The sequence below is a fragment of the Mixophyes fleayi genome, chromosome 10 (genome assembly GCF_038048845.1).
Source record: "Mixophyes fleayi isolate aMixFle1 chromosome 10, aMixFle1.hap1, whole genome shotgun sequence".
NCBI classification, from domain to species: domain Eukaryota; kingdom Metazoa; phylum Chordata; class Amphibia; order Anura; family Limnodynastidae; genus Mixophyes; species Mixophyes fleayi.
In genome coordinates, this window is record NC_134411.1 from 9,615,420 (window position 1) to 9,665,991 (window position 50,572).

Consider the following 50,572-nt stretch of genomic DNA (forward strand, 5'->3'; position numbering starts at 1 on the left):
CTAGAGCGTAAATATATGAAACTCTGCCAATGCTCAGATTTGCGGTAATTTTGCAGTCCATATTTAAAACGGCAATTTCACAATGGGATCGCCGTTTTAAATATGGACGTCAAAATTGCCAAATATCTGATATTGACAAAATCGGAGTTTCATACATTTACCTCTGGTGCTCATCTTATGGGAGGTACAGTGCTGTTCGTATCCACTGCCAGCTAACTAATTACAACTGTGGGACACACTGGAGTCAACATGGGTAAGCAATTATGTACTGTACTATTGATACCTGATTGGTTCCATGTCTGGTACATTTACATTGTTCTGAATGCAAATGGGGTAAATAAAAAATCTAAAAATTAGCTTGAGACTTAAAGGCCTGGGGAACTGTTGTCAGACCGTAAAAACACCAATTATTTTTCATTTTATAAATGTAACATTTTTTTTTATTGTTTTTATTTGAACTTTACATAAAGTTTTGGGAAACAATAATGAAAAATTGCATTGCATATTATCTAATGCTTGGTTAGGATGTATTGGTGGCATTTCTGAAAATGTGCATTTCACATGGCAGTACATATTTTGGAGATATGGTGGCATTTAGATAGCCCACAGCATTGTAGTCCCATGGATAGAAAAACCACATAGAGATGCATCGCAGACGTTGACGTGCAATATTTTTTAAGTAGTGCTATTTTTGTATCAGTGTGTAAAAATAATCTATGAAGATGCATATTAAAGCTGATGAGAATAACTTGGAGAACTAGGGGTTCGACTGCAGCGTTGACATCTCCCCATTCTGCAAGTGAATAATTTTCACTGATAATGAAAATTATGAAATTTAAGAAAGGGTTGGTCAAGTGGTCGAAGTGGGTCGGTATACAGTGGTACACCATACCACCACTTCTACTGCCTTCATTGTAAAACTATCAAATTCCATTCACTTACATTTTCCATACTGTCACTCCTACACAGGGGCGGATCTAGAAAAGTATCCTACCGGGGGCGATTTAGGGGGGGCGATTTAGGCCCCGCCCCCTTTTTGACTTCAAGGCTGCCGGCGGCTGCACAATATGTGCAGGTCCGCTCGACAGTGACAATGTGCTGCCCGGCTGCTCTGATTGTGTTTTAAACACAATCAGAGCAGCTGGGCAGCACACTGTCACTGCCGAGCGGACCTGCACATATTGTGCAGCCGCCGGCAGCAAGCCCCTGCTAGGATCGCCCCGATCGCCCCCCCCCCTGGATCTGCCACTGCTCCTGCATTTCTATACAGCCACTTCAAAAAATTTTCTTTGACTATTTAGGTTGTCCTAAAGTGGTAGTAAATAGAAATGTAGTTTTAAGACTCTTGGGAGTATATTTACTAAACTGCAGCTTTGAAAAAGTGGAGATGTTGCCTATAGCAACCAATCAGATTCTAGCTGTCATTTTATATAATGTACTAAAAAAATGACAACTAGAATCTGATTGGCTGCTATAGGCAACATCTCCACTTTTTCAAACCCGCAGTTTAGTAAATATACCCCTTGATTCTTTACACCATGCAAATTTCAGATCAGACCTGCAATCAAGCAAAATGAAGCAAAAAATGATCTGAGTGCTTTACAACACTGGGATGAGAAGGTGCCCCTATGTACTGAGCGAAAAATTAAGCACATTTGCACAAATAGAGAAGGCTCTCTTGTTTTTATTGTAAATTATCTTTACTGTGTGTTCCTAAAAATCTATTTATCAGACTGAAGAGACACCATTTAGGAAATCTGTCTTATTTTTCAAGACCAAATAATTCCTCAAATGTGTTTCATGATTTGCATGTGGGTTATTGCTAATATTATTCATTATGATTTCATATGATAAACAAACCGTACAATAACAAAATAGTGTAACCCAATTCTTTACTAAGCTACGAAAGTGACTTATCCCAGCACTGATCTACAGACCTATTTGGCACAGAACAGGTTAAGAAAAGAGAACGTTATGAGTCCATGGAAGATAGAACAGGTGGGAGGGGCCTGTGCTGCCTTCCTTTGCATGAAGCCACGCCCCTTGTGTGCACTAGTAGGATCCGGGTGTCAGTCTTGCTATAACAGCAGGTGCACCTTACAGGTAAGCAGTCATGTGCCTCTTCCCTATTATCTCATTGTATGAGGGTCTCAGAAAGTCCTGGGGTGGGTCTAGCAGCCCTTGTGCAGTGAAGGAAACAGGCAGGTTTTAGTAGTCTCACTGTTAGCCAAGTGGTTAAATCTTTTCTCTTTCTTGCTTATCTGCTAGTTACGTAGTTCTATGTACAGTATCACTGGAATAAAACTAATTGTGCAACTAGAATGAGTTTGAACTATAGATCTCAAAAGCACAAGCAATTAATGTCTGTCAATCTATCTGGTTATCTAATTATCTATCTAGTTAAATATCTATCTAGTTATCTATCCAAATACTTATTTCCCTGATATATATATATATATATATATATATATATATATATATATATATATATATAAAAGCAGATCCTTGTATCCCTGAACCTGTAACATCTTGTTATCTCCCTGCCCCATCACATACATCCCTGCTGCGTATATATAGGAGCAGCCACTTGTACCCCTGATCATGAGAGTACTCTCATTAGAGGCTAGCATAAAGTAGTATGTGCATTTATAATGAATTTGTGTAATCTATAGTAATATTTTAACTAATGTTGCATCTTTCTGTCTATAGAGTACTGTAGTAGGTGCATTTGTGTAGGTCTTTTTCATAATACAGTATTTTTAAATAATGTTGTAGCTATGTATCTATCACGTTTATTTCAGAGTTATCAATCGATCACACATATCTATATCCATTTCATATCTCTCTATCTATTCCATATTTATTTCAGATATATCTTTCAACATATCTGTCACCTATTTATATCTATTTCATACCCATCAATCAAACATATCTATCAATCGGTCTATTTCTCGAATCAATCACAAATCTATCAATTTCATATCTTTGTATGTTTCTCATAATTATCTATATACTATCTATCTATTAATCAATCAATCACATATTTATGATCACTTTATCTCTTTCATATCTATATCTATTTCATACATTTGCCTCCCCCCTCTCTCTTTCTCTCTCTCTCTTTCTCTCTCGGATCTATCTATCTATCTATCTATCTATCTATCTATCTATCTAGATGATGTGGGGAGTACTCCCAGTAGTAGTTGGCATTATGTTGTATGTATATACAAATTGAGGGGTAGTTTCAAAGGGCCTCATAACTTGTGTAATATGTGTGTCTTCTCTAAATATTAATTATAATTCACTTACCTGTTACATCTATCTGAATTAAGCGACACATATAATAGATAGATAAAGTAAGGTGAGATCACATGACTTCCTTGCTCTAATTTAAAACATTTCTGTGGGCTGTGGTAGGGTTATCGACACAAACAGTGTAAGTTACAGTATGTTGAATACAAACTGCTTGTAAGGCATTGACATATTTGGAAACTAGACATTGTCGAAAGGGCTGTTTTAAGACAGGGTAATGCCATTGGGTACCACAATGTAGGGATTACTGAGATTCAGGGCCAGAAATAGGAGCTGCCAGAATAGGAAGGTGCAATGGACACACAGATTTAGGTACACAGACCCATTATTGAATACATTTAGTTTCCCACTTATTTTACAGTAAGATTGCTGGGAAAGCCTCTGGATGTTCATACCCTGCTACTATCTGGAAAAGATCCTTTTTTAATCTATATAGTGAGCGATCCCTAAATATTTTGTGCATAGGTTATGTAGTTATTTTTAGAAGACACAGATGTACTACACTGTTCATACTTCAGGTGGAGCAGGAAACACATAGGTATCTTTGCCTGCGGTGCTGCTTTGCCGTGATGTCTTGGAATGAATCTATTTAAAGAAAAATCCTCCCTACAATTTTTAACGCCCTTTCATTTTTCATTAAAATACGCAATCTAGCACTAGTATGTTACATTACCATATAACCAATAGAGCACTAGTTCCGGTCTTTAATTATTAGAAGTGCCCCCAACCCAGTTTTTCATCAAGACTCATCTGAATTCTGATTTCCCTGGGATCTTGGTACACATGACACTGAGTTATCACTTCCAGGAGCTACAAGTACCAATAACATTATACTTGGTCTTCCTGCTTCCTTTTAATATGCAAATGAGGGTTCTGATTCCGTTCAGTATCAATACAAATCTTGTCTAAAAGAATTTGGTGCTTGGCTGAATCTGAAAATGTGAATGCATTTCCTTGTCAACAGTCATATAATGAACTAGAGAAGTATATTATAAAAGGCTGCTTAATAGAATGCCTACAAAATGATCCAAAGAAAGAATAACTAATAATATGATAATATGATACGTCGCCTACATGAGATTTTCTTATAATAGTTTGCATAAGGACGCACACTATCTTACTGTGAACTGTTATTTCTTACCACTTTTTAATAATCCTCTGTAGGTTTTTTATATATGGTACAATTTAACACCTTGGCAAAACCGTGTTGCGTTTTGGGGGCTGTGGGGGGGGCTTGGAGTCTCCTAGTTCAACTCTAAATCGCAGTGTGGAAATGAAGCTGCGCCGTATTTGTCTGCTACGTGAAAAAGCAAAAGTATTTTCCATACATGCAAAAAAAAAATTGCATTTGCACCCCTTGCAACATTATTTTTTAAAATTTGGACCTTCTAACTGGACTTATTGCTAACTTTCATAACGAGGCCCCTATGTGGCTTGTTGTTAGATGTACAAGATGTTGTATAGCGATTATTATTCCGCAGCACTGCAGAAACTGCTGGGAACATAGTGTTAACAATGATTGCAACATTCAGCAAACAGACTTAGATGTTTGTGAATGGCCAAGTACATGGACTGCTGGGTTATAAAACCTCATGACATGTAAAGCTGATTAACGGCCCTGGCGTTTAATCTTTTCACTGTTATTGTTGTTACCGGGAAGAATTAGGATCATGTGACGTCCCCTGTGAACATACTGAACTATATGGAGTCGCTTCACTCTTACTTCTGGATCTAAAATGAAATAAAACAGCTATAGGAAGATGCAGGGGCAGAATGGGCTGGGGAGCATGAGGGCAGATGCCCCCCCCGGGCCAGTCCAATAGTGGGCTACCTTGGGCTGGGTGACTGGGCCACCTGCATTGTTTTCCTCTAAAATGTTCCTGATAGGCTGCCGAGTCTAGACTTGCCCCCCTGGGCTGCAATTTTCCAGCCCTCCCCTGGGAACATGTCACCATTCATCCTGTTAATTTAGGTTTATTATGAAACACAAGGTTCTGAGGTAGACATGGTAGATGAAGCGCAAAATGGCTGAATGCAAAGTCTTCTTTGATTGGTTCTGAAGTAAATGTTTGCATCTGCCGGTGGGAGGTATTGGGAGGAATAAGGACGTTGGAGCTGATGCACAGATGCGCCTATTTTTGCGGAGCTGTGCAAAATATCATTAGAAAATAGACTGGAAATTAATATTAATGCTGTAAATAGTAATGTAGGAACAAAAACAGCTTAAAATCAATGTTATACCTATTTTTCACAAATTTTAATTAAATCCAGATCCAAAAGCAAAACACATGAAGATGGTTTTCGGACCAAAACCAAATTACGGAGGTATGCGTACATCTCTAATATATATATATATATGGAAACAGGGATACTCTGCACTCTCCAAACACATAATTAATGCTATATCAAGTACTGTTCTACATTAAAAACAGGGAATGTTAGTTCCACATATTGCAATATATGTTTAAGCTATATATATATATATATATATATATATATATATATATATATATATATATATATATATATATAATGAACGCCTGTGAGTAATATCTGTATAACCTGTGAGATAAATGGATTGAGCACACTTTCCTATACACTCTGTAAAGTAATGATAATGGACAGGAGGTGACTGTCACCCTACAATTGACCTGACTGCTGGTAGATGCTTTCTCTAAGCACATGCAAATGTATGAAAACCATTTTACGCTGAAATCACAACTCTTCCTCCTTTTAGGTAAATTAGTGTCTGAAGTCTGTAAATCCAATACAAACAACAGTGCGGGGAGGATTATGTGTGACTGGGATGTTGTTTTACGCATGTGCAGAGTATGTATAACTCAGTGCTGCCTTTAGATACATGGGCTCTGATGGTATCAAATTATCAGTAAACCTGACATTCAAGGTATTTATGACTCTCATTTGTAACAGAATTCCTTGCAATTAATCTGCAGCTTCATGTACAGAATGGAGTATAACGCATACTTGTCAACTCTCCCGGAATGTCCAGGAGACTCCCGGAATCCGGGTGGGTCTCCCGGACTCCCAGGAGAGTATGGCAGCCTCCCGCATCTGCCCGCTTCCTAGTGAAGTGGGCAGAAGAATTCGATCCAAAATGTCGCGATTCGCTGAGAATCGTGACATTTGGCCACACCCCCCACTGTAAAATGACGCGTTTGCGTCATTACATCACGGGGCGTGGTCAAAATGACACAATTTTCGGACCCTGTCCCCTGCACGCCCACCTCCCAGACGCCAACTGCCATAAGTTGGCAAGTGTGGTATAACGTAAGCATGCAGCTGTCTTACCTATGTCTTGTGACAATGACCGCATGGCTGTATGGGTTTAGTACACAGTCTGAAGGATAATTACTTATGTTCTCACAGGTGCATGATGGCAGTCATGGTACATAGAGCTTTACAAATAGAGGTGACAATTGTATGCTTCATTTCACAATTCTTAAACCCCATTATAATTAGTCTCTAGCTGTACTAATCCCTCTCGGTATTACCAGCTACTGTCCCAATCTTCACTGTCTCCTACTATCCCAGCATTGCCCTTCTCCTGTAGATTATAAACTCTCCCGAGCAGGGCTCTGTCTGTCCCACATCCTCACTTGCCTTGTCATCATCATATATACTTGTTCTGTTTTCTGTGCATGATTTGTTATACAGTGGAGTTTTGCAGCACGTTACAAATAAACAACGATGATACTTAAGACTTGTTCCTGCTGCATTTATCCTATGTGAGCACATTAATGCAGGGGGTTACATTTATCAAGCTGCGGGTTTGAAAAGTGGAGATGTTGCCAATAGCAACCAATCAGAGTCTAGTTATCATTTATTTAGTACATTCTACAAAATGACAGCTAGGATCTGATAGGTTGCTATAGGCAACATCTCCACTTTTCCAAACCCGCAGTTTGATAAATTTATACCCCAGGTAGTGAATGCTGTTACCTTTATGTTAAGAGTGATCCACACATGACAGTCCATAAAGATCTATATATGAGACACCACAGTGAGGTATTTTCCAAATAAAGTGGAACAGCGGGATTTGGGTCCACGAGGAGGACAGCAGGAAGTTTTACAGGTTTATCTAGTCCGCTTAAATCTATTGACATACAGCTATTAAGTTCATGATTATGTTCTTAAATTAGCCATCCATACGTCTGCAAGGTGTCCATTTACGAAGTGGACAGTCTGGTAAACTAGAATGTGTTACTGCTGTTTTATCCCCTCTCTGCTGTCTACAACCCTCTGACCTCCCAATCCCCACCACTGCCCAAGTATCTAGGGATTTCGTGACTGATGTTAGTTGTGGCTGTTGGTGGTGATAGTTGTGCCCAGTTTCTTCATCCAAAATATACTAGTAAATATTAGGTGTTGCTAAGTTTCTCTATACCATTACTTCCTGTAAAAGGTGTACCTATGTCTGCGTTCCGCTGTGCTTCACTTGGCAGTTCCGTGAACATTCTCTTAATGTATTTGCCCTACATTAGAATGCCCCTTCCTTTCCCCATCATACCTCCAGGTGTAAGCAGGCGCCAGTGTGTATGTGTGCAGCTGTGCATAGGTGCAGGTATTAGCAGGTATTTGCAGGGTGCATGCACAGAGTAAAATCAGGCAATTTACACTACGCCAACAGGTGGACATTCAACTCTGCATCAGGCCCTCTGTCTCTACCATGTGACATTGTCGCCAAGCTGTCTGCATCATAGCTGCATCAGTAAGTGGGTTTACTCTGCAGAGAAGGTAACACTAAATGGAATGTGAAGCCGTTGTGGGCCAGACAGTCCCAAAGCTGCTGAGCATTGTCTGTACCATAGCAACCAACTTATCAGTCATTTACGGATAGCAGCACAGTATGTAGTATTGTATTCTGTGTACTATACACTTGTACACAGTACAGTGGCGTGCCTGAAGGGGTGTGGTTACATCACTTGGGGAGCATTCAGCACTTCCGAAGCGTTAGACTGTCCACAGCCCTCTCCCCTCCCCTAAAGACACCACTTCCATGCTGCAGGCATCTGCTGCTGGCATGCACTACATTGAAGGGGCATCCTTTAGTGGGACATACCTCCCGGCTGCCCCGGAATCGGAAAAACAAAAGTCCTGATCCGCCATTTAGCCGGGAAAGTCTCCTCATACTTTCCCACCTAAATGAAGACAGTTGTGAGGTATGCAGTTGCAATTTAGTGTCAAGCACAGGATTGTAGACCAAAGCCTATTTACAGTGCATGTACATTGCTATTTTTATGTTATACTGGTTTATGGTTTTGAGTTATTATTTTGAACATTTCTTTTTTGCAAACCTTTCCAACATAAGGAATATACTGATGTACATACACAAAACAGTTTTTGCACGATAACAAACGTTGCAATGCATGAAGTAGATTTGTGTAACGCTACACTTACAGATATAAACATAAACAATATTGTGAACTAGTGTTCCAAACTCACTTGTTTGACTCATTTAATCACTATTATCAGGATCATATTTGTTACTTGTGGTGTGTCCTTGACCTAGTTGAAGTTGATGCATCAGTAGACGTGTAACCAGGAGACCAGCTCTGAAGCTCTGCTGTGTGTAACTGCATTTACAGGACACCCATAACCGACACCTGTTGAAGGCCACCATTGAGTTCAGTAATAAGCCAATTTCATACATGCCCAGATCCGGGGGAGAAGTCATGTGACATGATGGGGCAGGAGGAGGGCGTGATGACATTTCACATCACCATAGCCCCACCCCCACTCTAAAAAGCCAAAATTCACAGCATTAAATGGAGGGAGCGGAGCTTAATGACGCAGTTAAGCCTCGCCCTCTCCATTCACTGCCCTTAATTTCGCCAAATTTCGGGAGTTTTGCCTACTCTTCCAGGAGTCCCCGAAATTCGTGAGCCTCCCGGGAATTCCGGGAGAGTAGGCAGGTATGGCCAATATGTCCCGGTTATCATTAAAATGATCAGATTCTGAAATTGTTGCATGTATGTTTCTGAATGCCCCACATAGCTGTTTAGCATAAGGCTCCATGTTTTAATGTTTACTTTTTATTTTAATCTCCTTTGCGCTTCATTTTGTACAATGTAGACCTTGCTTTTTTTTGTACATCAGGTGATTCCACTGTGCCTTGTGCATACAGTTCTGGAGACAAATAGAACGACGAAGTTACAACGTGTATTGTGTAAATGACAACATACATGGATATATCTTGTTTGCTATTCTCAATATGGCAACATTGAGGAGGCCGGGATTGTTTCTGAAGAAAAAGTGGCAACCCCATAACAAAAGCCAGTTTTACTGTTCCTGAAAGTCGTAATTTATAGACACGCAGTGTGGGAAATTTTATTGAAGTTAATTTAGTTACTGTATTGTTTGCACACTTTTCTATTCTATCAACATTTACAATTTGTATGAAGAAGTGGGAGCATTAGGAACATCGCCACATAAAGGGATAATTGCTAACAGTTTATTGGATCACTTTAGAATATAGTATAACAAACATATGAATCATGCAATCCTGTAACAAATATACTTTCTTCAATATTATTTGATTGTGAGACAACTCCTTGAGTTTTTCAAAGTGACGTGCTTGTAGAAATGTAAGGGTTTTGTTTTTTGTTTGACATATGCAGTAACTGCCATTATTTACGGTGGTATGACACTCGTTATGTCACTGATTCATTGTATTAGATTGAAATTATAGGCTGAAACTACTCGGCTCATAAAATGGCTGCCTCCACTGTGTAGGTGACAGGTATACGTAGCTCATACTTGCCTACTTTCAGTAGGCGACGTCCAGGAGAGGGGCGTGACTAATGGGTGGAGGGGGCGGGGCACCTAAATTTGTGTCATTTTGCCCTCACACAAAGAAAAATTAAGTTTTGTCGCGGGGGGCAAAAATTACGCGATTCTCTGTGAATCGTGTCATTTTAACAAGGGAATTGCGGGATGTGGGAGAAATGCCAGCTCTCACGGAAGTCCGGGAGACCGACCCGAATTTCGGGTGTCTCCCTGACTATCCGGGAGAGTTGGCAAGTATGACATACCTGGAGTCCTAACCTGCTTTTATTTTGTCTTGGAGAGATTTTGGAGGTTTGCCTTCTCTTCGGACTCCTGGAAATTCCGGGAAAGTGGTGTTGGCCAGCACCTGTGTTTGTTATTATTTAAATACTCCCTGATAAGTGCAATTATTTAAGTTGAGCAGGATGAGTGTTATTGCTTTTCTAGTCAAATAGCTTTAGACCATGTGCTGTTACTTTAGTATTATCCATTAGATACTCTGCTACTTTGTGCATGCTACCTGAACTTGGTCAGTGTATACTATGCTGGGAAACCATACAGATGTCGAAGACTGCAACTCAGCAGATTATGCTCTGGGCTGAGCAATGTCTCATTCTGAGGCTTCTGTCTGAGAGAGCCATTGCATTTAAGGATGTGGTCTGTGGTGATATTTTTAGATGTGCAGTTTCCCCTAAAGCTGTCTAAGGACCGCTGGTGGGCCCCACACTTCAGTAGGCCCTTTGAACATAGTTGACGCAAGGACACTTGGAAAATGTTATATTATTTCCATCTAATGTGTTAGAACCACTAACCATAAATATCTAGATTGTTTGTAATTGTCTGTTAAGAATCTAAAATATTTATCCTAATTACAAATATTATTCTTCACTATACAGGGCCGTTATAACTGGATTCACAGGTGGACACCCGCTCTCTGTCCAAGACTGGTAGTGTATTTAATTTCTGTATTCTTATTGTCCTATTACAAACTGCTCCTGTAGGAATGGTTATGTTAGACATAGCGTACATTGATAACAGCAGGTATAAAAAGAAGCCACATTCCTCTATTAACCCCCGCAAAAAAAATGCAAGGCTTTTTTTTTTTTTTAAGTCCAGCTGTTCCATTAAATACAGTGCCAATTTACAAAGTGTGCAATTGTATGCACACACCCTTGTTAATCCCATGTAATATTTTATAGGACACACACCTCTTGCTACACCTTCTAATGTTAAACACTTTCCTTCCCCTTTGGACATATTCCAGTCCTATCTCCGACTAAAGTTCATACAGCATTTTCTAATGTAATAATAATTCAATCATGTATCACAGTAGATGTTATCTCCAAAAACATGCATTGTAAATGTGCATGCAGACTGAAAACTAGGGAGCAGGGATCACACTGCATCTCAGACTAATGCTGATAAAGGTTATTGTCATTGCTTTCAGAATTTGCTACAAGTATATTTCCTAGTAATGCTCACAACGCTTGTATAGTATTATTCATATTTAAAGGAAAATTGTATTTATAACCATATCCCCCCTTTCCAAACAGCAGTATTGCAGAGGATACGGTGTGGCTTGTCCATGAACTTTTAGGCAACAATTTATATAGGAACCCACATTATAATAGATCAGGCACAGGCGAGAGTTTTATAACTTTTTAATTGCAGGGATCCTGTCATTTTGGGTGAGGTGGGACCAAGGGAATTTTTACTTTGAATGAGATTATAATATTAATATAGTAAAATATCAAAGTATAAATGTTGCTCATTTATTATACAATAAATACAAATTTTGTGTGTGAAGCATATTGTACATGAGTAACATTTATGCAATTACAATCAGAAAGTAGTGAAATATAATTATATCAGCACTTGAGTACTTGGCATTCATATCCAAAAACTTGGGACATTTGATGTCAAAGGGAGAATGGTCAGGGAACACAAGAGGTGGGAGAGGTAGAGGGCGTTTGCCAGTTATTCTCACCCCACTCTCCCCTTGTTACATAAACTATCCCACAATCAGGACTAAGTCCTGGCTGTGGGACAGTACCCCAAACTCAGGACTGTCTTGCCAGAGTCAGGACAGTTGGCTGTACTGCTTGCTCCACCGGTTCTGATAGCTTTGACGTCCTGATGGTGCTGCTGGAGTCTTAAGCTTTGTTGATGCTTGGCCAGATCCTGGAATGTTGGTGACTGTTTTGGAAAAGGGATAGGTGCTATTCACCTCCTGGAAAGCCAAGCAGCGAGTGAACACTCTAGGCCTCCCACTCCAACCAATCTTGACATTAAATTAATAACACCCATATTTAATAGATATATTCTCCACAATTCCCCGTCATTAAATTATTAGACCACACATTTAATACAGAGGCCACACGTTGCATTGTTAGCAACTTCAATACATTAATTGCCCTTACATTTAAAAAAGAGATCCCATATTAAATTAATAGCCCCTACCTGTTGCTACATTACTTTAGTAGCCCTCACTTTACAGACCTCACCAGAAGCCACATTAGATTAATCTGCCACACTACTTTACATTAATAGCCCCACCACATAACCTTAATAGACCCCACTACACTTAAATGGATACCCCTCTGATTCCATTAATACACCAATAAATTATATCAGTACTCCAAACTACATTACATTAATACTCCCTACTGCATTGCATTACATCACACTTGCCTGCTAGGCTGCTGTGCAGATGGTTGCTGCGGAAGGTTCCTCTCTGGGACACTTCTCTATGCACATGTGGTGAGACAGCACCACATGGAAGGTATGAGCATAGGGTAAGTAAAGGGGAGGGACAGGAATGGAGGCAGCCAGACTATAAGGGAGATGGCTGTGTACACTGTCTGTCAACCTAGGCATGACAATTTTGGCAGAGGGTTGATCTCCGCTGTCACCAGCAGCATGACTATAGTGACTGCTCCCAAAAGGCAATGGATGGCTCCAGACCAGGTCCCGGCCTCCTGCCCACCTTCGCCAGCTAACACAGTGCCCCTGTGACTCATGGACCTGTGTGCACTGTGCCCATTGTGGCTACACCACTGTTACAAACCTTATTATAAAAAACAGACTCTTAGAGGCTATTTTAGGGTTGGGTACAAAATTTACAACCAAGGAAAACATGATGCATTACAAGGGATGTAAGCAGAGGTGGACCACTGCAACGCTGAACCTCATAGCCAAATGCTGCAATGCTACTTCACCCTCCCGAGGCCCCCACTCTGTCACTATTTAAAGATTTCCCTAACTATTATTACTGTGGGTGTCCTGAGTCTAGGAACCCCCTGTCCCAAGTTACTCAACCACAGCACCCCCCGGGACTTTTTATAGCTGCCGTCTGTGTAATGTGTAACAGTTGGGAGAATTTTGGATGTGAGATACTGTGAAGGTTGTAGAAGAAAGATTGGGCAAGTTATGGCAGCTGTTCAGTCAGCTCTTGTTTACAGCCTTTTACAGTACATCTCATATTCAAAATTCTCCATGTATACAACGCATGCAACGAACGGTCATAAACAGTTGATTCCTGGGAACTAGACCCAATGGTTGCAGGAGCACTATTTCTAATAATATATAGGAGTACCAGTTTAACTAGATCTTGATAATAAAGGAGAAAAAAGTCCATGTTCCAGAACACTGACACTGAAAAACTTTCCAAAGCTCTATTTACTTATCTCTTCTTGTCCAAATACACACAGTGACACTGGGCTGGGGACCTGGGGTATGTTCCAGTGCAGGTGAGTTAACTCATTCACTACCTGGGGGTGATACAGAATTCTGTTCTCAGCCAATGCTTTCCTCCCAATGACATATATACTTTATTTACTCTGGGACTAGGAGAGAGAAACATTATTGATATCTCTACTTTGATATTGTATTCTGCCTTCATTATGCAGTGAGCCCTATAGAATAAATGTTTTTATATAGTGTCCTTCTTAGCTTATTAGAGTACACAGGACAGGAAGATGGGTGACCTGGCCAGCACTTCATCAGCAGTTTCCACGTGGCAAGAAATCAGGCATAAAAGTCACCTACATGAGCCAGTCCTTAGTTTTGGGGGTAAATGTATCAAGCTGAGAGTTTTCCGGCAGGTTTGAAAAGTGGAGATGTTGCCTATAGCAACCAATCAGATTCTAGCTATCATTTTGTTGAATGTACTAAATAAATGATAGCTAGAATCTGATTGTTTTTTTCAAACCCGCCGGAAAACTCTCAGCTTGATACATTTACCCCCTGGTCTTATTTAAGTGCCAGTGAGGTGGCTGGATGACATTAACATTATATTATATCCACAAAAGGAGATATTTTTTTTCTGCACATTAAGCACTGTCAGCCTAGGCTCTTATCTCCAACAAGTTTGAAAACAAATAGAATTTCTTTTATCTCTGTGGGAATCAGAGAACCTGTTCATGAAAATGTCACAGAGTAATTTATACTTTAACCTAAAGTCCAGGCAAAGAGGAAGACAAGTGCCATTCTAAGTAGAGTACATTCAGATGCACTCAGTCCAAAAGCAACTTGCACGCAATTTAAAAAGAGGGCACAGAACTTGTGCTTATTTCTGACTGTTTTCATATCCATATCTCAATTGGAATCTGGGTGTAAGTACACTCTAGCTAAACAGTACTTCCCATACGTAGACACACACAACAGGCTGCAGTATACACATGCCTATGTACAATAAAAGGTCACATCAGAACGCATAAAGAAAAATTGTACTAGAAAAACAACTTTAACAGTATAAGCATTTATAGAAATATTTATTTTAAAGTATTTTTTTTTACATTAAATACATACAGTAAATATACTTGCAATGTGTACTGTACATACAGTGCGCTTATATAGTCTATATTACTTGCGCAAGATATGCTATGGAAATGGATGTACGTCCGAACATATATCAGCCACTTCTTCTTCAATCCTTTGACAAAAACATGCATTACAAATGTGTTCACAACCCTTATACTTACAGTTCATAAAAAAACCTCTTTCAAGAGTAATAGTTAAAAATAGCCATTTGTTACATGGAGGTAACAAAAGAGAGAATGAGGTGTAGATATAAGGCAAACTTATTGCAAGTGATGCTAAGGGGGGAAATTCAATTGAACGAGTTTTTTTTACATCGTGTTAAGTCATTTTAAGGCGGTTTTCACTCATTTTAGAGCAGGTTAACTTTACCTGATATTCAATAAAAATTTTAACGCAGCGTTTTTTTTTTTTACACAAGTAGCATTTTTCTTTTTAAGAAGATCCATTGAAAGTATAGAGAGGAAGGGAGGGAGAAGCGTTAAATGCTATTCAATTGTTTTTTAACGCGGTGCAGTAAACTGTCAAATCTCCAGTTTTATCTCGCACCTCTCATGGCTCTGCAAAAAATTAAAAACATAAAACTATTTGAAATCATCTAACAATGTAATAAAAAAAGATAAATTATGTCTATCAGTAATGCATAACATTTTCATTTACAAAAAGCATGTAAAAAAAAATCATAAAAATAATAAAAACACTAATCACTAATTAATATATTTATGTATGTTATATGCAGTAATATGTATGTACTAATGTGTTTTGTCATGGTATAGATGATTGTATAGTATAAAAAAAAAGTAAAATAATAAAATAGAGTAAAAAAAAAAAAGCACTGTATGTAGATATTCTAAAATAGAAAGGTTTTGTAATGCAATAAAATGTGTGCCAATGCATTTTTTTATATTACAGATAACAGCTTTAAACCCTCCCTTACACTCCCCAAAAAATTTGCAAGCACCAATGATCAACGTTGCGGTGGCTGGCTTACCTGTTTTAGAATTGAATTGCACGATTTTTTACGCGGTCGTGTCAGCAGGTCAAAACCGGCGCGGTTATTTATTTTTTTTACCCGGTTGAAAAAAAAAATGCGGTCAATTAAATTCACCCTAAGCTTGCTTAACAAGTTACGGTGTATCCAATTCACCTTAATCAATTAAAAGTTTCTGCCTAATAGTTTGCACATGGGGCTAATGGTTTAGAATGCTGATGCTAGCTACGCTTGCTAAGATAAAGTTTAACATTCGCCACTTTAACACTTGACATTAAAGGTAAATGCATCCTTAGCTGCTCCTGCCGCCAGCAACAGACAAACTTCTGTAGGTCCGCAGCACTTACTAATATTTATTTCCTCCCAAAGTCCAGTAGATCAGTCTTGTGAGTGTGACGACGCATGAGACTGATTAGGAGGAGAGTCTGTCTGCCACAGCATATTAGTCCAGTCACCACTAGCCAAATGCTGGTTTATTGTTTGTTACTAATTAAATGAATGCCTGTAAATGTGAGGGAAAAGATAATTGTTTGGGGAAGACCTGAAGCTGCTAATTTCTCAATCACTAAAATACTTTTTTGTTTCTTGGTTACTACAAACATATCCAAGTCCACATACCAAGCAGTAGTCAGATGTATGGCTACATTTATATTCACTAATGAATTGGGTAATCACATAGTTGTTCAGTGGAATAGCTTCCCTTGTTGCTGGGAGGATGGTGTTTGCACTCTTAGACCTGTAATCCATGCAGTGTCTAGGTTAATACATTGGAAAATGTGTTGTTGATGTAGAACTCTGGGAATGTATATGATTAATTTTTATTCATATTTTGCTTGTTCAGAGTCTGCAATTTGTACAGTTTTGTGCAGTGGAAACAAAACTTGAATGGTTTTGTGAGGTTTTTGGGGGACCTTTAGGGGGGGAATTCAATTCCCCCAAAGTACCGCCGCATTATAGATATTACCATTATTACGGTAATATCAACCCGGCTTTCAGCTCGCATCTCTGGGAGCTGCGAGCAAAAAGCCGGCGTTAGAACTACCGTAATAGCGGTAATTATGCGCACTATTACCATAATAACGGTACTAGTTTTAGGACGGCTGTACTTCAGGGGGAATTGAATTCCCCTATTAGTGTTGTTGCATGAGTCAAACTTATGTTGTTTTCAGTGAGGCATGCAGTGTGTTGTTTTAGTCCATCAGACTCAATCCTACATTTAATATTCATCCACTGTAGTTTATGTAAATAAAAACCATGCACCTATTTAACTGTTTAATTTGCAAAACAGCACATGAGATATATATATATATATATATATATATATATACATATATATATATATATATATAATGTGAAAAACACGCCAAACAAATGCTTGCTGACACAGCTTTGCTGTTTTATTCAGGATTGTCAGGATGGAATGAACGGCTTCTGCAATAGTTTCAGCTATCACACCAATACTATATACCAAGTCATGTGACCCTAACACAAACTAGGCAGTTAGTCCCCTAAGTGGACATCGACCACTCATTGGCACTTCACATTAAGTAGCCATTGCCTCTCAACAATTAAGCCTCCCATGCATGTAGTATTGTTGACGGACCGTCATTTCAGCCCAGATTGGCCACAAATCACTGTGGGTATGAGACCAGACCAACTCCAATAGGGACTAGCTTCTGATCGAAACTCATCAGATGTCGATTAGGACTCTCAGATCGCGCACTCAGACAATGCTGAAATCTGTCAGTGTCTGCGGCCTTTATCTGACACACTGTATGGGTCCAAAGATGTGGCGGTCCAGACTGAGAGCTAAATATTAACATCAGTCCAATTTCCATGTATGTGGACAAATTAGACACAGGTCATGATGCTTTGGTCGGGGAGCCAGTGCTTTTGGCAGCTGAAAGGCAACGTCCCTGAAGGTAGCTGACTGCTATTTTTTCAACAAATTACATTATTAAATAAACTCACATGTCACCTCAAGCAAAAAGTAGTGCAAGATACCACACAAAGTATCGTTAAAGATGTTGATTGTCACTACTAGCCAAAGTTCAGGTTGGATCTGCTATGTGGCTTCTGGTTTCCACATCACTGTTTGTACTGTATGTTGGTTGCGGGAAGTCTGAACGGTGCTTTCAGTTTTTTTCCATGTTCGTGTTTAAAAAGTGACGTTGATTGTTATTTCACTTCATCCCTGTCAGTGCTTAACTAAACAAGTACACTATGGCTTTGTGTGTCTTTTAAATTAGAACAAATACATATATTTCCATTTTACTAATGAACGTGTCAGGTTCAGTAAATATATTATGCTTTTCACATATGAGACGGATTAGGCAAATCTTGTGTGTATGTATATAACATTAAATATTTCTTGTATACAAAACCTGCTTTCCCTTCTTGGATTCAGATATAACAATCAGTTTGTCCTGTTCCGACTCTCTTTTAAGTTTCAAAACTTGATAGAAGAACTTTAAATTTTTACCATCGTGTTCCTGAAGACCTTGTGTAGTATATTCGTTGCTTTGTGGTAGACTCCTGGTGGTTGTACTTGTAGGTGATGTGTAATGTCTGTCCAGTGTGGTTGAAAGTCATAGAGTTTTGTTTTGTAAAGGGCTGTTAGGGGGAGTGAGCGGCATCAGCGTTTTTGATAGAAATGCAGACTGTGGTTTTGGCTGTGGATCTGATGAATTGCGCTACTTTGTAGTGTGAATGAAAAGCAAAATTATGGGAGTTGCCATCCACAAAAAATATCAGAAAACAAAAATGTGTTCTGTTCAGTTAATATCCGCCTTAAAAAAAAATAAACACAATAATTAAGCAATGTAGCTGTAGAAGAATAGCACATTGTCATATTTTCACATCTTGAGCATCATTTTGCTTGAATGAGTGGCGTGTGCATGGTGCAAATGTTGTTACAGTCTGATAGGAGGAGTTGGAGTAATCAACTCATGGCTGAGTGCGCAGTAGGAACATGAGTGCACTTACTTTTGTACCTACGATATTGTTTACATGGGTGCAGAAGACACATTTAGGAGCCATTCCCTGTATTTGTTGTTATCCTACACTTTTAATAGGGAGCATTGTGCACCTTCCAATTGCATTGTTGTGGGAAAGACCATTTCTAGACACGCTTTGACCAATGTAATACAAAACTTCAATACCATCCTCTGTGACCCCTTGTTCTACCACCCCCCAGTTTCACCTAGCCGTTCCTCTATCAGCTGTGAGACAGGCAGTTCAGTGTGTACATTCAATGTCTGATTGTTTTAGGAGTTCTAAGTGGCTCTTTAACGAGGCATCTACATTATATGTGAATGCAGAAATCCAAATCAGTTCATTGCACTGATGTTTTCAGTTAAAATTAAAATTAAAACCCAGAAAGAACGCGTTGCAGATCAGCACATGAAGGTCCCCATGCTGCTGCCAGTGCAGCAGTATTTACAGGGCAAGGTTAGTGGCATGGTGGCATTCCTGAGCTGATCTGTCACTGGCACAGGGAGGCTGGGAAGGAACAGGTCCTACATGGAGAAGAAATGAGACAGATCAGTGAGACTGAGGGAGCAATAGAAGGAGGGAGGCCGAAAGAGAAAGGCAGGAAAGGAAACGAAGAGACAGAGGAGGAATTATAGGAGAAAATTAAGGTGGACAATTACGGTTGTATATATAGAGGAACTGGTGCTACATTTATGTCACTCTCTCCCACGGAAGCCTGGCACATCTCCCCGGTCTCCTGGCACATATCCCCGGTCTCCTGGCATGTTCTCCCTCACCTAGTTCTCTCCCCTATGTGACCCTTTCTTCTGGGACCATCCCCTCGCTCCTGGCATTCTGTCCTCTGACATTTCCACCTGAGTTCATGTCCTCCTGACATCCAGAATTGTTCAAAATAAAAACAAGATAAACACCAAATTCATTATTTATTTCATTAACGCTGAAAAACAGATTTATTGCATGTGACAAATAGAGTAGGAATAAAAACACTACTCTCTGAGCTCCCCCCGAGATATAACATAAAATAAACATCGAATACTGGAAACCCCACCTAAAATGGATGCAAAATATTTCAAATAAAAATGTTTAGACCTTTAGCTAAATAATAGCTTCAGAACCAAATTTACAGTTTTAGTTTTGCACAGTTTGCAATATATTACAACATTTAAAATGCTTAATTTTATTGAATAATAATATTCAACATAGCGAAGAATTTTACAGCATGCTTGTTAACTTATTACATGGAATCATGTACTGAGTCATTTCTTATTTAAAGAAGTTGTGCAGACAGTTGTCATTATTATTATTATTATTTGTTGATATGTGTCTTGGTTGAGCAGCTTCAGTTTAGTACTCCGTGTAGTAGGTTTAAATGTAATTAGAATGCAGATGAATTGAAAGCAGGGAACCATGTCCTTTCTACTGTGACATTGATTGACACAACTATAATCAAGCAGCGGTGACTTCACATAATTTCAGGTTACTACTAAGCGGCTGAGGGATTTCTATAATGATGAACATTCTCTTTGCAGCTGTCACCTGAACATCCCCGGTGTCTGGACATTCCCACCCACAGCCTCCAGACATGGAGCAGGGGGGTACTTCCCGGAAGTGCTCCCCATGTCTTCGGGGAAGGAAAGGGTTCAAAACTTCCAAGAAGTCCTCACCATCCCCCTTGTTCAGAGAACCCGAGGAAATGATGGGAAAAGCTGAGGAACTCTTCCAACTTTGTGATAAGGAGGAGAAAGGGTTAATAACCAAACGAGATCTGCAGGTAGGTTGACCTGCTCATGTTTGTTTTGCGGTGACCCTAAGTAGGCTTGGTAGCTTTTATTGTGTATCAGAGAAAATGTAAAAACAAGCCCTAAGCTTTTGATGACCTCTTATGGACACGTGCAAAGTCGTCAGTATCTTGCACATGTTAGTTGCTGGGTTCTTTTGGAATCTGGTCATTTGGTTGTCTCCTGAATGGACAGATCTGTGTAATTTTGACCTGTACATATTTGTCCACATTGCTACAGATAAGATAATTTAGCAGTCGGGCCGATTTGACTGGGTTGTATAGTGTGTAAGTAGCTTAAGCTGACATCACATGTAGCAACTTTGTTAACTAGTTTAGCCAATGTCTTTGTCAACCAAATTGGTCAAACATTGCAATATTAGTTTGGTTCCTAGATCGCTGAACGTGACACAAACCTCATTATATTTGAATTGTTTCTGGTGGAAAGAACAGCCAGACAATTACTGTGGGAGTTGTGTGTGTGCACAACCCTCAGACTACTTTTCTGATTGGATACCAAGAGATCTGGTTGTTTTTCCTGACCACCACTCATGTAGGTGCCCATAGGTGTGGTCTAAACGTAATCCAAGAGCTGGGACTCCAACACAATATTTTGGAAATATAAGCCCAGGATGTTAGTTGTATGTGTTGCCCGTAGAAGAACCCTACAGACAACTTCCCAATAGATTGTGTTGGACTCACAACTCTTGAATTAAAGTTAGAGCTATAACTCACTATTGTATGTTGTGGTTCCTGAACTCTTTATATATGTAGTAACACGCACCTGTGGTGGTGGTCTGTCTTGAACCTGACCAGGAGAAATCCTGTGTGTAATTGTGACACTGAGAAGACTTTGAACTTTTGTATTTTAAGTTTTCGTTTAAAGTTTGTCTACACACAGTAGAGGCAACACGATGGCACCACGGTGGGTAAGTGGTTAGCACTTCTGCCTTTCAGCACTGGGGTCATGTGTTCAATTCCCGACCATGGCCTTATCTGTGAGGAGTTTGTATGTTCTCCCCGTGTGTGTGTGTGTGTGTGTGGGTTTCCTCCGGGTGCTCCGGTTTCCTCCCACACTCCAAAAACATACTGGTAGGTTAATTGGCTGCTAACAAATTGACCCTAGTCTGTGTGTGTGTCTGTCTGTGTGTGTGTGTGTGTGTGTGTGTGTGTGTGTGTGTACGTAAGGGAATTTAGACTGTAAGCCCCAATGGGGCAGGGACTGATGTGAGTCAGTTCTCTGTACAGCGCTGCGGAATCAGTGGCGCTATATAAATAAATGGTGATGATGATGATATACATGAGAATGCAGCATTCTGTAGTGATGTCACTATTTCCTAGTGAATGAATCAACCCACAGATTTTCTGTTTACAATGCTTGTATGCGACAGGTGCACTTTAAGATCCTATCACCTCAACAAAATAGACATACATAATGCAAATAGTAAAAAGTAATTTAGAAATCCACCCTTTTTTATTAATTTTTAACTTTCTCATAAATACTGCTCGGTTTACCTTCATTTATGTCTTATAATAAAGACAGTTCTAATGTCGTCATTATCACATCTATTATAATTCCATCAGTCTCATCAATTATTTATATAGCGCCATCATATTGCGCAGTGCTGTGGAGTGAACTGTGAGAGGAAACAGGAGCACCTGGAGGAAGCCCAGGCAAACACAGAGAGAACATACAAACTCCACACACATAGGGAGCTGGTTGGAATCGAACCTATGGATCCGGTGCTTTGAGGAAGCTATACCAACGACTTTGCCTCCATGCTTGGTGATAGGGGCCTTATCCATATTGGCAAGGGATGCACCCAATCCACCCAACTGCTTCAATCCGACCATAATGCTTATTGCAGGAGTTATTCACATTAGGGAATAGAGAAGATAAACCGTAGCTTAAGCCCAAAAAGTGTGTATTCAGAGCTTTGGTATAAAGACATCAGCAGTATTTCAGTGATGCACTAACGAACAGCCATCATAGCTGCAGTTTCCCAACAGAAAAGCAATACAAACATCTGAGCATTAGTTAATAGTGATTCAAATGTTTACAGTGTAACGGAGCCACAGCAAATTTTAACTTGTAACTTTCTTTTTTTAGCGGCTACAGAATGAGCTTCCTCTCACCCCAGAACAATTGGAAGCTGTGTTTGACAGCCTAGACCAGAGCAATAACGGCTATCTCACTCCTGTGGAGTTCAGCATGGGCCTTGGTAATTGAATATTTGATATATTAACGTATAACTCTATCATGTTACCTGCTATTGATGTGTAACTAACTTGTACCCAAGGTGGTATTCCATGCTTTCACTTGTCATTGTAATTAGGTAACCAAAACTGAAAGTGGGAATAGGATGAAGACAGAACATGTAAAACTTAGTGGACCAAATTCAGTATATTTAGATAAAAAAATGGTTAAATTGGAACTCCATGTTCTAATTAAAAATAAAGAACCTCTCCCGCAACGGATATTGTTGAGGTCCTGCATCTGACACTTTTCACCACTGACATCTGACATGACTTACTGCAGAATTTTGATTCCTGGCCGATCTGTGATGATGTTGGAGAAGCTGATTGGACGGAATCAGCTTCCTTGACACAATCTGACAGCAGACTTGCCCTTAAACACAAAACTCTCGACAGATTTAAAGACTATTGAAAGAAGGGTGCTTGTGGGTACCCCACAGGCAGCAGAGTTTCAGTGGCTGGATCCTGCTCAGCGGAGTGCGGATTTATTTAAAAAGAAAACAACATACGTCTGAAGATTTTATAATAATATCACTTTTTAAGAACCACTCCTTATGAATGTCTATGCTAATATTTGTTTGCAGTTTTTACTAGTTACTGCAAACAATGATGGAAGGGAGCAGGGACGTAAGCATTGAAGCAGTACATTCACTCCAGTCAGGCATGTAAAGTTTAGTGGGGTGTGGTTAGGATTACATAGTGAATCTGAATCCAAATAAGGAACCTTTGAAGATCTATTTAGATGGGAGGAAAGGACAGGAAATGAAAGAGGGTTAAAGTAATTTTTAAGACCTCTACAGATAAAATGACAAATGTGATTTCTTAATGTAACACCAAATATAACAATTGTGAATACAGTTTTAAAGGGGTTAAATAGATAGCCCACATTAACAAACGGTTACGGAATTTAACAGTGCTTGGCCTGGTCGACATTTGGGATTGTTTTGGATGAGATATAGCAGCATATAACTGGAGATGAGCAGCTACAAATCATGTGCTACTTTCTGTGGCTTAGGTCCAATTATACAAAGGTTTCCTGGGTTGATTCATGTCATGCAGTGCTGTACAGTGACAGAGTTAATAGTCTTATAAGTTGGTTGTTCTTTGTTATTTGTTGGTGTTCTAAATAATCTTGTTACAGTAAAGTGTCATTCCCAAGTTCTAGTGACAAGCAGCTTCTACAACTGCTGAATCGAATCCTTATCATTTATAAACAGCCACTAGAGTACTGAGAATGAAGGAAATCCTAATTTGATCACGTCTTTGCTGTCTACTCCTATGTTACAGTGGGTGTCAATCTCGGAATAACTCCTTCTATTTAATAACTGCACTCGCTTCCCCGTGTATCACTTCAGTAGGGGATTCTCCCTCACCATTTTCTCATTGCAGCTGCTGGACCTTGCTGTTAGACCTGTTCATTGCTGGAGGACTGCGCTTTGAAGAAGCTAGGGCATGAGGTTTTTGTTGAATGCGGCACTGGACTAGAGGGCCAGGGCTCCTGTCCAATTAGTTACCGCATTCAATACACAGCTCCCGTTCCTACAACTTTAAATGTCCCAGGCAGCACAATGATTAAATATTCTTTGTTTAGCATTGTGTAATATGCAGCGTAATAAGTAAGCTTTGCTAAATAATAGAGATCAGTTTCCCATACAACACCAGCTCCATTGCATACTAAAATAGCCAAGTGGTTAAAATAAGGTTGCTAAGGGGTTGCAGGGAAGGGAACACTACCGAACGTATACAGTGGGGTGATTAGAATTGATAACTATGGTGTTAATTATTTTCTAACAGATAAACAAAATATCCATGAACCTGAAGGCCATTATGTTATTACGCACACAATCCAGACCTTGTTATTCTAAATATAGAATTTGCAAATTTTTTTTTGTGGTCTTTATAGAACACAAAACAGCTTTTTGTTCTTTGTTCACCTTTAGGTTGGGTTTATGTTTTTTTTGGGCTAGTCACTACAGGATAGGCAACATGAAGCTCCTCATCTTGCTTTTTACACCTGAGTATTAACATAAAATCCTCACTGGTGCATACTACACTGATTGTTATAACCTGTACTGTGGAAAAGAGTTAATGGCACAAAACACCCTCCTTATAGAACTCAGTAAATGATGATAGTAAGACTGATAATACTAGTATTATATCAATGGCACATAAACAGGTAAGTTCTGTTAAGTAAGAAAAGTGTTTTTAACATTAATGTAGCAAAGCAGATGCAGACAATCTGCTATTCTCATAGTCCTACACATATAGCTCCACAGATACTGTACACTTTAGCTTGATGGACTTGTGTAGGACTAAAAGGTTAGCCACGGAGAACATTTCTTATTAAACATTAATTATTATAGCTTATAATTCTAATACAGTTGTTAACTACAACTAGATAAAAACAAAAACAACAACTGCAAAACTTTGTCCTGGTAGGCAAAATGCACATTACCTGTTGTTGGGGACCACCATGTGGGCTGTGTGACCTCATGTGACCATTCAGGGCCAATAGGGAGAATGTTGTAAATTGGAAGTATATGCTGTAACACATCTACCATTGGCTGATGCCACAAGAACTGTCCCGGGTGAGCAGGCTCATGCCAGTACGTGCCATCCCTTTAGGATGTAAGCTCTTACGAGCAGGGCCCTCCACCCTCCTGTCTTTACACCATGTCTTCTGCTCCAGCTTCTCTGTAATTGCTATGGCTGGAGCTTCTGGAGTCTTGGTTTACTCAGCTTTTGTTCTGTACTGTTTTACCCTGTAATGTCTACTGTTTGTACGGCACTGCTGAAACCTTGTGGTGCCTTACAAATAAACAATAATAATAATAATAATGTTCACAGTCTCAGTATTATTTATGAGTGTTTCATATCTATCCTGAAAATGTCTCGTGTTCTGCAGGCTTGTAAAACACAATAATGCTTATATTTGTTACTGTTCTACAGTAGTATGTAGATGTTTTTTTTTTTTTTATCATTTTCCTGAGCGTGTTTCTCTTATTTTCAGGAAAGTTACTTGGGGTCAGTATAACAACTGGGGAAGAGGATGAAGATAAACAAGTAATGGAGGAAACGTTTGAGTCCGGATGGTCAGATGAAGATGAGGATACAGAGGAGATGCTGTTCTGTGCCACTATGGAGCAGCTGGGGGCCACACCTGTGTTCCAAGAGTAGGTTTCATCCGTGTACTGCTCTCATGCTGTCATATGTATCCCAGAGGACTCTCAACACATTTCTGTGACCATCAGCTTCCCTTCGAATTAAAGATTGACTTTGTTCATAGGATCCAATTCACTAGCATGTACCTAATAGACCACTGGACTTTTTCTATACATCTTCTGCTTGGGAGAGGGCATAAAAATGGTTGTCCTGTATGCTACTGCGGGGACACCAACTCTGACACTGAGATCTCACAATTGTACACTTACACAGTGCACTAAACATTTAATGCAAGTGGGTTTTTTTACATTTTACACTTGTTTTGTTACAAAGAATTCTTCTATATTTGGCTATTTACATGACAGTTACACTGCGTGTACTGACGGGAGCGCACTAATTTTTCTTCTGAGACCCATTTTGTGATGTCATCAGACTGTAAGCATATTGATTGGTTACACTACTGTTTTAGAACATAGGGTCCTAACTGGCTCTGTTCAGTCACGTGACATTACACGGACAGGATCAAACAGCCTGACATCTAAAAAAAAAAAGTAAAGATTTCCCCCTGGACTCAGCATACTCATTTGCAAACTGGGTTTTGAGTCCATTTTGCCACTATTGATGGTCTACAAAAATATGGGAGTATTTTATTTGCTATACATGCTACTTTAAGGGGGGTATTCAGTTGTTAGCGAGTTCGCTAAAATACTCGCGCTCAAAAAAAATATTACCGTTAATACGGTAATCTGCGCGTAAATACCGTTAATACGGTAATCTACTCCCTGAGCTGCAAGCTGAAATCCAGCGAGATATTACCGTATTAACGGTAATATTTTTAGAGCGCGAGTATTTTAGCGAACTCGCTAACAATTGAATACCCCCCAAAAAATGTTTTATAAAAAGAACATAACATTAGGTTGATGCATGGAGTAATGCATATGCTGGAACTCTATATAATATACAAGTAATGTTAACATATATATAAACCTGTAAAAAATATATGTATATACAGTGAGTTATGATGTCATCACTTTTAATCTGTAAATTCTGATGTCATTTCAATGCTCATTATTCAGTGTTCATAGAGTATTTGTGTATTCTAAGGCATAATATACGCCCTAATGTAAATTACTGATATTTGAAGTCACTGTGAATTTCTGTGACTTATATAAAGACACTCGGACTATGTTATCTCATATATCAAGAAGCCTGAAGAATAAATTTATGCAACATGCATGAAAAGGCAGAACGATTCAAGTGAACAGGAACTGAATATGTAACGCATACCTAGGTCCGTGCCAAGTTTTCTTTAGATCCATTGTCAGTCACCCTCCCAATTTTCCTTAGGCTAGTAGCACCCACATTATGTATATAATTTCTCATGCACTATCAACATTGCTTGCTTTATCTAGCCTATTAAACATGCTTTGTGTTCCCTACAAGACACCGAGAGATTCGTGATCTGTGGATCCGTCTACGCAAAGAGCGACCTGAGATATTAGGAACATTTGAGGAGTTTCTCTTCCGTGTTTCCTCGTACATCCGGGATGTACATCACGAGAAAGAGTCTTTGGAACAGGCTTTAAAAAGGTGGGTTACTCTCCCACAAACTACTCCTCCTTCCCTATGAATTGCTCTGTGCAGTTTACACACCAAAACTATGTGTCAAAAGTGAAACAAATGATCTTTTAGTAACAGAGATACTGAGGATACACCGAATATCAAGAGTCCTGCAACATTTTATTATTGTTTTTCATTTAAAGCTTATTTTGTGTGTTTTGTTTGGTAGGATGCACATTTACTTTGAACTGTTTCAGAAATGGAGTAGTTCAAACCACTATGAAAACTTTTTGGATCTCAAGAGTTAGGTTTGGTTCACTGAGGATTATTAATGCACCTGCCATTTACATATTGTGGAGGCTACAATTTTGTGGGGTGGAACAGTATCCATATAATGCACCCTAAATTTAACTATGAATGTTTGTCATAAAGTCTAGTTCCAATTGAACTGACAGGCCGCATTCTCCTGAACTCCGTTTACTAAATATCTTTGTTGAATATCTATAATACCATGCCTGCTTTTTGTTTGTCTTACTGAAATACTGTATGTCGTGGCCAATAAAAAAAATGGATACGTCTTCTAATTGCTCTTTAACATGTAAAACTTGTTTAACATGCAAAAGCTGCATGTGCAAGGCATATTTGTATAGTAAACATCTCTACCATATGCAGTCATCATTTTACAAGTTAGTGCCAGCTTATTTGACCTTTTATTGCTGATCTGGAAAAAGGTTAGAGGCATCAAATCACCTGTGTAGCTGCTCAGAAAAGGTACCATGCGTCGAAGCCTCTGGTATAACTCTAGAGACTACTCATAGTCACCCTGACACCTGGCTGATGTTAACACAAGCATAAAGAAGACATAATTCCGTAGTTCGTAAAGCTTGACATTTTTTTTTAGATAGATCAGTTATGAAAATTATGTTTGAAAGAATTGGAGTTGTTTACTTGATTACAATGCGCAGAACTGCATTAACCCGAAGCCACCAATCAGCAATTAACTCTAAGTGACCTAGTTAAAAATATTAGAAGGATTGCTACACTTTTGCAATTTCCCATGTCTACAATATGTTTAATTTAAGCTAAGTTGGCTACTAATTTACACCGTATAGTAGATATAGCTGCATAGTAAGGTTGAAAAAAGACACAGGTCCTTCAAGCTCAATGTTTAATGGATTAGGATTGTGTTGATCCAGTATTTCATTTTTATGTTTAAATTCCCATTTGGTCCTCATGCTTTGAAGCTTTAGACTGGAAATGTGGACTCTTATGTCAGATAACATTTTGAAAATTAGTAGTAGTTTTTTCTAGCTTTTTATTGAATCAGAAGGTAAATGTTGTGAGCACTCGTGCTGTTAGTGCCATTACCCAGCAGCATTCCATTGTACGTCCTCCTTCTACCACTTGGGAAAGGTAGTTGTCTTTTAAATTAGGTAAAGATTGTTTTTGTTTGCTAGAAGCAGTATTTTTAGTTTCCAAATTTGTATCTGGATAGTTATAATCACCCAGGAGGAGAACCATATTTCCCTGTGCTTCAGATCCAGTTGGTAGTAATAAGTTAAGTTCAGTACAGCCATTTATGTTAGGTGGATTATAACAAATCTCAATCAGCAATTTATTGGTGTCTTTTTCACCATGTTTATCTACCCACAAGGAACAATAGGAGATGCGGTGGCCAGGGGCACAGAGGTGAGGGGGAACCAGCCATGCCAGGTCTCTACAGTTAAAAGAGCACAGTGGAGGCCTCTGCAGAGCAACGCATGTGCCGGACCGATCATGCTGATAAGAGGCCCCATGCTATGCTGTATTGAGTGTAGAGCGGTGGGAGGGGCACAGGAGGAGAGAACATCATTGCAGAGTCCCTAGCCAAAATTTTGTTTTTGGACCCGGCAGTGCACTGTTCCCTCACAGGTATCCTCCCACTGCACAGGTGTTAATCAGTCTCTGCTATACATAAATATTCTCATTCTTTTCCAACAGCATTAGTTCTAGTCCAACTGTTTTGATTTTGCGTTTGTGACCACACCTTTAATATGTTTACTGGCACTTTTAATTAAAAAGCACATTGTTACCATATTTTCTACCCCCTCCCCATTTCTCTTGATTAAGCCCTGCTCCTGTTTACACTATAGTACCCACTGCTTCTATAGGTATTTCTACAGAATTATTTTCTATAAAATCTATAGATTACAGTGTTGTATTAAAACTATCACCAAAAGAGGTAACCATTCTTGGCTGTACAAGGGGAATGACGGCAGGAGGACCAATGAAAAGCTTCTGTATTGTGGATTGCAGATTCTCATTGGTGGACCCACTCACGTTTCACTCCAAATAGTCACTTAGCTCCAATTGTCTGCTGGGGGCGTGAGCGTAACCTCGGAGACTGGGGAAAAGCGACTGCATGGATCCGCCATCCAGCTATAAAGTCCAGCTCCCTAGGTTGTAATGCAGCTTTAGTTAATTATAAAATTAACGTTTTTGTGAATTTGTTGTTTAAGTGTGTTTATTGGTAACACCCCTCAATTTCAATTTCTGTTCTGCAGAAAGGAGACAGATCACGGGAGAGAGGTCAGGTGTCTATATGAGGAGATGGAGCAACAGATTAAATTAGAGAGAGAACAACTGCTCAGGAAGGTATGGACTGGACACAAGTGTATGATATGATCATATACTCTTGCAAAACTAGAGCACATCTTATTAGAAGAGGCTCAGTCAATACCATTGTGCACAGATATGTAACCCATAGCAGACCATTACATACTGTATAAGCATTGATCAGTCTAGCTTTCTTGTAAGCAAACATCAACAACATATTTGTGCCGTTTACTACATTGTATTATTATTCATCCCTATATAAAACTACATTGGCTTCTTAAAAACATCTGGTTCATGAGACAAACATTTTGCTGTTGCTAAGACTTTAATATTAAAGAGAAAAGCAAAATACAAAAATTGCACAACCAATTGCCCCATCCCCCAAAAATTACATAAAGTAAACCCACACAAAAAATGCACAGACTATATGGACATGTAAGTTCTTTTTCCACATGACATTGTGTGACACCCAGATTAGAATAATCAAGACACATAAGAGTGGGATCTGATAGTGAATAACCTTGGACTCCGAAAAGGTCTTACAAGAGTTTTGGTACCACAGTTCCGAAGTTGCCTTGGAAACCTTACTGTTAGGTCCCCAACAGAATGTGGTCATGGTTCATATAGGTTGTATCAGCTCAAGCCTCTAGCAGAAGGAGCAATATCCACAGGATTCCTGTTCATCTGGAGGGGGCTGACAACATACCTCAAAGCGCCATATTTCAAATCACATGGGATACATATTCCACACATTCATATTGCATATTAATCCCCACATACTGGTCAAAAATAAACTAGATTTAAAAGAGTAAAAGATTATTACAGACAACGGATAAAACATTCTGGGCCTGATTCATGTTCGGACATATGTCCATTTGCATTGCATTTCTTGCGTGATTACCCTCTGCGCATGCCCAGAAACGTACATTAAGCCATTGGACGCAATTGCATGTCAGCACGCAAATGGCACTGACGACTGGCTATAACTTGAGAGGTGGAATGAGAGTGGGAAATGGCAGACTAATGTATAACGTAGGAAATGTACATTATACACTAGGTGTTCCAATGCAGATGTGGCCGATTACGGTCCTGTTATGTTATAAGTGTGCTTGCGTGCAGCCATAAATTTTACACCCACTACAGGGCGGGATATTTGTGTCTGCGTACAGCAAGTACTATTTAGGCAGAGTGTTCGTATTTCCATCCAGATTCAAATAGTATCTCGAGACATGTTCTGGATCTGAATACGGGCGGAATTGCGCTCAAGTTCCGTGCTCTTTTTAAACATGCAACTTATGTGCGAGTTGCGTTCAGACGTGAATCAGGCATTCTGTTTACATGATCATAAAAAGTGTTAGTGACGGCTTTCATTAAAACTCGCAAAGGACACAGTTTCCCACTTGCATAGGATTAGTATTAAGTAAGCAGGCTACACAGTAGAGCTTGTCTACTAATATCACATTTAAGTGCAAGCTTGGCAATATACCATAGCAGCCAACAAGACACTTGTTCATTGTCTTCCTTACTCTACACAGATAAAAGTTAATCGCTGATAGGTTTCTGTAGGTCTTAGAAAAATTTCACCAAAATGTATTGTTTACAAATGAGCCCTTCGTGGAAATGTAGAAAGCTATTTTATTTTGGTGGATTTAATATATTATATTATCAAGTGGCTTGAGGGGTCAAAACGCAAATTACCGGCTATATGTGGAGATTTCAAAATACCTAATCAATCAGTGTGCTGTTTGAGCTATCCTGCCATTCATAACATAAAGAATACATTATGGGGCAATCATCACTTATTGATTAAGAGGGCAAAATTCATTTCTAATGAACTTATGGGGCAATATTATTTTCTAATCAACTTATTGGGGCATTTTTACTTTATAATGAAATTAATGGGGCAATATTATTTTACAGTAAAGTTATATGACACAATAATATTTAATAATTCAATTATGGGCACAAAATTATTTGACTCCTAACGGGGGCAATAATTAATTATGGTGGGGGCAGCACTGATTATTTCATGACAGGGGCAACATTTATGCTGCACAGTTGGGGCACTATAAGTGCCAGCATGCACAAACCTTTGCTCGATACATCCCTCTCTTAATGTCTGCAAAACAACATATATTGATTTGTTAGTAGAGATCAGTTAGTAGTATATATTCCCCATGTAATAGCTAAAAAATAATAGAAACAATGATGCAAAGCTTAGTCAATAACAACAATTTTACAATTCAGACGTAAAATGTGATGTTGCTATTGTTGTTATTTTTTACTAGAAACAGCCTGGCAATATTACATATATAAAATGAAATATTGGTCTGTCTTTAGAACATAGTAATATATATCAACATAGATGGCAAACTTAAAGACCTAGGGCCTGATTCAAGGCAAGAAATTTTACTTAAGTCTCCCGGACAAAACCATGTTAAAATGCAAGGGGTGAAAATTAGTTTTATATTTTGCACATAAGTTAAATACTGGCTGTTTTTTTCATGTAGCACACAAATATCAACTTTAAATTTCAGTGTACAAATAAGCTGTCACGTACTTGTGTGCTATACGAAAAAACAGCCAGTATTTAACTTATGTGCAAAATATAAAACTAGTTTTCACCCCTTGAAATTGAACATGGTTTTGTCCAGGAGACTTAAGTAAAATTTCTTGCATAAGTTATCAACTTATCATCATCATCATTTATTTATATCGCGCCACTGATTCCGCAGCGCTGTACAGAGAACTCACTCACATCAGTCCCTGTCCCACTGGAGCTTAAAGTCTAAATTCCCTAATATACATACACAGACTAGGGTAAATTTTGATAGCAGCCAATTAACCTACTAGTATGTTTTTGGAGTGTGGGAGGAAACCGGAGCACCCGGAGGAAACCCACGCAAACACAGGGAGAACATACAAACTCCTCACAGATAAGGCAGATAAGGCCATGGTCGGGAATTGAACTCATGACCCCAGTGCTGTAAGGCAGAAGTGCTAACCACTTAACCACCGTCCTTAATGAATTGGGCCCTAGGTCTTTAAGTTTGCCATCTATGTTGATATATATTACTTTGTTCTAAAGACAGACCAATATTTCATTTTAATGAATCAGGCCCCTAGAGAGGTGTATTGATTAATTGGCAATATCATAGAATGAGTGAGACTGTAAAATGAGGTCTAATAAATAGACCTTTGTATATATCTGGATAAATGTATTAAGTGAAGATTACTGTGTGCAGGACTCCTCGAGACAGCAGCACAGACACACGGCTCTGCAGAGGGAACTGATGAGGAAGGAACAAGAACTCGAGGGCATTGCTTTGCGACAAAGACAGGTACAGTAAACTCTGTCACACCCTTTCCATGTCACAGTGTCCTCTATTATTCCCTGTTTCATTTGATCACAGGGACAGTAAGGACTGGAGCTACTTGTGCCATTCACTATATAAGGTTACAGAAGTGTAGACAAAGACGAAAATACAGTATGTTCTTCACAATACAGGAGACACAATGGAGGAGAAACCAGGTGCCTCACAGCACATTAAGGAGCAGAGTGTCAGGGCCTCTTTAATATGTATATTACTGTGTTGAATAATACCAAGCACATTGGTTCATGTAGACGATTTCTGAGCATAATAACCTATATATTCCTATTACGCAGAGCCTCCATGTTTCTGTTTTGCAGAACTTTATCATTACTTTTTTTTACCAATACTCTGCAGCTTAATAGTCTTGTAATCCTCAGGAGATCAACAGTGCGACGCCTGGGCCCAGGGCCAGAGTCCCAGCACTGGTCTCTTGTTTCATTGATTTATGGTAACTGTGGCCGGGCTCCAGATCTATCTTTTTTTTCTTTTATTTGTTTATTGAAAAGTTTCATGGGTTGGGGAGGGATACAGACAAGGAAGGCGGGGGGGGGGGGGGGAGCGGAGCAAATAACTAGACGCTAATAAGTTCCAGCACATGGAAAGGAGCGCAGTTTCAGTACAAGAAACCGATGACCATAGGCAGATCAGGGAGTAAATCAAGTTAAATCAAGCAGCCTGGGCTTCCGGCACAGGTACATACATAATCAGAGACCATGGATAGGAGGCTCTATAGTAGTCTAACCATGGGGACCATGTAACTGGGGTGTTAGAGATCAAACAAGATATGTGTTCCAAAAACAAACCAGACTGCCTCTATGATGGCAGAAATGTGGGGGGATCCGGCCTTTTCCAGTGTAAGGAAATTTAGCATCTGACTGCATTTAGTATATGCCAAACGCTGAGTGTGTCTAGGAGTAACCAAAATGCAAGTTGCTCAATAATTGTATAACTAACGACGGGCATTAGAAAGGGAGAGGTAACGTACAACATAAATACACACTGCGTTTATGAGCATCAAGGAGAGAGCGTGGGAGAATGAAGTATGAAAAGGACGATGACGTCCGTAATTTAGTGATGTTCTCCAAATATATGGAGCAGGGGGGCTTCCTGACCGCAGCGACGCCCACAAAGAGGAGATGAAAATTTTATGGATTCATGATGGAATTGGGTTCCAACCAAGAAACACCTTAGCAGCATTTTCCCAGATACACACACACAAGAGGAGGATGTCATGATATTAGTTCTAATACGTGTCCATATCTCAGACTCAAAGGCCTCTCCCACATCCATTTCCCCAGCTATCTGGTCTTTAAGAAGAGTTTTAGCGGACAGCTAAATGAGATCTATTGTGGCTAAAAGGCTTCTAGCAGGAGGTCTAAGCCAGCAGAGTGATTTGACCATGGTACACTGAGTGGTTGCGACATAATGGGGGTTGAATAGATGATGTCGCTGGAGATATTGGTAAAGGTTGTTTGAGATATGATATTTTTCTTGAATTTCTACAAAGGGAGGAAAGCCCCAGAGATGTGTGATATCTGTAAGAAATTTAAGATCTTGTCTGATCCAAAGAGAAATCGAGGAAAACTCCAGTAATTTTACTATGTTCTGTTCCACACAATGTATGTCTAATGTTTGTTGTACAGAAATAAGTTTCTCTATGACTATTATGACATTTCTGGGCAGCACGGTGGCTTAGTGGTTAGCACTTCTGCCTCACAGCGCTGGGTTCATGAGTTCAATTCCCGACCATGGCCTTATCTGTGTGAAGTTTGTATGTTCTCCTCGTGTTTGCGTGGATTTCCTCCGGGTACTCCGGTTTCCTCCCGCGATCCAAAAACATACTAGTAGATTAATTGGCTTCTATTAAATTGACCTTAGTCTCTCTCTCTCTCTCTGTCTGTATGTATGTTAGGGAATGTAGTCTGTAAGTGCCGATGGGTCAGGGACTGATGTGAGTTCTCTGTACAGCGCTACGAAATTAGTGGCGCTATATAAATAGCTGATGATGATGATAATGATTTACATGTGTAATGTCTGTAGAGTAATCTACAGCAGTCATTTGGCACTTATTAGGTAATACTAGCCATTAGGAATTTCTAGGCACATAAAACTTTCCATGTATGTGTGTGGTAAAACATAATTACTTAATGTGCGTTTACAAACTCCACACAGACAGTTTTGCTACTGTGGTAACCCTACAAACATATATACATGTCACAAATGGGCGTGCTGTTAGCATGACTGTCATAGGATCTGTCCATTTGATAACTGAGGGGTAACAAATAATAAATAAACTTATACTGAACCTATTTTCAGTTGTTTTACCATAGACAATTACTGCAGCTTATGAGCTGTCATGTACAAGAATTCACTCTACCATTACATCACTGTTTGCCTTTTATGATGTAATGTTTATTTTAATCCATGGAGAGGAATCGCCCCTGAGGACAAGAGGAACACATCAAACCACTAAACTGTTTGTTATAGAATAACAGTTGTTGGACATTCAGTTTCATTTTGGTCTTAGAATGGAGAGTTACTGAACATTAAATACTATTGGAAGGAACACAGATCTTCTGTTATGGGACCCTGGCATAGGGAAATAGGATTAAACTGAGTTATAATAGTAACATGCGTTGTGCTATAGCTGATTTAAGTAAACTACCCTGTCATGTATCTTTGGATTTATGGACAAAAGATTGGTTGGGACACTGATGTGTTGGAGTCACAGTCACATTGTCAATGTAAGCCCTGGGCTTTTTTAAGCATTAAATGATATTTTTTATGTAATTCAATATTCACACCTGACCCTACTTCCAAGAAAAGGTGAAATGACATCACCGTTATAAACACGGTCATGATGCTGAAACATGTGTGGGGATATTTCGGCATTAACAGGATGTGCAGATGTTTTATGGCGTCTTAAGTAAACGCCTGGCTATATGCTGCTGATAAGAACACACCTTATAACTCACACAGGAAATACCTCATGAAATCCTGCCTCTATCCCAACCTGAACTCTGCATGTCCTCAATCTTCTCTGTTTGCTGCACGGTTCCATAACTACAGATGCCCAGTCTGACAGATGCCCGGGGACATTGTAGGAGAAGATGAGCAGTTTTAAAATGTCATATGTATTTGTGTAGAGATATTTAGTTGGAAACATAAAATATGTAAAGTGAACATTTTATGGGCAGCACGGTGGCTCAGTGGTTAGCACTTCTGCCTCACAGCGCTGAGGTCATAAGTTCAATTTCCAACCATGGCCTTATCTGTGTGGAGTTTGTATGTTCTCCCTGTGTTTGCGTGGGTTACCTCCGGGTGCTCTGGTTTCCTCCCACACTCCAAAACACATACTAGTAGGTTAATTGGCTGCTATCAAAAAATTGACCCTAGTCTGTGTGTGTGTGTGTGTGTGTGTGTCTGTGTGTGAGTGTATGTTAGAGAATTTAGACTGTAAGCTCCAATGGGGCAGGGACTGATGTGAGTGAGTTCTCTGTACAGCGCTGCGAAATCAGTGGCGCTATATAAATAAATGATGATGATGATGTTAACCATCGAGACACAACCAGGAGATGGCCTGGCTACATTTAACTATAATCTGATGCTAATAAAATAGTTAATATTGTAATAAGGTATAATAAGTAGTGAAAAACTATATAACATTACAGAAAATCCATCCTAAGAACATTATATGGTGCCTGATGCAAATACCCGTTGTGACCTGCCCATGACCATTTCTTTAGTTAGCTTAACTTTTCACCTGTTCACGTAATTTCACCTGTTTAGACTCAGAGTTTATGTAGTTGATTTGTTATTATGGCGATCTGTGTATCCGAACATGTTTTTCCACTTTCTAACTATAATGATTGACTAGGTTACCTGGTGACTGTGACTACACTTCCTCCCACATTTGTTTGCTGTAGGTATTGTTGTGGATTATGTTGAGTTATATAATGTGTATATATATCATACCCGGTACAGAACTTTATCCCAATGTTCCTATTACAGCTGGAGCATCAGTTGCACTCTCTAAACAGTGAGCAACTTGAGACACGAGTTCAAAATGATCGCTTAAAACAGCTCAATGAGGACCTTGTTGAGCAACTGGAGAGGACCAAGGGGACCTTGAAATACGCACAAGACAACCTACTGAGACTGCGCAAGCAAGAGCAAGAGGAGCAGGAATGTAGGAAGAGGTAAATATTTAAGCCTGTGTCCTACTATGATACCTGTCAATTAATTAATCACAAAATAAAATCTTTTTAATAAGTAATTGGGAAAAAGTAGAACAATAGTTGTAGATTCCCCAAGTGGTAATTGGCGTTGCTGCTGTATACGATTGACCGAATGTCTCAGAATGAGTACACCTAGCAGAATATTGTGACTTACCAAAATGATTTATTTATTTCCAAAAGCCACTTCATAAAAGAAACATACATTAATTAAGACTGTGGAACTACAAGTTCCTGCAGCCATTAATTGCCATTAACTGCTTGAACATGCCGGCACTTGTAGAACTACAAGTGCCAGCTTGCCCTGGCAGCCAGGGCCCAGTTTTAAACAAGGGATTTGGGTGAGTATTTATTTCTAACAACGGATTTATACAATTGGTGTCCATGTGATTATTTTCTGTTGGACAGGTTTGTGGAATGACATGTTCCAGCCAGCCCTTCTGTCAGGGCATGCTTGTGCTTGTAGTTCTGTAAGCCCCTGCATGCACTGTTAGCAATGGGCATGGTGGCCCTTGCAGTTCTACAGTCACTAGTAGCTCCAAAATGTTAATGACTGACAGGTTTGTTGGGACTTATTGTTCCACAAGCTTAATTTTTTTATTAATCCTTTCTTACTTAATCTTTATTAATCTTGATCTTTTACACATTACACTGGCCCCCAACAGCCCACAGTGGTTGGGGAGATGTTTTTAGGGAATTCCACTAAGTGCTGACCAGGCGTGGATTGGCACACATTATGACAGGGGGACTGCTGGTCCCCCTGTAATGGTGTGAACAGCCCAGCCTGGCATAGTCTGATCCTTGTTAACACTTTCAGGGGGGTCCCACTCTCTGTTCCCTAACATTAATGATAACCAGCCAAGATTCCATTTTGGGGGGGCACATTTATTTTGAATTAGTTATTTTATTTAGTACTGATATGTGCTGGTACTCGCCATCATCAGCATGTATCTTCATATCACAGCTTCAGGAGCTGAACTATTTACACCTCTTAAAAAAACTTTAAATAGACCGCATCTCCAGGGGACATGCCCTACTTACATGTGCGGAACATTACTGTAAACAACTTTTACCCCCAGTCGCAAGATGTGGGGGCTGCAACTGCAAGTTACATTTAATTTCACCTTTGGCTTACTACGCAAGCGCAGAAAAACCAAACCCACATTTGCGGCTGGTTAGACTTAAGTCCGACTGTAAATGAAGCCCCTACGTGTGGGAGATCAGCTAAAGTGTATCTTATCAAGTGGTTAGCACTTCTGCCTCACAGCGCTGGGGTCTTGAGTTCAATTCCCGACCATGATCTGATCTGTGTGGAGTTTGTATATTCTCCCCGTGTTTGCGTGGGTTTCCTCCGGGTGCTCCGGTTTCCTCCCACAGTTTAAAAACATACTGGTAGGTTAATTGGCTGCTATCAAATTGACCCTAGTCTGTCTCTGTCTCTGTCTCTGTCTGTCTGTCTGTGTGTGTGTTAGGGAATTTAGACTGTAAGCTCCAATGGGGCAGGGACTGATGTGAGTGAGTTCTCTGTACAGCGCTGCGGAATTGGTGGCGCTATATAAATAAATAGTGATGTTGATGATCTTAGGCCATAATTATCTCTGTAAAACAACAAAGAGAAGAATAGCACTGCTACATACAGAATAGTTTTGGTGAATTGAGATAAGGTAAAACAGTTACTAATATTACCATAAATGACTGATTATAATGAAAAATAAACGTTTGCCTAATAGGACTTGCCATCACATATGCAGCAACATCATAACCATCTTTATGCATAAGAGTAAAGTGCAAAATACCTGCAGGATTGGGGTGGTGTTCAGTATATTAAGCTAAAATAGTATATTACTCACTGGCAGTGTAGCCTTCTTCAGATCCAGTGTGTCCCCTGATATGTCTAGTGGTCTAACCCTACTCTTTCTACAGCTGTTACCAATTCCTGTTTCTGACAAGCAGATGTGTTGTCGATGCCCCTCCCCTGTGGACATCTCATTTATACAAAAATAATTGTATTTTTAGAGGCCTTCTTTTCTAGTAGTATTCGATCACCAGCTACTGTTTTACATGTAACACATGTTGTGCCATCTGGGCACAATCTATACTGGGAAGCGCATTTATATGTGCACATTACCCACAGAAATGAAAACATTACAATGTACAATTGTAACACAGAAAAAAACTTTAATCTCATGACTTTATTAAAATGTAAATAAGACCCAACAAGGAGTATTTTAGGGAATGAATAGAAGAAACTGTAATTAAACACTAGTGTCCTATGCAAACTACTAACTAGCTTATTTTATATTATTATACTATATATACTTAAATAAAATAAACTATCAACACAGCCATCTCAAGGTATTCTTTGACAGTATGTATTTCAGAATATGAATGGTAACACTGTCCAGGATCAGGGGCTGGCTGGCCTGGGGGGTATCCCCAGGTTGTTCCCCATAGTGGGCTACCTTGGGCTGATTCACTGGGATCCATGTTTCCCTGTAAAATGTTCCTTACAGGCCCCCCCCACCCCCCCCCCCCCCGCCTGCCAACCTCTGTCCAGAATATAGAGGACATTGATTGATCCTGTATCTGTTTTGCCTGGTCAAACAGAATAGCAAGGCAATATTTGATCCAGACAAGGAAAACTCAAGGATGCAGGTGAACAGACCATGGGGCCGGGGCAGTGTTGTAAGAAGAAACACACAGGGCAAGGGTGTGTCAGGAACACATAAATTCCTGAGCTAATTTATCTTCCAATTAGCTAAATCCTGAGATAAGAAGAGTGAGCCCTCTGCTGGAGACAAGGGGAAAGGTAGTACAATTAGTATATATACTACAGCAGTGGATTCCAAACTTTTTCAGTTCAAGGCACCCTTAGGACCTCCATAATTTTTTCCAGGCACCCCTAAGTCAAAATAATTACCAAGTAGTCCCCCGGCTTGCTTACCACTGGCCCTGGCCGCGGCACCCTTGTGAGATCGCTGAGGCACCCCAGGGAGCCTAGGCACACAGTTTGGGAACCTCTGTACTACAGTACTCTTATATTAACCACTTTTCAGACCAAGCTTGAAGGTACAGCCAGGAAACTAACTTAGCATTACATACTAAAGAACAGGTGACACTGTAATAAAGAGCATTTGTAAGAAAGTTTGAATAATTATGCTGGCGTAAAAGACTAGACGAAACCACCCTAGCTCCAGTGGCGGATCCAGGGAGGGGGGAGGCGATCGCCCCCCCTGGCAGGGGCTTGCTGCCGGCGGCTGCACACTATGTGCAGATCCGTTCAGCAGAGAGAGTTAGGGAGAGAGTCCTGCCCAACTGCTCTGATTGACACAATAAGAGCAGCCGGGCAGGACTCTCTCCCTAACTCTCTCTGCTGAACGGATCTGCACATAGTGTGCAGCCGTCAGCAGCCTTAGGTGTCAAAAAGGGGGCGGGGCTAAATGGCCCCCTCTAAATCGCCCCCGGTACATTTAACTTCTGGATCCGCCCCTGCCTAGCTCACCATCTGTATTACACCTTTTCATGTGACTAATGGTACAGTTCACTTACTTGTTAATGGGTACTTTTAGTAAAATAACCTGATTCTGGGATTATGAGTGCGACCTTAGCTTAATCCCGTGCTGAGCTATACCCCGTTGAGCATGTCTGGGTTGACCAGGATTGAGATCTTGTTGCAGAGATCAAGTCCACAAAGATCAAGATTTCTACAAGATACTTGCAACAATGGGGCAAAGCAGGGAACCAGTTCCTACTACAGATATGTATTTGAGAAATGCTTTATAGCACCTCACATTATGATATTGGTACTGTTTAGTTGAATTGTGCAAGGGAGGAATAGTCTGACCCTTGTATGTTTGTTTCCTCACAGAGATGTGTATAAAGTCTCTCGGAACATGCAGAAGGAGAAGCAGAGCCTCCTGCGCCAACTGGATCTTCTCAGGTAACATCTACTGATGGGGAAGATCAGTTGTTAGACAAATCCTCAATAAAATACATAAATGTTTAATAACCCCTAATTAACCAGAGGTACATTTGTCCCTAGTTAAACTGAGAATATCAGCATTGTATAGACAGCGTTTGACAAAGTAGTAAACAATTACACATTTCCATGATTATTAATTATTATTATTTTATTATTAATTAATGCACCGTAAAAATATGTCCTAAAACGCATCCACTAATTTCTCTCCTTTATGTAGATGCCCCATATGTGGAGTTTACTAGAGTTATATAGGGTTTTGAAGTGTGTTATTTTTTTCTTCAATTTTTTTATTTATTTATTAAATTAAATTAATTGAATTCGTTTGAACTCAAACAGTGTTCCACATTTTTCTTTTGCTGATAGGAGTTAATTTAGGCCCTCTGTAACCCAGCATCTGCAGGGGGCTAACCTTGGTGTTATCTGTACGGTGGGCTGGTGTTGTGATTGTCTGTCTTGCAGTAGAGCATACTTGCTAACTTTTCCTCGTTGGCTTCAGGGAGATCCCGGGGGAGGTGGGTGTGTGGGGGTGGGGCTTGACGTATTGCATCAATTTGGCCCCATCCCCTAAACGGGTGTCACAATTTTGGCCAATTACAGCAGGGGGCGTGGCTAAGATGACGCGATATTTGCGCCATTAACCCCCGTCCCTGTCACTCATCTATTGCGGGGCGAGAACCTTTCTGTCTCCATTACTGAAGTCATGTTGTCTTACCTGTCAGTCTTTGATTAAATCTTGGTCTCCATGAAAATGGCCACCTCCATAGGCATCAATACATGGACATAGGACACTATTTCTGAACAGTGTCCTCATGCCACAGATGGCGAAACCAACCACATCTTGTACTGGCTCAGCATCAGGGAGAATACCAGACTCTTCAGGGAGTGAGGGAGATCACCCCTATTTAAGGGAGTCTCCCTGACATACAGGGAGAGTTGGCAAGTATGCAGTAGAGTGATCCTGTTATGTGACTGGCTGCTTTATATTATAGCTTTTTTTATGCTGTTTACACTACATTATTAAACAAACTGTTTAAATCGAGATTGACAGACCGCATTATACAGTTGTAGATAGACATATGAAATAACAAGCAAAGAAATAAATACATACATAGGTGCAGATTGATTCATAGACTGATTTGACTCAGGGATCCCCTACTGTCCCAATATACTCAGGGCTGCCATATTTTTAGTAATGTGAATGTTGTGCCGATACCAATTAGCAGCTGCCAAATACATTTTCTCTTCCAGGGACATGAACAAAAAGCTTCGAGATGAGAAGGATGTGTTTGAGGCAAAGAAACTGAATATCCTAAAGAAGAATTTCACAGACCCCATCCTGGTGCCTGGATGTTGCTGCTGTTCAAGTTATCCGGGCAGCCTACACTGTGATCCCAGGCAATGACCACAGGGTGGGGGTGTTACCAGGACCAGCAATCTGTGTGTATTGTATGTGTAGAATATTATAGCTATATAGATGTGTATATGTATATACTTATGTATATAATTCTTTATGTATGGATCTGCGTACACAGAGTATCTCCATTTACACGTGTACATGGAGGTGTGACATAAATATTGGTTTGTTTATATACCTTTAGGTCAAAGCTACAGGCTAAATTCTAGAGAGGAACAATTGCTATCAGGGATAGAACAATTTATTTATCTGTCTAAGAAAGTGACACGTTATACGCAGTTCAGACACAACCAAACCAACTTTACCTCAGAATCATACAGAAAGTAGTGCTTCCGTTACAAGTCGGGGTTTGGACTAATAATGCAAATGAAAGCTTCACGTTTAATTATATTTTCTTTTACCTGTTTTTTTTATTGCTCAGTGAAAGAAGACATCAAAATAACTGACTCAAGATTTGTTTAAAACAAAACCTATATTAGTACCAGATTTACTTTGTGCTGCTGCATATGTATCTAAGGTCCTTCCATTGACCACTGGTAATGTTTCACTTTATCTGTAGTTATATTTACAGTCAATTGGGATACTTCTCCCTGAACAACACACACACTTGTATGTGCAGATATAAGACATAGTAATCTGTACACAATGGTGTGTGAGGCCACATCTCATATAAGTTACATTCACGATCAGGAAATGGACTTTGACCTAATGTTGGCCATACACTAAAATATCAGTAGTGATATTGGGCAATTGGTCCTATATTGTGGCATGTGTGGCCACTAAATAACCACTACGCTCAATAAGCCTTATGCAACTTGACAGCTTCATGGCACATTGATCCTGTCGCTTGTAGTTCTGGTTTGTGAATCAGCCGATGTGTGGTCTGCTTAACTTATTGATGCTATTAGTGAATGGATTACTTTCCCACACAAGCATTAGAGAAAACCGGTGGTGGAATATGAACAGGGAAAATGGTGTATGCTGTGTATGTTCTGCTCATGCTCCACTAGCCCTCTACTGTCAGAGACAATTTTGTTCCCCATTCAGATCCTGTTCTCTACACTAAATAAATGAAGTCCGTATGGTGAAGGTAACGCATCCCTGGTGCTCATGTGTACCAGATCAAAAATGTGTTGGGAATTTTTTGTTCACATACAGGACAAACAAATTACTTGCTTACTTGGCTGATAATTGTGTTTATATTTAGGCTGGCAAAACTGCTCATGGTTGTCCTATAACATATTTTTAGATTGTAAGCCCCACTGGAACAGGAACTGATGTAAATGAATAAACATGCTATGTAAAGCACTGCATAATATGCTGGGGCCATATCAAATAAAGTGCAATGATGACAATAATATTTTATGGTAAAAACATTAAGGGGTTTATTTACTAAACTGCGGGTTTGAAAAAGTGGAGATGTTGCCCATAGCAACCAGATTCTAGCTGTCATTTGTTTCGTACATTCTACAAAATGACAGCTAGAATATGATTGGTCGCTATAGGAAACATCTCCACTTTTTCAAACCCGCAGTTTAGTAAATGTACCCCTAAGGGTTAAATTCCCAATAGAGTATTTGGCTTAAAGTTGTTTGGCTCTATTCCATTTGACTCCACCCACTTTTGTGATGCTGTATACAAATTATGTTTAAAGAATGAATTGATAAGCATAATCAGTGAATACACAAGAAATCGGTTATCAACAGGCAAACTAGATCTAAAATCTGTAGAAAATATTTTACTCCGTGTAAAATCACCTCAGAGTTTACATTTTATACGGTTGGGTGAACATTAAACGGTCAGACCGAGCAGTTTGGTTGTTTTGAACCAGATTGCAGCTTTTTTTTATTACATTTTTATTGGACATATCTGTGAATCTGTCATCCAACAACCCCAATCTATATGCATCTGTGTGGTCATCAGCTGACAGCAATGAATGGACCCCATGTGGCTTCATTGTCATGCAACTCTATCTCTATGCTTGTGTATAGCATAGACTATTCTACTGTCGTACATAAATGATGTATGGTAAGGAAGCAAATGTGACACACTATCCATATGCTTCTGATAATTAAATTAGTCCTTAGAGACCACTATGCAAGGTAATCTTGTTACTAATTGCTTTCAATGTGTTCTGTTTACTTATTATGTCCTTTGGTCTATTTTAGGTCTTTGGACATTCTCAGTAATTTTATGTAAAATTATATTTTATTTTATATTTTTTATGTATAATTTACCCCTTTGTATTGCTGTTCCTCCCTTGTGCAATAGCAAGAACAAATGTGAAGATGTTTGCATGTCGTAAACTAGTACAAAACTTATTGACTCAAGAACTCTGCATACAGTGAACCTCATTTACAATGTGCACTGTATGCGTATTTATTTTTATGGTTATGATTATAGTTTACAAGGCGCCCAAAAAGTCTATAGCGTCGTACAATGGGGAATAGAACAAAACAGGAATGAGTACAAAAACAGAGAACAAGGCAAAGAGGACATGCTGGAAGCCACCCAGTGTGAGATAAACCTAGAAACACAACCTGCTGTGGTAGTTAAAGACAGGGTTGAGAAAGCCTTCACACGGTTATTATGCACAATTATGCCGTTCCCATGTTACTTGCAAGGATGTAAGTATAGGCTTCATGAAGGTTAAGTGTAAATCTTCTTATTAGTTTTATTTGTACACTGTTATTTTATTTCTGTTGAACTTGTATTTTTTTTTTTTTAAAGGGTGTTTTCGCCAATGTAGATTTGTTGTATATTTGTCCATAAAATCATCTAAATAAAGTTGCTACAAACTTTTCTTGTTGTTGCCATTGTGATTGATTTGCCTATTTTGCATGTTTGTGTTACGCTTTTATATTGTGCAAACTCAGGACTAAGAAATTGTAGTCAAGGATAATGGTTCCTTCTAGAAGCTTCATATTAGCAAATTTACATATGTTAAAAGATTGCACCTAAAGAGCCTTTGGAACATGCACCTGTTAGTCAGGTAATCTTAAAGGTAGGAGAAGATGACAAACATGTTGTGTGGTGAGTTGGAGATTCAGACAAATGAGTACAGATCCTACAGTACCACTATTTGTCAATAGAGCAATGCAAACCCAAACCAGTCTAAGGCTATGCACACATGATGCATTAAAATGGAAGTAAAGATTTAAACTGCACTGTGTTAATGTATGTATTTACTATGTGTTTAGATGATTTTAGTCTGTATTTAGATGTCTTTCAATATGCAATTACAAATGTGTTCAAACTGTTTTTAAACATGTCAGTATCAACTCCATCTAGATTTTACCCACAATTCAGTCTGCTCCCATATCCCTGAGTAGTAATGGAGTTTGTGATGCTCATCAATCTGACGCTTCAGGCTGCACTGTGGTAGCTTTATGTAAACACAGATGAGTTTTAGCCAAAATGCAGAGCAGGATGAGTTATTGAATAATCACAGGCCTTTTCAACCTTCTGTACATACTAGACTTGAGGTATATCCAAACACCTCCTCCATTACCCAATGCTATTTGTGAGCCCCCCCTCCTCTGTGTTATGGAACATTCCTATTTGCTGTAATAAGTGTTGTTTTATTGAGATGAGGTTATTCTAAAGCGAATAATCCTTTTCCCACAAGCTTACACTGTACTTTTCTAATTGTGTTTTGTTTTTATTGAATTGCTGTGAAATCAAGTATTTCCCCCCTCTAAAAATCCTACATTTTCCCGCGCCCCCTAAAATTAGAAAATTCTAAAACTATATAAAGTATGTTTCAGTTGTATAGATGGCTATTGTAGATAACAATGATCAATTCTCTGCTGTAGATGTATTGGCCAACTGCAATGAATGATTGCCTTCTTTTCCAGCATTTTCCAATGGGAAGGAAAATATTAGAAGGTAAATTCAGTTTGCCACTGCCATTAACCTTTCCCGTACGCAGAGGATTAGCTTGAAGCTAAGGCATCCAGAACAAGCGCACGGCACACAGTCAGGACTGAAGTGCACCAGGGAAGGGATGTGGTCAGCATGTGGGGAAAAGTTGAAGTGAGAAACAAACAAACAATAGTTCTCTGACAAACAGCTGAGTAAAGTTTTCACTTGCATGAAGATTAATGGTTGGGCTCTGCTCTTTGTGCCTCAAGCTGATTCTCACTGTCTGATGGTCTGTGGAGAGAGGGTAAGACTAGGGAGGAAGAGGAGGAGTGAAGGTGGCTGCGAGAAGATGAGTAAGATGGAAGGTAGAAATACAGCAGGGACATCGACAGGACATTGAGGACGGTGATTAATAGAAGACAGCAATGGAAAGGACGAGGACGAGAGCTTAGGGGGTATATTTACTAAACTGCGGGTTTGAAAAAGTGGGGATTTTGCCTATAGCAACCAATTGGATTCTAGCTTCAAACCCGCAGCTTAGTAAATCTAGCCCTAGGAATCAAGTAAATGTAAAATGTATAGGTATATGGAATATGAAAAGCCAAGCAATAAAGTGACCACCGTACATAACACAGTATATAATACCCGTAGCTGGCATGATGTCTCTGTCTGTAGCAGGCAGCATGTGGGGACCCGTAGTCAGAATATAGGGTCACCTACCTGAGAGTCAACTACATTTCTCCCGCAAAAGAAATTGATCAGTCTCCCTCTGTAGATTGGGAATCAGAGGAGATCACAAGAACTTCTCCCTCATCCCAACGTGGGGATTTTAGTAAGACGCAAATGGCCAGGGTGGCATTAGCGAGAAAAACCCCTCCAACAAAATAATACGCCACACACTGGGCCGTAAACCGCAATTCAGAGGTACAGAAATTTGCACAGCTGGTCTTTAGAGCAACACTCCTCAGGGAGGATGAGTTGGCACTGCATACCTATACAGGGTTACCAGATGTACCTGCCTTATTTGCCCCTGACATTGATCCATATTTAGACTCTCTTGTAGGGGAAAAAGACACAATGACCCTGCAGACCGCACAATGAGGAAGACCCAATACAAAATAGCAGACGCAGCTGGGCCCCTGCTATTCATGTTAGACAAGGCAGAGATAATTAGGAAGTCCAGATAGTCCCTGGATTCTCTAGTGGCGTCCAAGCTAGCCCTACTTAAAGCCATTAGCACAGCAACTCTTAAAACCCGTAGGTCTAGGTGGCTATCCAGAGCAGGATTAGCAGACCTTGCTCCCAAATCTCTTGAGTTCCCAAATCTGACAGATGCATACCGTTTTGGGCCTCAGTTTATAGAAGAGGTCAGAGCATGCCATAGAGCCCAAAAATACATCTCAGACCTCAAGAAAGCGAATGAGCCTTTCAGGAGGCCCTTTCTACAAAGGGGTTGGATTCAAGAGTCACAGGTTTGGCCCAAGACTTCCAAGGCACAAGAAGAGCCCACAGTGAAGGCTTTGTGCACAGTATCCAAGATGCTACCAGAGGATCAGCCGCAAATACATGGAATAACGCTAACAACTCATGCTCCATCCCGACCTCTCCGATCGGCCAATGACCGTCGCCTCTCTTCCCCCCTGATCACCTCCTCCCACGCGCGTATCCAAGACTTCGCCCGCGCTGCCCCCCTCCACTGGAACATGCTCCCTCCCTCCATCAGAACTTCCCCTAATCTGTCCAGTTTCAAACGGGCTTTAAAAACCCACCTTTTTCTTTAAAGCTTTCCAGTCTTCCACTTAACTTCCTACCTTTTCTTCCGACTCTTCCACTTCATTCCCCTTCCCTTATCCTTATCCTCCGTTCCTCCTTCTCTCCCCAGTGTCTCTCTGTCAGTCTACCCCACCCCTTAGATTGTAAGCTCCTTTGAGCAGGGTCTTCTCTCCTACTGTCTCCACCACTTTTAACTCTGCTCTCCAGCTACCTAGCCTTCCTCCTCGATGACCCCCTTCCCCCGTCCCCTCTCGCTCCCTCCTCTTCCCCCTGGGGGTCTCCCTCTTTTCCGTGCCCTCCTTCCTAGGTGCCGCTGTTGGCGGACCTACCCCTCTCCCCTCCCCCACCTCTCTAGCTGTGCCCTGAGCTCACTGAGTTACTGTGATTATTGTTTACTGTTCTGTGCTGTCTCACCTCGTATTGTAATTTTGTTTGTCCCTGTAAGGCGCTACGGACACCTAGTGGCGCCCTATAAATAAAAATTAATAATAATAATAATAAGAGAGGCCGCAGTTATAGTAAGTTCATCCATAGATCTTTGAATCGATATTTGAAACCGAATAGGTTTCATATGGAAGGTGTCCCGAATGTAACATTCCTTCTCAAAAGGGATTGCTTCTGTATACAAATAGCATTCCACTCTTTATCGATTCACCCCAATCACAGACGCCTTCTCAGATTCTATTGGAGAGAGTTCTTATTTCAGTGGACAGTTATGGTTTTTGACCTGTCTATTGCCCCTTACACTTTTACAGGAGTCATGAAAGCAGTGGAGTCACATCTACGTCAGCAGCCAGTCCAATGTATCATTCACCTGGATGGCATGCTATTCGTGCACCCAGAAAACAATAGCCTATTGAGACACAGGGATTTAACCCTTTATCTGTTAGCAAACCTAGGGTTCATTGTGAACATCCCAAAGTCGGTACTGACCCCTTCCAAGACCATCACATTTCTTGGGTTCAACCTAAACACACATTCTTTTTCTCTAGCAGTACCACCAGAAAAATGGCTAGACACAAAGGAATGCATGGTAAAAAGTTAGGCATATGGCCAAAGATTCCCCAAGGGTTACCCAAAGACTGTGAGACACTGCCCCAATATATGGTTGCCATCAAATGTAGCCCTTACATCCCACAGAAAAGCATTAATTAATGCCTACTTCAGGCCCTGAATGAGATCTAGATACTGCTCAATTATTAAGGCGTTCGACCTTTGGCGATATAAGGGGAATTTCTTTTACCAGGTATCATTAACCCATTTAGCATTGGACTTTTTTCTAAATATGAGTCAGGCCTAGCCTCGGCTACCATCAGTGTCACACGCCTGGCCCATGGTCGGGTCCCAGCACAGTTCTCTGCTCCCCGCTGTGTTCATCTTCGGCGATGAGGACCTAAGGGTCCTAATCTTAGCTTCTGTGACAATCAAATCATACAGTTCTGCTTTAGCTATCTTGATCCTAAATGTAACGGATAAACTATATATCTGTTTGTTATGATGTATATATCTTTCAAGACTCATCGTACCAAAATACTCCCACACTTGAGATATCGAGCCTTTCCTTTCATTCCTGGCTTCATGGGAGATGAACTTCAACATTGGCTATTTATCCCGTAAGGCATCTTTGTTGGCTCTAGCTGTAGCAGCTAGAGGAGCTGAACTGACTGTACGGCAGACTT

General features: G+C 39.9%; 1 protein-coding gene across 2 annotated transcripts; it reads left to right on the forward strand.

The window, feature by feature from the left end:
• The first annotated feature begins 2,040 nt into the window (after positions 1-2,040).
• Positions 2,041-46,058, forward strand: CRACR2B (calcium release activated channel regulator 2B). Of its 2 annotated transcripts, none has more exons than XM_075187838.1 (11): positions 2,041-2,103; positions 10,995-11,045; positions 20,431-20,672; positions 22,789-22,900; positions 25,945-26,107; positions 27,540-27,686; positions 30,200-30,290; positions 33,497-33,592; positions 37,637-37,824; positions 41,729-41,800; positions 43,091-46,058. In XM_075187838.1, exons 3-11 carry the CDS (start codon positions 20,484-20,486, stop codon positions 43,242-43,244), a joined length of 1,212 nt encoding a protein of 403 aa, XP_075043939.1. In that variant the 5' UTR covers positions 2,041-2,103; positions 10,995-11,045; positions 20,431-20,483; the 3' UTR covers positions 43,245-46,058. The 2 variants fall into 2 exon arrangements, with proteins under 2 accessions (XP_075043939.1, XP_075043940.1); XM_075187839.1 differs by lacking the exon at positions 2,041-2,103 and adding an exon at positions 5,581-5,637.
• The last annotated feature ends 4,514 nt before the right edge of the window (positions 46,059-50,572 follow it).

Bases quoted from the DNA above. Each gene is read 5' to 3' on its own strand.
- CRACR2B (XM_075187838.1), top strand. From the start codon at position 20,484: ATGGAGCAGGGGGGTACTTCCCGGAAGTGCTCCCCATGTCTTCGGGGA. The intron at 27,687-30,199 runs GTGGGTTACTCT...TCTGTTCTGCAG, and splicing joins TTGGAACAGGCTTTAAAAAG to AAAGGAGACAGATCACGGGA. The intron at 41,801-43,090 runs GTAACATCTACT...TTTCTCTTCCAG, and splicing joins CGCCAACTGGATCTTCTCAG to GGACATGAACAAAAAGCTTC.